A 72089-nucleotide genomic window follows, 5' to 3' on the forward strand; every position below is an offset into this window, starting at 1 on the left:
TGCTCAATTTTAACAGGGACCAAATTGACACATTGTGTAAACTACAGAGACCAAATTGACACATAGTTTGACTTTCTGTCCACCAAACTTAACAATCGTTATTTATTGGACTAAAATGACACAATCCGTTAAATTAAAAGGCAAAATCAAGCAAATTGAAACAACATGAACTAAATTGACACATTGTGTAAACTACATGAACTATTTGTATAATTTACCCAAAAAATAATGTAACCCAAAAAATTCCAAAGTAACAATGAAATTTCTCGCTCTCATTTTTATTTTACAATTTTATATTGACTATATATCTTGTTAGAAAAATCTTTTTAATAGGCTCCTAATACTGTGTTTGGTTAGGGGATTTATGAAGGGATTTGGAAAAGAAAGGGAAATGGTAGGTGAAATATAGGCCCTATTGGACAAATTGGATTTTAGCATTTTTTAGCTGAAATTAGGGATGCAACTTGGGCGGGCTTAACCCGAGCAACCCGAACCCAGCTTGAATTTTTTTAGGGCATGAACAAGATATTTTCAAATTTGGTACGGGCTTGGAAAAAAATTCAGAAGTTCGAATTAAATTTTGGTGAGCTTGGACAAAGACGTCAAACAATCCGAACAACCCAAAACCTGAATTATACATTTATAGAAATATAAAAATATTAAATATACATATAAATTATTAGTCATTACATGATATTAAAGTAATTTAGATTATTAAATCATATTAAATATATATTATATATACAAATAATATAAAATCTTACTTTTTTTATTTTCACTTAAAGTTGTAAAGACTATTATAGTAGCATCTCTCTTACATTATATAAATTATTTATTTTGATGGTATTAATGATTTTCTATAAATAAAAAAAATGTAAATAGAGTCAAATTTTAATAATTTAATAATATAGTTGGAAAAAAAAAAAAAACTTCATTTACAATTCGGGTAACTCGGATAATTCGGGTTTAACTCGAGTCGGGCTTTGATAGGTAACCTCAGGTTACAATTCTGACTTGGGCAGGTCTCAGCAGAACTTGGATTGGGCTGGATAACTTATAACCCGACCGAACCCCGCCCGAGTAGCAACCCTAGCTGAAATCCACAAAAAGAAAAAATAGACTAAAATAGCTAATCAGACAAAATGTCACATTAAATTCATAATCATTTTATTTTTTTCCTCACAAATATCACATCCAACTACACAAAAAACTATCTTTCTAAATACAAAAATTTTAGCCTACTAAAATAGTAACTTCCCAAACACTCAACTAGATTCACACCCCTTTTCTCTTTTCTTTTCTAAATCTTTTCTCAAATCTCCAACCAAACATAGCGTAAGAATACAAATTTTAGGAAAAGACAGATTTATAAAATAAAAGTTATGAAATTTTAAAATTTTGAATAAAAAAGCATTATGCGTTTTGCACGTTTTAATAACATAAGGCTATTATAGTCAAGAAGGTGATGTGTTTGCCCTAATATGTTAACAAAAATTTCGAAAAATTCTATTTTCACACACCTAATTAGCTCAGGGTATACACTTAATGAAATATTAATTTAATGACAATTATATCCTAAATAAAAATGATCATAATAGACATCTAACAACACCGATAACATTATATGAAAAAATTCTCTATACACATTTTTTAAGAATAAAAAAAAATCTCAATGTACACCTTTTGAGTTAAAAAAAAAAATTAAACTTAGTTTTTCCATTGTTGTCACTTTGCTTATTACATACTCTACACTCCTTTATTGCTTACAAAGTAATACTCTCAAAACATCTCTTATATTGCTTTAATTGCCCCTTTCCATGTTTCTCTCACGTAAGATCAAATTTGGATTAGAAAAACATGCTTATTACAATATGAAAGCTTTTTTTTTTTTTGAAAAAATAGTATCAAATTGATTCACTTGTCCTATAAAATTAAACAGAGTCTCTCACTATCAAATTGGTCTATCAAATTTTAATGCCTCTTCAAATGCTTTCATTTTAATGTCTCTCAACTACAACCCTCGAATGCTTTCACTTTTCAATGCCTCCTCAAATGTTCCAAATAGTGCCGATTCTCCATAGTACCAATGCTAATGGGAAAAAAAATGAAGATCAATATTGACATTGAGATTAAATTGGGTTATAACCAATTACAAGTAAAAATTTAAAATTTCTGTATATTGTTTCGTACCTCTATGTAAACCAATTTGATAGACCATGTTGTATTAGACCTCTCAAGAACCTTCTTGGCCAAGCAATACAGTTCCACACAGTGAATATGTAGTTTTTCACTATGTAAACATAAAAATCCTAAAACCAAAAGACCAAACAAAAGCGTCAGAACAAAAACAAAAAAAGTGTGGAAAGGAGGGTTAAATGGTGGCGTCAAGATCCTCTAGAGTGAAAAGCCTACAGTCATCTCCTAGAATGATCAATCTAACGGCTGACAATAAACCTCACCAAAACGACGTTGTTTTGGTGAGTAATTTGAAGAAGAAAAAACAAACAAAAAAATTATTCCATGGCTCTCCTCTCCTTTTTTCACTCTACCTTTTCTCTTCTATTTTCTTGCTCAAGAAAACCATTCAAAATCAAGAAATCTCACAAACCCATCTCTGAAAATCAATCCATGGCTCAAGAAATCGAAAAACCCAAAAAGGTTCAATACCCACACGACTCAACCTGTTATAAAATCACCGACAAGATCGTCCAAGGAATGAGTGCGATTGTCTACAAAGCCATATGTATTTCGATGAACTTGACTGTCGTAGTGATCAAATCAATCGATCTCGAACCAATCTCGAAAGTGTTCGTCGAGGAGCCAAGACAATGTCGCTTTTCTCTCATCCCAACATTCTCAGAGCTCATTGTTCATTCATGGTGGATCATCGTCTTTGGGTAGTCATGACTTTTTCGTTCTCTTTAGTCGATCATGACTTTTTCGTTCCCAGATGGTTTATCTGAGAGCCTTGCATTGCTGTGATTCTCAGAGAAACTTTGAATGCTCTATCTTATCTTTTGTCCCAGATGAATTATTATTATTATTATTTTTTTTTTTCAAATCAATCCATGGTTTTTCGATTTCTTGAGCCATAGATTGATTTTCAGAGATGTATTTGTGAGATTTCTTGATTTTGAATGGTTTTTTTGAGCAAGAAAATGGAAGAGAAAATGAGAGAAGGGCCATGGATTGATTTTTTTTTTTTTTTTTCAAAGTATTCGCCAAAATGACGTCGTTTTGGTGAGGTTTAATGTCAACCGTTGGATTTATTACTCTAGGAGATGACTGTAGGCTTTTCACTCTAGAGTATCCTTTCACTGAATGGTGTGTGTACAACGATTATGAGTGAAGGGTATAATTATAATTTTTAATATGTGAATTGAGAAAATTAATTAATAATCAAATTAATAAGCGTGCGTACTGAAAAAAAATATGTATTAAAATAATTAAGTGTGTGAAAATAGAATTTTTCAAAAATTTCCTAGGACTTAATCTAGTAAAACTGTAGATTATGGTGAAAATTTCATTTTTAGGCTAATATTTTGATTCGATGATCGATTACATTCTTAAATTTTAAATAATTTTAATTTTTTTCTTAAAATTTTTGAAATCGTATCAATTTCACCTCACGGTAGATTTAAACAGAAAAAAATTAAAAAAATTATATTTTAACTCCAATTTTAAAAAAGAAAGATGCAAACTTATCCTTAAATACCCGAACTCACCGGCTCTCTTTTGTGCACCTCTCCTTTCTAGCCTTTGCTAGTGGCTAGCCTTCCTCCTCCCTTCGGCCTCCGTCGATCGGTAAAATCTCCTCAACAATGCGGCGATGGTGCACCAAACTTCGATTACTGGCCCTCCATTACTCCATTACTCTACCCAGAAACCAACCCAGCTCTCTGTCATCATCATTATGATCATCATCATCATCTTCTCATCGTTTCCTTCACTCTTCTCCTCAGCTTCTTCACAACCCCCTTTATTATCCTTGGTTTTTTTTTCAAATTTTAAGTCCCTTTTCAGTGCCTTTTTAGCGTCACATCATCCTTTTTGCTCAATCAGTTCTCTCGCCTCTGCTTCCCCACATCTCTGTAAGTTCAAGGGTTTGTTTTGTTTTCTGTTTGTTCTCTCTCTCCCCCCCCCCCCCCCCCGGGGCGCTTTGCCTGTTTGGTTTCTGGGAAAATGATGCAATAGGTGTTTTCTGATTGTTGTGGGTATGTTATAGCTTTACTTCTTTATGCTGTGTCTGTTTGATTGTTGAGAGAATGTAGCAAAGAAAATGCAATCCAATTTTGACAATTGAAGCATTTCGTTTAGTTCTATGTTAATTGGTTTTCTTGGTAGCCAAACAGTGCGTGGAGTTATGTTTTCATGTCATGAGTGCATACTGATTCTGGAAACATTTTAATTTTTAATTTTTTTTTTTCTTGGTTACCCCCTTTGGTTGCTGAGAACATATGGGATACTGGGATAACAATATCCAATCCAATTTTTTGTGATTTAATTGTTTTTTTTAATTTTTTTGTTCATCGATTTCTTGGCAGCCATTTAGTGTCCGAAGTAGGGGTTTAAATTTTTATATGATGGGTGCTTACTGATTCCGGGCATGTTGCTTTCTTTTCCCGTTTGGTTACTGAAGAAATGTAATCCAAAATGAAACGTTGTTCGTAGGTTTATCACTTTCAGAAGTGATTGAGACCCTTCAATCACCAACTCCCATCAATCCCCCACACATGTTGAGATTGGTGATTGGAAGAGAAGAAAAAAATAAAAATAAAAATAAAATCTAACCAATCACAAGTTAAAGGAAGTCATGGGGGTCACCTTTGAGGGGGTCCGAATTCATAATATATGTGTCCATGCACATATTATAAAGCAATAAGTGATTGAGACCCTCTCAATCACCAATTCTCACCAATCTCGCACACGCATTAAGATTGGTGATTGGAGGAGAAGAAAAAATAAAAATAAAAATAAAATCTGGCCAATCACAAGCCAGAGAGGGTCATGGGAGTCACCTTTGGAGGGGGTCTAAACCATTTTTCTTATTGCTTTATAATATTTGCATGGATACATATATTAATGGATACCCATGCATATATTGTTAGTCTAAAGGAATTTATTTTTGCAGTGGCAGTGGGAGGATGAGGGCTAGCTGCTGGCGGTGGTAGCCGGCGAAGAGGTGAAAGAAAAGAGGGTGGATTTGTGTATAAAATTGTGGATTTGTATCTTTTTTTTGAAATTTAAATTTTAGGTTAAAATGTAATTTTTTTTGACTTTTTCCATTTAAATTTGACGGTACAGGTAAATTGATATGATTTTAAAAAATTTGAAAGTAAAATTAAAATTATTTAAAGTTTGGAGATATTATAATTGATCATCGAGACAAAAATAAAATTTTCTTGTAGATTATGGTACCTTTTTTAGTGCTGTAACCAAGAGGAAAAAAAAAAAAAAAAAAAAAAAAAAAAAAAAAAAAAAAAAAAAAAGTAGTCTCGAAGCTAATCCATTGTCTGACAATCCTTGCTCTCATAGCATTTCCGGTCTAACATGCCAAACCCATTGCTTCAACTTTAGCTAATAAGAAAACAAATCTAAAGCTTTGGATGTCTTTGCACATTTGGATTGTCTAAAAATCAATGTGTATCGTGCAATACTGCAATACATTTTAATACATTAAATATGATTTTTTGAAAACTTTCTTTTTGATATTGTTAGAATTTAGGCGCCCATGTGACATGACCCTCATAATTTTTTGAACTTGAACCTTTTGAACCTTATCCAAATGGGTTTTGAATTTGAATTCAAACCTATTTGGATAGCCACTCAGGATATATATCTATCATATCATGATATTGATAGATGATATAGATGTCAGATATTATCTCATATAACAAATATGGATAAATGAGATAAATAGATTATATATCTGATATATGGGATAGGGGTGATTAAGTGGGAAAATAACGTATGTTTGAGTTTTTCTCATATACTGACTCTCTCCCAAAAATAACGATCAAAGCCATTTGCACTGTGATTTATGTGGGTGATATTCACTATTATAATATCACCCCATTGTTGGGTTGATTGACCAGATTCAGGAAGCTTGTGATTTACTCACGAGATCCTTCAATTCAGACTCTGTTTGAAAGGTATGACCATAATTTTTGTTCCGCTGCGTTATACTTTGTTTACATTGGTATCAGAGCGATGATGGATATTTTCGTGTTTCCTTTAATCATGTGTATATTTTTATATGTATATGTATACATTATATACATGAATGTTTGTAAAGGAGAAAAAAATTTACTTTTATTAGATTAAGAGCATAAATATTTTTTTTATGTTCATTAATGTCTTTTTTAATACCATAAATGGTTTTATTTTTGAAAAAAGAAGTCCGGCAGTACAAAAAACGGACCAGAAAACACCATGGAAGGCGGCGCGTGGTTTGCACGCGCCACCTGACGCCGTGAGCTACTCCCACGCGCTGCCACGCACTGCCACGCGCCAGCTGCCCAGCCGACGCGCCTGCACGCACCCTCACGCGCGTCAGCGGCGCTATCCACGCGCGCGCCCTCCGCGCCACGCACGTGCGCCATGCCCCGAGCCGCGGGTTAAGCCGCGCACCGAGCCGCGCACCGAGTCGGGCTCGCTGAGCCGAGCCGTTTTCCTCCGCCGGCTCGGCCGGCTTGGCTACTGATGTATTAGGCGATGTTTGTTTTGTTTTTAATTCTGAATCGCGTTAAATTGCCATAATTAATTCGTTATAGCTTTGTTTTAAGCATGGTTGGTATCGTTAGACTCAGAATTAAATTTTTTATCTTTTGTAAAATTTTGAAAATTTTGTAAAAATAAAAAATATTTTTCCTGAAATAATAATTCATTATTTCTGGTTTAAAATGCATCTGGTGTTGCATCATTAAGTTTCTGGGGCTGAATTTTTTATTGTAGACTACTATTACAGTTTACTGTTTACTGGTATAATTGTAGCATTTTAACAGATTCTGGAATATTTATTTCTAATTTTATGTGTGTTTATTAGTTATTTAAAATTCCAGAAAAATTTAGAAAAATTCCAGAAAATTTCAGGATGATGTACTTTCTGTTATGGCATAATTTGAATATTTAATACAACATATTATTTTTTTTAGAGTTTCTAATATGTTGTAATTAGAAAAGCATGATTAGTTATTTATTTATTTATTTGAATTCTATTATTAAATGAATATAGCATGAGTTATTTGTAAATTTACATTAAGATGCTATTGTATGAAATTTATCATGCTTTGACATGCCATAGTCAGTGGGAGGTTGTTCGGTTAAGAGAAATCTTTGTAGATTTACTCCCGAAAATCAATATTTTGCGCATAAATTAAATTAAATTTTGGATAATTGTCACATGTGGCGCAAGAGATGATTACGAGCATAGCGGATTTTCGATCTTGCGGCTTATGTAATATTGTCACTATTTAATTTAGATTTTTGTGGCAAAATTATATTATGCTAATCAAATTAATCCCAATGCGAATTTCTCTCTAAATTGACTTAGTTTATGGAAGTCAATTGGTTGACCTAGACTTAGTAAAGATGTTCAAATGTGAACAATGTAATCCCATTCTTTAGATGAGCAAAAGTCTTGGAGACTTTAGGTCAAGTCTTAATTGAGCCAAAGTAAGGAAACATGACTCAAAGCCGCGGTGGTTTTGTTGCCTTGTTTGGCATAATAAAAACTAATGTGTGCGCTATAGTTAGCGGCACGCTACGTAGTTTTGGTTGGCGAGTTTTGGAGTTATGAAATTAGTAAGCCCTCAATAGATCTGTATATGATCTTGACTATTGAGCTGCGCGGATTGACTTTGTAATTTGACTTGTAAATAATGTTACATCATTGGATGAAGTAACATTCAAGAGTCACATCATCCAAGAAATGCGAGCTTAAATAAATTAGTCATTAAGTGTAAGACGAGTAGCCAGTTTGAGCAGTGTTTTGCTCTCTACCCAATTATTGGGAGTGGATGGAGCAAAATTTCATGCACTATAATAGTGTGCGTTGAAATATCACGTGAAGTTAAAAGATTAACGCTTAGAAGCTGCAAAATATATTAACACTAAGTGAAAAGATTAGCGCTTAGAAGCTGAAAAATCTATTAGCATTGCCAACTTGTCTAAGTCTGGACACTTACTGTTTCCACACCTGAGTGTGAGACATGAGGAGGGACTTCTTTGTATGATTCCTTAGCTAGGCTAACGTTTTTTTTAATAACGTTTAGCACTAAGCGCAAACGTTGCGGCATAGTGATGAAAAGGTCAAGGCCGACAAGGTTGTTATGACTCTAAGAATTTGACGCATCGCTTGTGAGAGCATTGTGTTGAATTAGACTCTTTAGCCTAATTCGCGCTTAAGTTACTTTGGAGCTGTCATAGTTGATAGCTTATTCTCTCTTTCTTGTGGATAGTAGAATTAATTGCAAGTAACTATGAAGCGAGAAATAGATATGGCAAGAGGAGTATTGTCATCTTTCAACTAGATGCAGTAAAGTGTATGGAGAATAAAATTGACTTGAAGGTGCAGGGGATTAGCACTTACTAGTTAAATTTGCGACTTAGGTGCACTTGATATCTCCATGACATCCTTTTATGATCTAGTGAATATGAATTAGTCGTGAGTCATTACCTAGTTGGGCCTAAACCTTTAAAACTTGTCTTCGAGAACTCACACATTAAGATGATTGGAATTAGTTTATGACATTGGTCATGAACCAGTGGCTTATTATACTTAATCACATTAATGAGATGATGACACGATGGTTTGAGTAGGCCTTCTCGGGCCCACTAGCTTATGACATCCTTCTCTCATGTGAATGTGTAACTTTGTTCGCAATGGGTGCGCACAAGTAAGTAGAAAAGTCATAGAAGGTCATTTGTTTTGGCGCATTTAGTCCACTATGATATTTGTGACTAGATATGTGTAAGGGTATGATAGCTAAGTCTCCATCTCGACACATTTATAGATTACGATACACATCTGAGTCAAGATTATTTGATCTCCCATAAGTCAAAAGTTTTGAGATGATTTTTGACATTGCACATATGAGGTTGAGATCAATTAGATAACAGTTTTCGTGCTTTTAGTTTTGACCAAGGTGGCGAGTATCTATTTGAGTTCTTTTTAGAAAACTCTGTAAAGAGAGATGGATGCTTAGAAAATTGATTATTCCTAGTACTCAACAACACAATGGTGTAGTAGAGATAAGGAATTAAATATTGTTAATGTTAGGTGGATAATGGCGCAAGATGTTTTCCAATTGGAAATTGCACTAGTTTGTTGCCTATATCCCTAACTAAGGAATATCCTAGAACGATTTTAGATGTAAAATTGCAAACCCATTGACTTATCTATCAGTAAAAGCCAGAGCCTTAGCTATTGAGTGAATCCTTAGATTGTCTTTGGGAGAAACAGATGACCTATATTCCTTGATCTTTTCTTTGTTGTGGGAGCCTAAAATACACTATGTGGGCGTATTCGGCATGATAAGTGTTATCTTTGGTAAATGGTCAACTGAGTTGTTTAGACATTGACCTTGCTCATTAGACTGTGGATAAAATGCATTACTAGTAGTATATTAATTTGCTCCATATAAGATTCAATGCGCTAGTTGGGCGCATTAAGAATGAACGTAAATTGGCCACCAAAATATCTTTAGAGATGTTATTGCGCAAGAGGTAGTGATCTTAAATTACTTCATGTGAGGCGCATATGGTGGATTCCGTTGTATATACTTATTGCAAGAGGTGTTGATAAGGCTTATGTTTGGAATCTATAATTGCGCAAGCTGTGGTTTTTTTTTTTAAAATCGATCACTTATTTTGAGATGATGGGATGTTGACACTATTATGGTTTGTGTCATAATGATTAGCAAATGATGATGTCAGTAGGCAAGATTGGCTCACTCACACGAGCAATCGCCTTTGGCGCTTGGCAGCGAGCAAGGATGAGACTAGTGATATTTTTATTTGAAGCCAAGAGAGGCTTAAAAAATCCACTATGTATGTCGCCTTGGTTACAACCAAGATGAGGTCGTGTTAAGGATCAAATATGGATGTTAGTACCCACTTTCCATATTGTGCCTGTTATGATTAGCCAGATGCGAGATCTCATTTGGCGCCTAGAAGGCGAACAAATAGAGAATTCGGGTTAGGCACTAGAAAGTGGCTAGAGTAATATCTGTACGGTGTATCAAGTATGACGTCACTCTTTATGAAAGACTTAGTCCACCGTAGCATGTATTCATACTATATGTGCTTGGCGACTGAGTAATGAGGTGAGAGAATGGATCCCTGCTTCCTCACCGTATGAGTCTTACGTGTCATTATTGATATGACTTTCATTTATCCTTTTGTGGCTTTTGACTATGTTACAAGGTAAGGGGTTGATGTTCTACTACTTTGGTATGTTGCCTGCGGTCATGCATGATTCGGCCTTAAGGGACATCACTGGGAAAACGGTCAATCCTAAACTAAATGACATGAGTGCAAAGGGAAGATCATCTAGTATTACACCACTGTTGTATATTCACTGCCGGCAACTCACATCGCTCTGTATGAGAGGCAAATTGAGTGTGAATATATTGCAAGAATTGAGAGGGTCAAACATGCGCTTTTTGAGGGATTAGAGATGTTTTTTGGACCGGTGTAATTAGATGGGTCGGGGGTATATGAGACACTATTTCTGTTCTTTTTGGGTTGATGTCTCTATACTGGCTCATTTTGAGTTTCTAGTATAGAGCTCCCACATGCAAGTGTTCTCAACAGTCGCACGGTGCAGTGGCTAGTATGAGATTGTTTATTTTTTGGAGAGATTGAGATAGAGACGTGGCAGTGTCATGCCAACTCATGTCCGAGTGGGAGATGTTAGAATTTGGGCGCCCATGTGGCATGACTCTCAGAACCTTTTGAACCTGAACCTTTTGAACCTTATCCAAATGGGTTTTGAATTTGAATTCAAACCTATTTGGATAGCCACTCAGGATATATATCTATCATATCATGATATGGATAGATGATATAGATATCATATATTATCTCATATAACAAATATGGATAAATGAGATAAATAGATTATATATCTGATATATGGGATATGGGTAATTAAGTAGAAAAATAACGTATGTTTAAGTTTTTTCCATATACTGACTCTCTCTCAAAAATAACGATCAAAGCCATTTGCACTGTGGTTTGTGTGGGTGATATTCACTATTGTAATATCACCCCATTACTGGGTTGATTGACCAGATTCAGGAAGCACGTGATTTACCCACGAGATCCTTCAATTCAAACTCTGTTTGAAAGGTATGACCATAATTTTTATTCCGCTGCGTTATACTTTGTTTACAGATATGTTGCTTGAAAATTTAATTTCAATATTTGTGTAGTAAAGTTTTGAAATTGTCTCTATTGAAATTGAAAATTATCATTTTTTTGCTATAGTTTTAATTTGTTTTCAATTTGCCCCTCACTAGACAAATATTATTGTCCGACCTTAAAAATTGGTTTTTAGGTTAAACAATAAAAGGTATGGGACAAGGAGATATCCTTTCTTAAGGTAAGGTTAGCTAAATAACACTTGCAAGGAAACATTTTTTTTTTTTTTTGGACAAGGAAATTAGCAAGAACCGTACACCAAACTAAGGAAAAAATCTTATTCAAGACAAAGGAAAAATTTCCAAATGAAACACTAAGGAGAAACTATGTATATATCTTACGTAACAAAGCAAAAGTCGATCATAAAAATTCGACAATAGAATAAGCCTGAGATAAATACATAGGCTACATTCATCTGTGTAAATAAGTTACAAGCACACCATAAACAAAAAACAAAACACAAATCCTCAAACCCATAACGTCCAGGCAGTGGTAGCAGCAGATATGGCTTTGGAAGACGATAGATCTTGGAGATGAGATACATTTTTATGATTGTTTTTTCTGCAATATGTTTTTTTTATATTTAATAGCGGAGATCTATTTAAAGAGCCAGAATCGGATGAAGAGTGTGAGAAGTAAACCACCATCAGTTAATTACTATCAACAATGGAAGAAGAGAAAATTTTAGTACTTCTCAGGAGTCTAAATGAAAATACTTGGTGTGTTTGGTTTGTGTTTGTAGAGTAGTTTTTGAGATAAAAAGTATAAAAACTTATTTGGTTTGTTTTTTTTCAGAAATAGTTTTGAAAAATTGTTTTGGAGAGAAAGTTTTAAAAAAAGTGATTGATTTGATATGTGTGAGCGAGAAAGTAATTTTAAAAAGTAAGTAACCAAACTAAATTTTAAATTTTTTTTAAAAAAAAATTATTTGATTTGATTACTTTTAAAAATTTGTTTCCAGAAAAATTTTTTGTGAAAAACAAACAAAAACATTATATTTGGGTTCCATTTTCTGACATGACTGTCAAATTTCAGGAGTCTAAGTTGTTTTTCAGCATGACTGTCAAATTTCCGGGTTCTACATGCCTAAGGAGTAATGCAATTTGACCACATTTGGATAATCATTCAGTGCTTTTTCTAAATAAAAAATTAAATTCGCCCGATAACATTCTTAATGCATTGTTAAATGTCTTAGGTGTTATTTGGGAAGTTGATTTGTGGTTAAAATAATAACAAAAGATAAAATATGATATTTTAGTCAGAACAAACAAATTATCACATCTAATCCATAATTATTATATTTTTCTCTCACAAAAAAAATTAAAAAAGTCAAAAAATATTCTTTCCAAATCAAACTTTTTAACCTAAATTAAAATAATTAAAAAAAATAAAAAAATTAAAAAATCAACTTCTCAAAACGGAGGCAAATATTATCCGACTATAATACCAAAATGTTAGGATGGACACAGCTATGATGACCAACCCATCTCAATTCACTTTATTTTTATTTTTTTTAAGAGTTTGAGAGTCATATTTGAACTCTTACCGCCGGAATAAATTTTGAGCAAATTATATCAATAGTTCACAATTTTTTTTAATATTATTTTAATTTTAATAATTTCAATTGATTCAATTTTGATTCTTAATTTTAAATTTTTTATTAATTTGATCCAATTAATAAAGTTGTTGGTTTTTTTTTATGAGAATTAATTACTGAATTGGATGAGGTCAATGGCGGAGTCAAAAAATTAAATCAGATGTGACACTTCATAATTATAACATTGAAATTTTTTACAAAAATATTTCACATAAATTTTTATAATTGACTTCAAGAAAGATAAAAAAAATAATATTATTTGTAACTAATGTATCATAGACAAAAAAAAAAAGTCATGGATATATAACTTAAAATAAATTAGTGGGTGGCACACGCGATGCACGTACAATTTAGATAACTAAAATAAAAATAAATAATAAAGAATTTAATATCATAATATTTATGTTGCTTAAATGATAAATATGTTCTTAATAAAACCCAAGATCTTGGTTTTAAAACTTGCTTATGCTGTGTATAATAATTTTTTTTTTATTTTAACATATATAAAGTTGCCACGTGGCATGTCATGACCCAAACCCGCCCCTTTGGATTAAGGTCATAACCGACCAGTAATTATGAGATTACTTATGACCTCAGTCAAAAATAAAACAATATTTAATGATAGGGGGCCAACCTGCGGAAGTAATATTTACAAAAATTGTCCAACGAGCTGTGCATACATGGCTTAATCAAAACCTTCTCATATGCATAAAATAACTGACACCATGATATATTTACATTATGTATGTACTACGTACATCCAAGATCATTCAAACATTATCATTATCAAAATCCAAGGTTATACACAAAGTTATCATACATGACCATAAGAGAACAAAAACAAAAGTAAGCATGTTGCGTGAGGTGACCTTGGTTGACTCCTCAAAATTTGGTTTCTCATGGCTCACTAAGGTTGAGGCTGGACATCCCACTGCTCACCTACATACATATAAATAAAGAGTGAGCTAACGCCTAGTGAATAATGCTAAAGTAAAGGAGTTCATGAATGAGATTTGTTTAATCCATAGATTATAACCCAAACTTGCTGGTCGATACCAACACAAAACGACCTTAGGTCCAACATATCATATATCTCATCCATATCCATATACTAAACAACCTCGGGTCCAACTCATACTTGCAAAACGACTCTTGGTTCATTACATGCAAAGCGACCTTGGGTCCAATCCACAGGCAAAATGACCTTGGGTCCAACTAATTCATTTCCATATTTATGCGTATCATGATTATGTTTACATTCATCTCCGCATTCAAAACGACCTTAGGTCCAATCATTCCCTTGTTTGGAACGGCCTCTGTCCGTTCAACAATTATACAAAACGGCCTTGGGCCCATTTCATATGCATACAGAACGACCTATGGTCCGTAGAAGCAAATATACGGAACGGCCTTTAGGCCCATTTCATATTTATTCAAAACGACCTTTAGTCCATTCAGGTGATTTCATACTTATCAACTTCGTTATAGTCTTACACAATCAAACGAGAAGAATACTCATCCATAATTCGAATTCACAATTCCAGAACACTTACACATGAATGGCATTAGCAAAAGTAGCTTATACAAACATATCTTTACTAAAGTATTACTCACTGTATTCCGGTGCTTAATTCGTCCTTGCACTTGACCCTATACAATTCATAACACATTGGGTCATAATACAATTCAATATGTTCTTTAATTTGCTTAATGCTCTTAGGCTTCTTTCGTGTCCTTTAATTCATTTAGAATGTCCAATGCATGCCTAAGAGTGCTTTGAAATGAAAGAGAACGGAAAATGAATCATAAAATGACTTTTCAAAATTTCTAAAACAGGGCTCTCTGCTCGAGCGCAGATTTGGTTGCTCGAGCGGACCCTTTCGGTCTGCAAAAGTACTGGTTGCGTGTAATTCACGCTCGAGCAAGATTCTTGACGCTCGAATGTGGAACTTTGCAAAATAGGGTTTGCTCAAGCGTAGAGTTTGCCGCTTGAGCCACAATGCAAAACTCTGCAAAACTTCTAGGAGCTCGACTTTCACGCTCGAGCGACAAGTCGAATTTTGGGTTTTCCAGAACTATGCTTGAAGCTCAAACTTGATGTTCAAAGGTCCAAAACTTGTATTTTTGGTACAAAAACATGGAAAACATTATACAACAAGAGTACATAGACAAATTGAGTCTAATTTGTCCAAAACCATGATCCAAATCCCAAACCATTTCACATTCTTCTTGGTATGTTTAAAATTCATGCAATCAAGCTTCATATCTTCATGGATTATACATGCATGTGAAACATAGACTCCAATTCCATTTCCAATGATAAAAATGTTGTTCAAAATCATGAAGCTCAACAAAGTTATGCATTTGGTACCATATTCTCCATGAATTTGTCAAAATGATATTTAAAATTCTCATGCATGTATGATCTTACATGAATCCTTATCCTATTATCTTCAAATCATGCAATTGAGCCTCATACTCCTATTGTTCATGTATGCATGTCTCAATTGACTACCAATTCAACTTGTTTAACAGGCTAAAAACTCAAATATGAAGAATCTTAGCAATTCGTTACATGCTTATACATATCGGCCCTATTTTCATCATTTCCAACTCAATTCTTGTTCTAAACTTCATATCATCTTTGAATTCATTTAGTTATGAATGTAAACCCATGAATTTGAGTTCAATTACTCACCTAAAAGCTTCAATCTTCCAAATCTTAGCTAGTTCTTGAGTGAATTCCCTTCAATCCTCCAAGATTGAGCTAATTTCCACAAATTGTGTTCTCCCTCTCTCTATAATCGGCTCACTCTCTCTTTCTAGGGTCTGTTTCAGATTTTGAGCTCATAATATGAGTTTAAGTGCATATAGCTCCTATATATATATATATACATATCCTTAATCAAACTTCATTAGCACTGGTTAATTGTGTTTCATTCACTCATATTGAATCTAATTATTTTGATCCGAATCAGTTTTTAATTAAGTTTCACCATAAGCTCTAAAAATTACGCTAATCACAATAATACAGTCAATTTCAGTTTCTATCGCCTCTACGGCCTTGTAGACACCCCATTTTTGACCGACCTTAAGACTCAGACGTCACCAGTTGAGTGCTCGGTGATGTTGCATTTTGTGCTCGTTCTGAGGTTTCAGAGTCTCAGCTGTGAGCCTTGCCTCCAGACTTCGGGACTCTTTTGTGCCTTGCCTCGGTTTGCGAACCAGGTCCTGTTTTCTCTGTTTTCTCTTCCCGAAGGGAGGGAGAGGTCTCGTAGACCATCTCTCAGTGGCCGTAGTCTATGTTTCATGGTCGTAGGCCATTTTTCCCGTTTGGAGCCCGGTTTCCGATTTTCGGAGTCGTCGGCCGTGTGCCTCGGTTCGGGACCGCTTAACTACCTCCATTTACTCCGATTTTTGGCACACACCTTATTTTCTCCCTTTAGAGGAACACTGTGGCCCGGGAGACCACCTTCGTGGTCATACGCCACTTCCGGTGCCTAACAGCCTGTTTTCGGGGCCTCGAACCGCGCGTTTTGGCCCCCGAACCTTCGTCTTGCATCTGTTTTGGTCCATTTTTGGTAGGGACCCTATTTTCATTGTTAGGGAGGTGATAGGATGGTGGCCGGACACCTATTCCCCTGAAAAGCCAATTTTCTCATTTTTTCTCTCCAAAAGCCGGTTTTTCTGACAGAAAGCTAGTTTTTCCTACTTTTGAGTCACATTTTCTGGCCCTTCATACCACCATTGTGATCTACTCATCTGGGAGGCCACCTTTCTGGGTAGGCTGACCAGCAATTTTGCTTGAACCTTTTGACCCCTGGTCGGCCGACCAGGGGGGGTGGCCGGCCGGCCACTTGAACTGGCCGGCCTGCTTATTGCTTTTCCTCTCTTTGAGTGTAATCCAGCTGTGCCAGCTGGAGACCATTTGGTGGATCCTCCATACATGTGTATGGAGGATCTTTGAAGCTTCTAAGAGAATCTTTGGCCTCTCTTCCCTATAAGAGAGGCCCTCCTCTTCATATCAGCTGGTTAGACACTTTTGCTTAAGGCATACAACCTCCCACCTCCATTGCTACTAGTCCAAGCTCCAAAACCCTAACTTCCTTGGTCCATTTACACTATAACCCTTAGCACCACACCTCCATCATCCATTCCAGCACCTTGGAAGCCATTTGCAGAGGTTGGAAGCTCATCAACTTGGTCCAAAAGCTGCTGGAGGTCGGCTCTTCAAGGGTAAGTCCTCATTTCTCCTATTTTTGCATTATTTTGCCCTATACCTTAGCTCCATTTGCAAGCATTTTCGAGCGTTGGTGTAAACTGAAGATAGTCTTATTTTGAGCTCTTCTTCATATTTGTTTAAGAACACTTTTCTGTTTGAGGCCTCCTACACCCTTGCATGCTTTACCCCTCTTTGTAGGCCTATTTTGCATCATATCTTGGTCCTATTTGTGAGCACTTTCGAGATTTTCTATAAACTGTAAAGTGACTTATTTTGAGTCCCTCTTCAACTTTGTTTAAGGATACTTTGTTGTTTGAGGTCATTTACTTCTCCTTTCCCTCTATCTCTCTTTTAGGACTATTTTTGCATCCTATTTCAGCCTTACTTGTGAGTATTTTCGAGATTTTCTCTAAACTGGAAAAAGTCTTTTTTGACATCCTCTTCAAGTTTTGTTAAGGTCCCATTTCTGTTTGGGGTCATCTTCCCCCTATGCATGCTTCATCTCTTCATGATTAAGGCTATGCATTAGAGCACTTGCATTGGCCATGATTTGGCCTCTTAGCCACTGAAATCTAGTGGATTTTTAGTGGCTTTGATGCATTTTTGAGGGCCAAAATTAGAGGGGGGTGACCCCCTCTCTCCCTGTCTTGTTTGGGGATCTTTTGGACCTTCAAAAGGAGCTCTATTTTGCATGCATTGAAGTCACTTTTTGGACTCAATTTTGTGGGTTTTAAGGTCTGCCTTAGGTCTTTCTGGGGCCCTTTTGATCATATTTTATGTCTATAGTGCATGTGTAGAACAATTCCATTTAAGGCCTTTTGAGGGGGCCTTTCTTGGCATGTTTCTTAGACTGATTTCAGGGCCAATTTTGTGAGTTTTAAGGCTTTCATAACTCATTTCCAGAGTTGGTTTTGCCATGCTAAGTGTCTATCTTATATGTGCTTAACAACCTCTTGAATGGCCTTCCAAAGAAGCCCCTCATTTTTGTATGCATTGGCTGCATTTCAGTGATTATTTGGGCATATTTTGGCATGTTTTATTCACTGTTTTTGGCTGATTTGATGAGTTCTCATTTGCTTCATATACATGCCATGTAACCCATACTTACTAGCCAATGTTGCATGCTATTTTAGTCCATCATGTTAGCATCTTTTGGCCATGCTTTAAACTGGAAATGTACATGTTTTGGGACTGTCTTGGCTCTGTCTTTTGACTTCATGATCAAATAATGCTTGCTTTGTATACTTGTGGTTCAATGCATGTGCCTAGTATTAAGTTTCAGGGCTTGTTCCATGCATCGGGTGCCATATTTCCATGTTTCGGGACCATTTAGCATTATGTTTCAATGCTGAAAATTACATGTTTGAATGCCATGCTTCATCCTTGCCATGTTTTGGGAGAGTGGCATTCAATGCCTTAGGTTCGGTCCTCGGTTTGCGTGCATGTGTGCATGCATTTCGGTCATCTCATTTTCATCTTATGGCCACTGATGTGAGTGTGGATGAGGTCCACTCATGTTGGTGTAAGTCCATCACGCATTGTGTACGCCGTTTCATTTCATAGCATTGCGTATGCTAGGTTGCGTGTTAGAGCTTTGTGTATGCCATGCTACATCGAGCATTGTGTATGCCATTTCATAGCATTGCGTATGCTAGGTTGTATGTTAGTCGCATTGCGTATGCCATCTCATTTGCATTGTGTTTGGGATAGGAGTTAGCCCGAGCACGGGAAACGAGGGACGTTTCGTACTCCGAGTGACGGAACGTGTCTCAATTCCCTGTAGCCGACACTCCGGATTACCCATGATGGAGTTTAGGTCTTGTTATGTTTTCATGTGCAGTCATCTCATATTGAGTCGTGCAATTCGACTCCTCGGCCATCATGTATCGATATGCGTGATTGGTGGCACGAGGATCGAGGACTACACTCCCTGAAGAGTAGTCATGCATACATATGTGAAATACTTTGCCATGCCCCTTTCTTGCTCTCTGTTGCAGCAAATCAAAAATCAGCAGCTTTCTAAAGCCTTGCACAGCATTCCGACATTAATTGCAAACAGAGGCGAATTGGGGCATCGCAATGGATTTCCGTGCCAGGCAACTCAAGCATGCATCTCCCATCATTCGGAACAGAGCTGAGGCAGTCCATAGGCCTGCATGCTAATTTACTCGCTTTCCTAGATTAATTTGTTAATTAATTAGAGTTTTGTAATATTTAATTATTCATTTCGGACTGTGTTATCATTTGGACTGTATTATTCTTTTGGACCCTCCGAGCGAGGGCAATGTTGTAATAAGTGTGTGTGAGTGTGATGTATGTCTTCCAACCCCACGTCTTTCTCTCTTTTATTTACCAACTTATGATGGTTAGATTAGGGCATGTTTCAATTAGCATACAGTATGATAGCATGTTTGCATTCATTCATCTGTCTTGCATGCACCGGGCTCGGCGTACCATACTAACTGTATTTGTATTTCAATTCCAAGTTGAATACTTGTTAGTTGTAGCATTTCACATGCCATCTTAGAATAGCCGAGCCTATTTTAGTTGCATTTTGCATGTGTTGCATTAGACATTTCTGTATAGTTAGGATCATGCATGGATTTCTAATTAGCTTCTGTTTTGGCTTGGAGTACTCGGTAAGTTTTATGCTTTAGCATCCTTGCATGCGTGTGAGTGACTGCCATGATAGCATGCTTACCATGAGGCTATTTGCTTATATGATATACCTGCCTGAATGCCTGTGGGTGAAGGTTGGGTTATTTGGATTGGAACAATTCATTAAATGTGAGTTTTAAGCCTTCTTGAGAGTGGCAAAACCTTGTTTTCTAAGCCCACCTGAGGGTGGGAAATCCACATTTTAGCCTACTTGTGAGTAGCAAACCGTTTTCAAAACAAACATGAGATATGTTGTTCCAATTCAGGCGACCCGGTCTGTATTTGTATGCTGTGCGCATCACATAGTAAATCTAGGCTAATAACCGGAATAAGAACGCATAATGTTTTTCAAAATTAGATATCATGGTTAGTAGAGGCCGATCTTTGATCGGGCGAGCGGGGGTGCTCACGAAGTGACCTTCCCCAATCGTACCCAAGTTCCCGAGCCGAGGCAACTTTGGTGATGACAGACACGTGGCCTTAGGCAACGAGTCAGGATTTCCTAAATTTTTTCAAAATAAAATATTTAGGTGGCGACTCTGTATCTGACAAAGCAGTCCATGTTTGGCACTTCTTTCAAAAAAATCTGTTTTCAAAAACGATTTACCGGATCTGAACTCTTTGATGATTTCATCGGTCTTGTATTGCACTTTGCGTGATTAGATACAGGACCGTGACATTGAGTCTTAAACTGTAGTGAGCTCAATGAACAAAACGGGAGGGATTTCCTTCCGGGACGTTCGGGGACGTCTACAGGCCTTCAATTTAATTTTATAATAGAAAATCAAACAGATTTTCCTACGACGAACAGATAGGAATTCAAAAACGCATATATTCATATAATTCGCATTCAAAATCATATCAAGCTCATAATTATAAGTATAGTTAAGACTAAATAGCATAACACAGAGTAGGGTTGTCACATTCTTCCCCCCTTTAGGAAGTTTGGTTCCTTAAACTTATGTTACCTTCCGTTGGAAACAAATGTGGGTAACGTTCTCACATTTCTTCTTCTTTCTCACATGTCACATCCTTACCATAATGTTCTTTCCATTCCACTTTGACCATTGGAATAGATTTGTTCCTCAGTTGCTTTACTTGTCGGTCAATGATCCGTTATGATCCGTTACTTGTACTCTATATTTTCATTAAGTGTTATTCGGTGATAGTCAATCGCGTGGAACAAATCTCGGAGACAGCCCCTCAACATTGACACATGAAACACATTGTGCATTTGTTCCATTCCCGGTGGTAAGGCAACTCTATAAGCAATTGGACCAAGTCTTTCCAAAATTTGAAATGGCCCAATGTAACAAAGTGATAGTTTACCCTTCTTGCCGAACCTTAATTGGTCTTTCATCGGATTTACACAGATGAACACATGATCACTGACCTCATATTCAAGAGGCATTCTCCTAACATCCGCATAACTCTTTTGTCGGCTCTAAGCTGTGTTAAGCCTTTGTTCAATAACTTTGATTTTATTAGTAGTTGTTTGCATAAGCTCGGGCCCAAGTAAGACCCTATCCCCAACTTCAGTCCAACATATTGCAGATCTACATTTTCGGCCATACAAAGCTTCATATGGCGCCATGTCGATGCTGGAGTGGAAACTATTATTATATGAAAATTCAGCCAATGGCAGGTAAGTCTCCCAACTCCCTTGAAAATCCAAAGCACACATTCGAAGCATATCCTCTAGAGTCTATATAGTCCATTCTGATTGTCCATCAGTTTGTGGATGGAATTCTATACTAAGCCTCAACTCTGTTCCCATTGTCGCTTGAAGACTCTTCTAGAATCTAGATACAAATTTCGGATCTCTATCTAACACAATAGAAACCGGAACTCCATGTATACAAACAATCTCATCAACATAAATGGTAGCTAATCGGTATGCATCATACGTGGATTTTACAGGGAGAAAGTGTGCAGACTTAATTAGTCTATCAACTATAACCCAAATGGAATCCAAACTATAAACTTAATTAAAAAATAGTAGCATATTATAAACATAAGCAAAATATCAAATCCAAAACATCTAACATAAGTAAATCTCTTACAATTCGAAACTTCAAACTATACATAATGATTCCAAAAAAACTTCCAAGCTACAAAATACTATGACAAAATATATCAAAAAATTCAAAATGGAATCCTTTGATACTCCCCAAACTACGTTCCATCCAATGCCAATCTGTCAAACATATGAAAATGTTATACATAAATGCATATTTTATCTCATTTCCTTATTATTGAATATCAAGGCATGAGTCCCACACATGTTTACTGCTGTGGACCACAATACTTTTGTGTATAATGATAAGAAACCGTTACTAGTATAATTATTTTGTCTATGCTCTTAGGACCTATACTACATGGACTTGGGTAAGGGTGTTGGCTAAGGAGGTAGTGGTCTCCCAAGGGTTTCATTACTCAATTAATGATATTGTACATAATCTAAGGCAAATAAGACACTGCACATGACCTGCAAAACTGAAGAAAGCAAATCAAGTTTTGGTGGAGCTTGAGGAGTTGTTGGCTCTTTGGTGTCAAATTGTAATTGTTTGTTGTTGTCCCTTTGTTGTTGGTTTTTCACCAACTTGAGACTTGTGCCTGCAAATGATAGGGTATGCTTTTTGGTGCCAACCTAGTTAGGATCTGTAATGCCCCCAAAATAATTACAAGAATCCAACTCTGACCACTAGTGCAAAGTGATATGAATGAAATAAGAAGCTTTCATTAATTAGACTTAATATACAAAATGTGACACATGCAATGTACATTCATAAATCGTTCATCCTAAATCTACAGCATGTGTTACAAGATGAAATAAAAAATGAAAGCCAAACATATATTCATATGTCCCAATGGCTTACATCTTTCCAAGACAGTGCTTGGTTACAACAAATGGATTCATCATCTCAATACAAATAAAGCCCTAGGCTAAAAAAAAGCAAGTAAATACAATATAAACAAAAGTGAGCCTTCAGCTCTACAATCCTCCCAAGCTAAGTACTTGGCGGAGGCATATCACCAGCACCTGAAAATGTTTTTCCCAAGGAGGCTGAGGCAAAGCCTAGTAGAAATAATCTAGCACAATATATGATTCTTAACAAAGATATAAGTATGACATGCATATACAATACCCATGATACAATTATTCATATTTGCATAAGATCATAATATGCTAAGTTTCATATCTCAATCCATTTTATCTTAATTCATTTCATGATAATTCATTACACCTCAATCCGTGAGTCAAATTCATTATTATCCAGACAACCCAACTGAGGCTAGAACTCAGTGGTTCTCTAACCAATACAATCATTTCACAAACACTTAAAATTTTCCATTTTACAAAAATTTCGTCCGCGAGAATCGGCACGCATGTATATGTGCAAGTTTCGGGACTTTCACCCTAAACACACAGGCCAACTTAATTTAATGGAGTCCATCCCCTTTCTCCTACCACACATGGAGTACATCCCCTTTCTCCTCCCAAACATCATACATATACAATGTATAAAACACAGTCATGTTCAATGACAACCAATAAGAGATTAGTTTCAATTCACCTAATCCTCATGCAATTTCTACAACAATCATAGCTATCCTTCACCGATAGCCCAAAACAAATATTTCTTAACAGACATACAATCTTCAAAACAAATAAATTATCGAAATTTCCATAGATAAGAGATAACAAGTATCCAACTCCACCTTTTATAAACATATCTATCCAATTTCATATTCCCAATACCAATTTCATTATTTAGACAAAATAAAGTTTGAAACATTTTAGGGCAAAACTCCATTCTTTCCCAAATCCAACTCATGTGTCAAAATCAACAAATTTAGCATAACACATGCTCATATGTACACCCATAACCACTTTCAACACCTTTATTTGAAAACCCCTCTTTTGATTTTAAACCAACACCTTAGGTTCGTCTAAAATCTCCCAAATCCCAACATTATCTACACAATCAACGAATAACTAAGTTAAAAATCATAGAAAAGTGTAAAAAGTCCCTATCTCAAAGTAAGATGACAAGCAAAACAATGTCGGAACTCCAAAGATGCCGAAACAAAGGTTTATTCGGATCAAAATATAGCCCTTAAGGTGCTCTACCTTTTTTCCAAAGACACTAGGGTAAAGAAACCAATGGATCTAGATGAAAATTTAGAGAGAAGATGAGTTTTAGAGAGACAGGGTGTCAACTTTAGGATTTTGAGAGAAAAAAGATGAAAAAGTGATGTAAAAAGTCACTTTCACGAACTGATATACACACAGTCCGCTTGAGCGCAAGAAGTGACGCTCGAGAGCGGAATGTACACTCCCAGTAGTTTTGTAGACAACAGACCAACGCTCAAGCGCAAGAAAGGCCACTCAAGCTCGCACCTTCTTGATTGTAGAATACATTCTCCCAGTAGTTTTGCAAACTTGCAAAAGTACTTAGAGTTCACAAAGCCCGCTCAAGCACAAGAAGTGTCGCTCGAGCGAAGGAGCAAAATCCTAGACAACAAGAGCTTGGAAACTAAGCAACCAACCTGTCCCAAATACAGCTATAACAACCTAATAGCCAAATTTAAGGAAATACAAGGAAAGCAAGATATGATTAATAATACGAAACCATGAAACCCAGAGTCCAGAATACAATAAGGGTCAGGTCAAAATCGGAATTGCTATAGGATCTTGAAATTTTACTGTGATGTTCTATGCACTTTCCTCCCTTTTATTGATGTATTCCATAAACTTTGTATTTTTTATGCCATCAATAAAGGCTTTTTCTGATAAAAAAAAAAAGTCCAAAACCATAATTAGTTCCTCTGTCTTTCAAAAAAACAAAGCCGCAAGACCGATATATATATACATATATTTGAAGAGAAAATAAAACTTAAAGAACCTTACAAAATATTGGTATGAACTGTGAAGATCACAAAGGCAAAAATGACAAAAATATAATAACAATAAAAAAAAATAAAAGAAATAAAAATAGAAGGCCTCAAGAAGCTAAACTTTTACAAATCTATTATACAAACACATCATTAAAAAGGGAAAAAAAAACAAATAAAAAATGTATATTACATACACTATATACATGTAAAGAAATAGACACATACATGTATTCCCAATATTGACAAGTTCATAGATTGAGCAAACACAAATGAATTATCAGGAAAAAAAAAAAAAAAAAAATCAAAGTGCTTACTACAACCAAAAGGACTAGTCTACCAAGCAAATACTGTTTTACCCAACATTATAGTTGTGTTTCCGAATTTTTAAAAGGTATTTACTCACAAAAGTAGATTAAACCAACCATTGTTTTTTTACATATATATTTACAGACAAGCTCATATACCCAGTTGGCAAGTTCATGTATTGAATAGACCCAAATAAATTAATAGAGAGAAATCAAAGAGCATACCTAAAAACCAGGAGTAGGAAATATAATTGCAGAACTTTATAACAATCCAAGGCCTTAGAATTTTAGACTAAAAAGGTCAAAAATGAAATCAGGTCAACTTTGGAAGTTTAAATTCAAAGGACAAGTAAGTAAATCTGCATCTTGTTTTACAAAAAATTGTGTAAATCTATAAAATTTCTTTTTTATAGTCTATTAAAAATTTATAAAAAAAATCTCATACATCCAATATATACACAGAAAAGCACCAAACAAAATTTCAAGCCTAGAAAGTAAAGAAAATCAAATTATAATTGTTGAAGGTCACCCCATGTGAAAGGGGTGATCCTCATGTCAACAAAGGAAGACAACCAACCAAGTCAAGCTTGGTGGCCACCAACCATGTCAAAAGTCAAGAACAAAGGCTCTCCCACCTACTCCCTCACCTATAAATGGAGGTTGAGAGGAGAGAGCAAAATGTGAGCAAACCGTGAGACAACAAAGAGAGTGAGAGATGTGAGGCGGAGAGACCGTCTCCCTCGGTGTGAGCGAGGGAGACGGGTGAGTGGCTGAGTGAGGAGAGTGTGAGCTCCTCCTCTATTGTAATCTTTCTGTAATCTCCTCATTGGTATAGTGATAACCGGTTACTCTCCCGTGGACGTAGGCATTGGGCCGAACCACGTAAAATATTGTGTCTCCTTGTGTGTGGGTGTGTTTTTCTGCTTGCAATGATTTCTATAAGGTCTTGGGCGGGATCCCAGATCCCAACAAGTGGTATCAGAGCCGGTGTTGTGCGTTTTGCGGAAAAACAGAGTGTTGTTCCGAAACTGCCCAGAAATCATATTGCTCGAAATCAGATTTTGAGCATACCAGGAGCAAGGGCTCGACGAGAGGAGTCCAGAAATATAAAGCAGACACCCAACGGAGGCAAGACGCGCCCTCACGCGCCTCTGGAAGTTGGCGCGTGAATCCCAGTCACGTCACGCGCCTACACGCGTTGTGCAGGCTCCCGGCGCGTGGTTACAGTCTCAGACACGCGCTACACGCGCGGACGAAGGTAGACGACGCGTGAGTTGACGCGCGACACGCGCCGCACGCGCGCGCATCAAGCCGCTCGAGCAGGAGCCGCGTTGACCGAGCCGGAGCCGCTGACCGAGCCGCTGACTGAGCCGATGACGCCAGCCTGACGTCAGCATAACTGGAGGAGTAATCTGGTGCTTCGCAGGCGCACCAGATTCTGCCGATCTGCACCGTAAAATTGTTTTGGCTTGATCTAAGCCATTTGGAGTCCGTTTTGGTGATCCAATAGTGGTTTCTGACTATTTGGAATATTCCGGACATATCCGTACGGTCAGATTTTGTAAATAAGTTTTTCAAAAATTCGCAGTTTTTATTTTGGCAATCCGAAGTGTTTTTCCGGCTAATTTGAGCAGTCCGGACTTCGCAGCAAAGCCTGTTTTTCAAACAGAGATTACTTTCTGGATGATGGAGGAATCCACATCAGCTTCAGGGCCGATGATTCGGTTGAACGCTTCTAATTATGCGATATGGAAGCCGCGGATGGAGGACGTCCTGTATTGTAGAGATTTGTTTGACCCTATAGCGCTAAAGGGGGTCAAACCAGATGGAGACAAGGATGTGGACTGGATAAAAACCAACCGGAAGACTGTCGGTCAAATCAGACAATGGATTGACCACAGTGTGTTCCACCATGTTGCCCAAGAGACAGACGCCTATGCCCTATGGATGAAATTGGAGGGCATGTACCAGTCCAAGACCGCACGGAACAAAGCCTTGATAATGAGAAGGCTTATAAACTTGAAGCTGAAGAATGGTGTGTCTGTTGCTGAACACACCAGTGAATTCCACAGCCTTGTGAACCAGCTTGCCTCAATCAAAATGGAGTTGGAGGATGAGATGCAAGCATTATTATTACTCAGTTCCTTACCAGATAGCTGGGAGACGTTGGTGGTTTCTCTCAGTAATTCTGCACCCGAAGGGAAGCTGACCATGGGAATGGTCACAGACGCCTTATTCAACGAGGAGGCAAGGAAGAAAGAGATGGAAGTAGAGCAGTCCCATGCCCTTGTCACAGAAAGTAGAGGCAGAGATAGAGAAAGGGGCAGAGGTAGAGGAAGAAGTAAAAGCAGAGGGCGTTCACAGTTCAGACAGGACAACACAAGGAGGTGTTTTTACTGTGATCAAGAGGATCACGTAATAAGAGATTGCCCAGAGAAAAAGGCGGACAGACAAGCCAAAGAGAAGGCTAAGGGACACGGAGGTCCCTCAACTACAGCAGTTGCAGTGCATTCCTCTGACGATGAAGAGGTGTTGCTTACAATCTCGTCAGAGTTGGAGACACCCGGCTGGATTTTGGATTCAGGGTGTACGTTCCACATATGTGCGGATAAGAAGCTTTTCTCCACTTATCGAAGAGTCAGCGGTAGCACTATCCGGATGGCCAACAACACAGTGAATAGAGTTGTCGGCATAGAGACAGTGCGATTCCTTACTAAGGATGGAAGAAAAGTAATTTTATCTGAGGTCCGACATGTGCCAGGAGTACGGAGGAATCTAATCTCCCTGAGTATGCTAGATCTAAAAGGAAATTGTTTCTCATCTAGTGGCGGGGTTCTTCATGTACGCAGAGGTGATAGAGAAATGTTGCAAGGCAAATTGTGCAACAAACTGTATAGACTGGAAGGAGAAGCTTTGACAAAGATGAGTGTTGTCAAATGCCAGTCAAAGGGTACAAAGAGAGAACATACGCAACCAAAGCGTATGATTGAGCAAGGCTTTCATCAGGAATGGCGAAAACGGTGCACGGGAACGCAAGGAGGCAGTTCAAAGGTGCACAGATCTGAGCCAGTGAAGCCAATCTTGAAGAAAGTTCAGAGCAAAGAAACCAAGTCTGTAGAAACTATGCCAGTGAAGAAGAGAGTTTCTTTTGCTCCCGTGTTAAAGACATTTTGCAACCTTTCAAAAGATGCAAGGGAGGGATGCAATTTCAAGTCGCAAAGTGAGCTTTGCAATGCACTCCAATAAGGGGGTGCAAGCACTATGCACGGAGTTGCATAGTGGTAACTTGTACAGACCGGTGGAAGGTGTCTTGGCAGAAGGGCTAACTGTCAAACATCAGAACGGACGTACAAGTGAGACAGAACCGAACATCAGGGATTGCAGCACAGACAACGGGCGTATGAGATCGCTGGGAAGTTGTTCTGAAGTGCAGAAAGCAAAGGCTGGTTGTTCAGAAATAAGCTCCGAGCAAGGAAAATTGAAGATGTTGATGTGTCAAACTCTGAAGTTTTCTAGTTGCTCCCGTGTTTCATCATGCAAGAAGCTGCACGGTAATGCAAGGGTATCCCGAGCAGGGGGTGCAGGGCATCCAATCAGGGGGTGCTTGATACCTTGGCAGCAGGTTTTGTTGTGGATCACCTCACATGGGCTGAGGGGGTGATTGTTGAAGGTCACCCCATGTGAAAGGGGTGATCCTCATGTCAACAAAGGAAGACAACCAACCAAGTCAAGCTTGGTGGCCACCAACCATGTCAAAAGTCAAGAACAAAGGCTCTCCCACCTACTCCCTCACCTATAAATGGAGGTTGAGAGGAGAGAGCAAAATGTGAGCAAACCGTGAGACAACAAAGAGAGTGAGAGATGTGAGGCGGAGAGACCGTCTCCCTCGGTGTGAGCGAGGGAGACGGGTGAGTGGCTGAGTGAGGAGAGTGTGAGCTCCTCCTCTATTGTAATCTTTCTGTAATCTCCTCATTGGTATAGTGATAACCGGTTACTCTCCCGTGGACGTAGGCATTGGGCCGAACCACGTAAAATATTGTGTCTCCTTGTGTGTGGGTGTGTTTTTCTGCTTGCAATGATTTCTATAAGGTCTTGGGCGGGATCCCAGATCCCAACAATAATGAGCCTATCTGTTATCCCCTCACATCCCTGAAAATACAATTTCTAGTAAACAAATCATTAGAGCGTTAGCATACAATTCCTCTCCTCACTACAAATAGTTAGTGTGATTTTGACTCTTCTCAAATCTGTTATCATGTCTTTTTTGCATAACTTAACAGCATGTTTCACAACAATTGCACAAGCTCAAGGTGAACCTAAGATGATGAAGGCTAGTATATAAGCCTGTAAGGAGTTATCTAAACATAACATCAAAGTATTTGAATGCATTTTGAAATCATAAATATGAAAAACAGACTTAACTAACTCAAGCTCATCAACTAGAGTCTTGTCCTGTATCAGAACCTGTTAAGCTAAACAACTAACTCAAGTACGTTATGGGCCTGAGTCATGTGTTCCATTAAAAATCAAAATCATCTGTGGATAAATCATCTGTGACATACAGACCTGATTTCATAGTTTTCAAGAAGTAGTAGAAAATATCGTAACAGAATTCAAAAGGTACTAACTATATCTAATCCGGCACCAATGTGACACAAGCAAAGCATATTCACATTAAAATATGAGAAAGAAAGGTGTTAGGTTTTTATTCTTGGCAATCCTGGTTGACAAAACTCCTTTTAGTTGTACTTGCTTTCGCACTTTTTATTTCAGTAAGGCTATGAGTTTTTAGATGCGAATCCAACCCGAATTATGCCTTGCAGAGAAGTTTGTGATGTTAATACTTTCAAGATTGCCACTTCGCTGATTATGACGGGGATCGAATTGTCCGGTCAGCTCGCAGGGGTCCAAGGGCAGCACCCCTTGGCGAGTCTGGGGCAACGCCTTGGCGGGGTCGAGGGGTAATGCCCCCGAAGAAAAATGCAAAATTGCATTCGAAGTTGCTTTTCCGCCCTTTCTCGCTCGAGCGAAAGAGTCCTCGCTCGAGCGAAGGCTGCATCTGTAAAAAAAAAAAAAAAAACCTGAGCACCTAATCCTCATTTGGCTCGAGCGAAGCCACTTAAAGAAAACACGCGTATTTGGTTCCTCGCTCGAGCGAGAAAGTCTTCGCTCAAGCGAGCATCGCCATTCAGATTTCTATAAATATGCGATTCAGTCAGATTTTAGGATCAGACCTCCAGATCTTCTTCTTGGATTCTAGGGTTTATATCTGGGGCTATTTTGCTAGTTTTCTTTGATGTTTAATTGAGTATTCAACTCATCGTTTAAGAAGTATACATCAAAGGATTGTTTGTTTATTCTACACAAAAAAGAGAATTGTTCTTCGGTGGATTCTGAAGAATTCGAGCCTGAAGTTTTGGTGAATTCTGGAGTGGCTCATCGTCAAGACGATTCTAAGGTGAAGATGGGGCTGGAAGAGGATCATAGGGGTTGGTTCAATTCGGGCGTGGATTCGCTAGGTAATTGAGAGTATACCTGTGTAATTCCTTTATGTCTTTTTAGTGGATTGTTTTGTGACTTTTTCCCGTGATTTTTTTATCACAATTGGAGGTGTCCAATTGTGGTTTTTCCACGTAAAATCGTTGGGTCGATTTGTCTTGATTGTTTGATTGGGATTGTTATATACTGTTTAAAATTGATACATAATCACAAATCAACATCTAGGGAATTAATAGATTTTTCAATTGGTATCAGAGCAGGTTGCTCAATTTTTTTCTTTAAAAATTCTTTTAGAATGACATCTTGCTTGATTTGTGATAATGGATTCAATTCGTGAGGGAAATTCTATGGTTCGACTACCCCTACTTGACGGATGCAATTATTCGTTTTGGAAAGCTCGGATGAGATCGTTTTTAAAATCTATTGATGAAAAAGATTGGTAATCTGTCATGTATGGGTGGACTGAACCGACAATTACCATTGATTGAGTAACTTTTCCTAAATCAATTGATAAGTGGGACACAATTGATTACCAAAATAGTAGCTTGAATAGTAAAGCTATCAATTCTCTCTTTTGCGTTGTCATACCTGAAGCGTTTAGTCGTATTTGCAATTGTGAAGTCGCAAAAGAGGCTTGGGATATCTTACAAACTATTCATGAGGGCACTCCTTCTGTTAAACGCTCAAAACTTCAAAGGCTCACATCTAGTTTTGAAAACCTTTCAATGAAAGATAGTGAGAACTTTGATGAATTTTATGCGAAGTTGAGTGACATTGTAAATTCCAAATTCAATTTAGGTGAAAAAAATACCATAATCCAAGATTGTAGGAAAATTTTTGAGGTCCTTGCCCAATCGATTCTAACCAAAAGTTACGGCTATTGAGGAGGCTCAAGATGTTGACAACCTCAAGCTGGATCATTTGATTGGAAATCTCCAAACTTATGAGGCACATAGGAATTTTAAAAAAAAAAACAAAAAGATGTTTAGTAGTGCTCATAGAGTTGGAGAGGATTCTGATGAGGATTGTGAGATAGATTCCAAGATTACGGATGCTTTTGTAAAACAATTTAAAAAATCTTTTCTGAAAAAGAATCCTAATCTTTTGGAATCTACTCATACTCATAAATCCAAAGGCAAAGATAAACTCAAAATTAATTCTATAGCCAAGAAGGAGAGAGGAAAGATACAAGGGAACTCTGAAAGAGTCCAATGCTACGAATGCCAAGGATTTGGCCACTTTGCTCAAGAATGTCCCACTCGTTTGAGGAAGAAGAATGCCCTCGCTATCACTTGGGATGATGAATTAGAATCTGATAAAGATGTAAGTAACAATGAAGATCAAGGCGAAGAGGGACATAAACAATTCCTTGCTTTCATGGCGGCTTCCGAAACTAAAGACCGAACAGAGTATCCGAATAGGCTGGTTGAGAATGCCACTGATGATGAATCCTCAGGGAGTGATGATGAAGAGCTTGAGCAAGCTTATGAAAAGTTGTATAAGGAATCTCTTAACTTATCCAAATTAAATGACAAACTCACAATGAAACTCAAAGCATGTGAAAGTGAGAATGTCAAACTAAAGGAGAAGATTTCCAAGGCAAGGATTGATGCCATCAAGATAGCTAATGATCGACAAGCTCTTTGTGCAAAACTCTTGACTTGTAAGACAGAGAGGAATGAGCTACATCAAATCTATACAATGTATGAAGAAAAGATTGAATCTCTTGAGATGTCTCAAGTTGCTTTAGAAGAACTAATGATCAAGAAAGAGGAAGAGCTCGAGCGTGCTATGGCAACCATTGGTCTTTGGAACAAAGGATCAAAGACTTTGGACAATATCATTGGGTCTCAACAAATTTGTTCTGACAAGAGTGGCATTGGCTTTGATGGTAAGAAAAGGAAAAAATAGTGTGCATCCACATCTCATGATACAAAAACTCAAGGAAAGGGAGAACAAAAAATTCAACATGAGGATAGACTTCTCAAACTTCCTAGAGCTGGTAAGGCTAGAGAAGAGAAGGCACACTCTGTATTTATTTGTCATCATTGTGGTATGTACGGTCATATTCGCCCTTATTGTTATGAGTTGCATGGGAGAGTGTCTCATAGAGATGGAAGAAATTCCAACATCTCATGGGGTAAGAGACACTTTATTGGTGGTAATGAGGTTAAGGGTCATATTAGACCTCGTTATTTTAATTTGCTTGAGACCAAACGTGAACCGAGGTTTTGTTTGTCTAGACCTAGGAATAGAAAGTTGGACACCAAGTCTAGACGGGTTCTCATTGAAGGGAAAGAGAACCGCAACGTCAAGACACCACCCAAAAACTGCAATTCTCACAAATTTTTTCATACTAAAACAGTTTGGGTGAGAAAACTTGACTTGTGTTAATTTGTTTATTCTTTTTAGTTTTTGGGTTTCTGTGTGTTTTTTTTTTCTTTTTGAGTCATTTATGTGTGCATGTTTGTTTTCTGTCTTGCTTTGTTTAGAAAAAAATGTGTGCTTGTTCATTTTTTGTCTTGCTTTATTGTTGAAAAATAAATAAATAAATTCCAAAAATATTTTCTTAGTGTGGTTTTGCAAGCTTGAATTTTTTTTTTTTTTTTGAGATGTCCTTGGTGCATTACTCATTTTGGAGTGTGTGTTCTTTAAAAAATAAAAGTGCGAAAGCAAGTACAACTGAAAGGAGTTTTGTCAACCGGAATTGCCAAGAATAAAAACCTAACAATCTCTCCCTTTGGCAATGCCGTGACAAAACACACCTAACAAATAAAATTCTAATCACCCCAACCCATTACAGCCAACAAAAACAAACTTATTTCTCAAGGTCATGATTTGCAAAACAGCTATTTGTGCCACAATCTCCAAAACAACTATTAGTGCCACAAGAGTATATGAAAAAGCAATAGACTATATGAAAAAACAATAGACGAAAACAAGAAAACTAAGACACATGCACCCAACAAACACCTAACAAACATTTCTTCCCCTTTTTGTCACGAATTGACAAAGGAAGCTCAAACAACTATAGCATGCAAGAAGGAAATAATCAAAGAGTTCATTCATGCTATAGTTGTTTGAGCTTCCTTTGTCAATTCGTGACAAAAAGGGGGAGAAATGTTTGTTAGGTGTTTGTTGGGTGCATGTGTCTTAGTTTTCGTGTTTTCGCCTATTGTTTTTTCATATAGTCTATTGCTTTTTCATATACTCTTGTGGCACTAATAGTTGTTTTGGACATTATGGCACTAATAGCTGTTTTGCAGATCATGACCTTGAGAAAGAAGTTTGTTTTTGTTGGCTATAATGGGTTGGGGTGATTAGGATTTTATTTGTTAGGTGTGTTTTGTCACGGCATTGCCAAAGGGGGAGATTGTTAGGTTTTTATTCTTGGCAATCCCGGTTGACAAAACTCCTTTCAGTTGTACTTGCTTTCGCACTTTTTATTTCAGTGAGGCTATGGGTTTTTAGATGTGAATCCAACCCGAATTATGCCTTGTAGAGAAGTTTGTGATGTTAATACTTTCAAGATTTTCACTTCGCTGATTATGACAGGGATCGAGCTGCCCGGTCAGCTCACGGGGGTCTAAGGGATAGCACCCCTTGGCAGGTCTGGGGTAGCACCCTGGCAGGGTTGAGGGGCAGCGCCCCCGAAGAAAAATGCAAAATTGCATTCGAAGTTGCTTTTTCGCTCTTGCTCGCTCGAGCGAAGGAGTCCTCGCTCAAGCGAAGGCTGCGTTTGTAAAAAAAAAAAAAAAACCTGAGAAGGATGATTGTACGCTTGAGCGCAGGTAGTTTGGCTCGAGCGAAGCCATTTAAAGAAAACACGTGTATTTGGTTCCTCGCTCGAGCGAGAAAGTCTTCGCTCGAGCGAGCATCGCGATTCAGATTTTTATAAATATGCGATTTAGTCAGATTTTAGGATCAGACCTCCAAATCTTCATCTTGGATTCTAGGGTTTATATCTGGGGCTGTTTTGCTAGTTTTCTTTGATGTTTAATTGAGTATTCAACTCATGGTTTAAGAAGTATACATCAAAGGATTGTTTGTTTATTCTACACAAAAGAGAGAGTTGTTCTTTGGTGGATTCTGAAGAATTCGATCTTGAAGCTTTGGTGAATTCTGGAGTGGCTCATCGTCAAGACAATTCTGAGGTGAAGACGGGGCTGGAAGAGGCACATAGGGGTTGGTTCAATTTGGGCGTGGATTCGTTAGGTAATTGAAAGTATACCTATGTAATTCCTTTATGTCTTTTTAGTGGATTGTTTTATGGCTTTTGCCCATGGTTTTTTATCACAATTGGAGGTGTCCAATTGTGATTTTTTCACGTAAAATCGTTGTGTCGATTTGTCTTGATTGTTTGATTGGGATTGTTATATACTGCTTAAAATTGATACATAATCACAAATCAACATCTAGGGAATTTCTAGATTTTTCAAAAGGAATACTAAATTAACCAGTAAAATGTGAGCCATAAATTAGAAGCAAATCTATATCTTTTATAACTACCCTTAGCAATTCACTATCATGCATTCAGAGGACTTCACATCATTGATACCATAGATTTTGGAACATGTTAGGAAGGATTCTGATGATTAAAGAACTATATTTATTAACTTCAGACCTGCCATTGAGTTTCATCATGGTTGGAATAGATGACCCATACACATCAACATCAAGTAGCCCAACATTAAATTGGCACTTATTGAAAAGTTTCATGGATAAATTAACAACAAAGTACACAAAGGTACATTTGCTATCCTAAGTACAAAATTTCAAAAGGCACTTCACTCAATATAACATTAAAACTACATGATGTTTTTATTGAATTTGAAGGGATAGTATTTGTTCCTTGATACAGAGATGAGAGAAGGTTTAAGATTTTTTTTTATTTATTTATTATTTTTTTTGGTAAGGTAAAATTTATTCAAAAAGCAAAACAAAACAGCCCAAAGAAAGGCAAACAAAACAAGAAAACAAAAAAAGAAAAACAAAGAGCTAAACTCTTTAGTTCAAAATCCTTAATGAAAGGTTTCAAGCTTGACAAACATCCCTATTAGAGGAAGAACTACCTACCCCAAATCCATGAACAATTTCTATCCCTCACATTTGTTACCACAGAATGAAATTCAACACAAGCATCAAAAGCTTTATTGCTATAAATCCTAGCATTCCTTTCAAGCCAAATATGATAAATTGTAGCAGAAAGGGCAAGCTTAAAGCTCTTTTTACTCACATCAAGCATAATCTTCTAATATCCATATTTAATTGGTTGCTCTTTTTATTAGACAATGACAATGTCAATTGAGACGGGGGAAAAAGTGAAATAAGAAGCAATTAATACAAAAAGAGCAAATTATTTTGACATGGAAAAAGTGACAAAAGTAAATTATTTTTAGTTTGATTTTACTGATAGTTAATTGAAATTACCTTACAGAGCTCTATTGAGGCTCCAATCACCTTCACAGTTCATCGTCATCAAAATATCCATAATCACACTAGGAAAAATAAATAAATAAAATAAATTGCACTTGGGAAAAAAGAAGCAAAAAAAAAAAATTATCACCAATATTAATTTTTTTGAAATTTAAAACCTAGAAAATTAAAAATGATAAAATCTTATTTTTTTGATTTATTGCATTTCTTCTTCTACAAATCTTAAAGTGCCATTTTTTTTCAATCATAATCTCCTTTAAGCATTTCCAGTAGCCTATTGCGATAGGAAGCTTTATGGTTCTGACCATCTCCAAAGCCATCAAAAAAAGGAAAAGAGAATAAAAACAACCAAATCTTGAAAGTGCAAGCAAATCATGTGTTTAGAAACTTAGGTTTGGGGATGAAAAACCCTAAGATGTGAATCGCTACTTGTGGTAGAAGAGGGGCCAATCCACCAGATTGTGCCACAGCAACCTAAAAAAAATTTAATCAAAATCACACCAAACCCATCAACATACAGCAGTTAAATCAGCAAAGGGAAAAAATGGAGAAAGGGAGGGGGCAGCGACCTAGCTAGAGAAGAGGAGAAAAACAGGAGAGGGAGACAAGGGACAGCGCCACTACCAGTGCAGTCGGCGCTGCGAGAGAGGGAGAGTGAGATGGAGGAAGAGAGAGAAAAGAGGGCAATGACCTAGCTAGAGAAGAGAAGAAGAATAGAGGAGAGAGAGACAAAGGGGCAGAGCCATTGCTAGTGTAGTCGGTGCTACGAGAGAGTAATAGTGAGTGGTAGAAAGAGAGAAGAAAAATAGAGTGGAGGACATACCTGTGCCATCTGAGGCCACAAAAGAGAGGGAATGAGAATGGAGTTTCAAGTGTTTAACTAATTCTGAGCAAACAAAATTAGGGCACATACAACATTCAAAATGACGTAGTTTTGACGAATAGTTTAAAGGCAACCAAGAAATTGGGTCGCCATAAATATTGCCCAACTTTTCAGAGACTAAATAATGATTGTCACCAAAAATATATATTTGATGACTAATATTTTCAGCGCCATATCTTAATTTCGTCGCAAAAAATCTTTCCTCGTTCCCGCCAAGAAATTTGGTTCAGTGCCAAACTCAATGGCGACCAAATGTTTTAACTTGTCGCCAATAGTTTAGTTTTTGGAGACCAAAAAATATATGGTCACCAATTATGTACATTTGGCGACTAATCTCTATTTTAGTTGTCAAAAAATGTCACCAAAAATGTTTTTTTGTTGTAGTGAATAAAAAACACAATTTATCAAATAATATTTAGACAACATCAAAATTAAAGAACATGATTAACAATCTCTCCCTTTTTTATGATGGCAATACAAGTATGGATTTGACACAAAATTAAAATCAACAAAATATTTGATAATTTTGCAACATAAGATATTTGATAATTAAAGCACATGAATAGCAATTCAAATTCATATGTTTCTCCCCCTTTGACATCATCAAAATAAAATATTGATATATAAAGTTTTTATAGAGCAGAAAATTTTCAGTGCCCAGAACGAAAATCATACAAACACATGTGAAAAAATAATTTGATTTGCCAAAAATATAATAATTTTTCTCATTTCTTCCTATGATTATTTTTGGGATTTTGTATCATCTCCACAAAAATGGTGCAGCGACGCCCAAAATGTTGACAAACAAGATATTTGAGCAGATATGCAGCGATTATTGAATTGGTGGAGTGTATTAAAAGTGACATAAATGATATGTAGAGATACGAAATCTTCAAGTGCTCTTAGAAAAAAATTTTTGTTTACTTTTTGTGTAATCATGTCATTCCTTACCTTAGCCGTCAATGGTTCTGACATGAATGAGGTGCTTGAAATTCAGACAAATGAGAGGTTACCTATAGTGCATTCACACGCGATTTCAGTAAATGAGAGTCCTAGTGTTTTTTGTAATCGTAGTGATATTGATACTATTAATAACACTATGGCTCTTAGTACACAGATGATGACTGCGGTTTCCAATATGGCTCGACGACTACAAGCAAGAATACAAGATAATCAGTAATTGAAACACGAGGTGAGCTATTTAAAATAACAATTGGCTAATACTCGCCAGGAGAAGAGAGATCTAGATAAGAAAAATTCTCAGTTAGAGAATGCAGTGTAATATTATACAACCTTTATAATGCTAAGACTCACAGAAGTTGAAAATAAAGAGAGGCATGTAAAGGAGGCTCATGAAAAGCTATTGAGAGAAGTTAAATGCAAAAAAAATCTATGAAGCCTTCTCAAAACTTACATGTAATCTAGTAATATTTCCTCCTTCTGAAATAAAATTGTAAGCATTTCTCTTTGAAAAAATTGTTTGTCTTTGCTATAAAAAGAATTGTTGGTGCAGATAAGGAATAAAAAAACATTAGTTGATAACTGTTTATACTCTTGAAATTATGCTTAGAATATACAAATTCCCCTTAAGATTGTGCTTCTTTGATTGATTTAATCTCAAAATATTACATAATACGAGTCTCCCCCTAAATTAATGCACTGAAAATTACACAATTTGAAAGAAATAGATTACCAATTTATAATACCAAGGGTCATTAAGATCCGGTCATAAACAACTACACTAAGTGCACTAGCATAAGAAGAGAAAATATAAATAAAAACAATTTTTTCATACCAGGTAGAAGTAATTGTTATTAAATACAAGAGAGTTTGTAGCACATACAACCAAATAAGAAATATAACATAGTGTAAAAATAATTTTAACATGTTGATAGGGAAATGATGCTTGTGGGTGTAAGGATTGATTATGGTGATAAAAATCGGTGACGACGATGAAGATATGTGACAATCAGAAAATAGAGCAAAGATCGGGAATGGGTTTTGTTTAGATTGGGGACGAATTTGTGTAGAACGAAGATGGATTTGTGTAGATCTGGGACAAATTTGTGTAGATCAGAGATGGAATTGGGTAGATCGAAAATGGTGGATGATGGTGTCGAATAATGGTGGTGATGAAGACGGTGTTGGAAGATGAGAGAGAGTGAAAGCGGGCAAGAGAGAGAGCGCGCGCGCGCGCGAGAGAGAGAGATAGAAAAATAGAGAGAGAAATGAAGTGAGAGTGAGACGATGAGTGGGTGAGCAAAGAGAAAGAGAGAAAGAGAGAGAGAAAGAGAGAGAGAGAGAGATAAAATATATATATTTTTAATTTTTAAATAAATAATTAATTAATTTATTATTATTATTATATATATAATCATTATATTGGATTATTCATCATACCAAATTCAGTTCTAATATAACAAAATTGTTCTTCATTAAGAGGCTTGGTAAATATGTCAACTAATTGATGATTTGTAGGCATAAATTCAAGTTCAATGTCACCTTTGAATACATGATCTCTTAGAAAAATGATGCCTTATTTCAATGTGTTTAGTGCGTGAGTGCTGAATAAGATTTTTTGAAAGGTTAATGGCATTTATGTTGTCACATTTTATGGGAATATGATGATAGTAAAGTCCAAAATCTTGAAGTTGTTGCTTCATCCAAAACAATTGTGCACAACACCCAGCGGCATCAATGTATTCTACGTCAGCAGTTGACAAAGCCACTGAGTTTTGTTTTTTACAAAACCAAGAAGTGAGTGAGTGTCTAAGAAATGACAAGTGGCATTAGTGCTTTTTCAGTCAAGTCTACATCTCGCAAAGTCGGCAACCGAGTAACCAAAAAGTTTAAAAGTAGTTCCCTTAGGATGCAATAATCCCAAATTTGGAGTGCCAATAAGATATCTGAAAATACGTTTGACTGCAGTGATGTGTGACTCTTTAGGTGCGGATTGAAAACGTGCACACATACAAACACTAAACATTATCGATTTTTATCTACCGGTTTACCTCGCTCATCTTTATCGATTGAAAACGTGCACACATACAAACACTAAACGTGCACACATACAAACCGATCATTCCTCGATATTTCTTTTCTTCTACCGGTTTACCTCGCTCATCTTTATCGATTTTTATTGATGTGCTCATCTGAGTTGTTGTAGGCTTTGATGATTCCATTTCAAATCTTTTGAGTAGATCCTTGGTATATTTTGTTTGATTTAAATGAATTCCATCATTGGTTTGTTTGATTTGTAGACCAATAAAGTAATTTAACTCCCCCATTATACTCATTTTGAATTCACCCTGCATATCTTTAGGGAACTCTTTGCACAAATTTTCATTAGTAGCACCAAAAATAATATCATCAAAATAAATTTGAACAATTAGCATATCCTTCTTTTTTATTTTTATAAAAAGAGATGTACCTACTTTTCCTCGAGAAAAGCCTTTGTCAAGTAGAACATTACTCAATCTTTCATACCATGCTCTAGGAGCTTGTTTTAAAACATACAAAGCTTTTGAAAGTTTAAAAACATGATCCGGGTATTTATGATTTTCAAAACCGAGAGGTTGTTCAACATAGACTTCCTCTTAAATGTACCTATTAGAAAAATCACTTTTAACATCCATTTGATATAACTTAAAATTTTTAAAACATACAAAAGCAAGTAACATTCTAATAGTTTCAAGTCTGGCAACCAATGCAAAAGTTTCATCAAAATCAATGCCCTCTTCTTGATTATAACCTTAGGCTACCAATCTAACTTTGTTTCTAGTAACAACTTCAGATTCATCTATTTTATTTTGAAAAACCCACTTTGTACCAATAATGAAATGATCCTTACGCCGAGGGATCAAAAACCAAATTTCATTTCTTTCAAATTGATTTAATTCTTCTTGCATTGCAAAAATGATTTTGGTTCAATTTATGAAACAAATGCTATGTTACCATAAACATTTATAATAGAGGAACGAGTTTTTATACATTCCGCTGCATTACCTATGATAAAGTCTTTAGGGTGGCCATAAGTATACTTCTATTCCTTTGGTAGATTTGATTCGTTTTCTGAACGAGCAATATTCTTCTTGAAGATTCTTCATTGTTATTTCTTCATTTTATGTTGTGTAAATGCTTTCCATTCTTGGATGTGTTTCTACAGTACCATCACTTAAAAGATTCTTGGAAACAACGTTGTTAGATTCATCAAAGGCAACGTGTATAGATTCTTCAACAAGTAAAGTTCTTTTATTAAATACTCTATAAGCTATACTAGAATTCGAATAACCAAGAAATATATCTTCATCAGGTTTAGCATTAAATTTTCCTAAGTTATCTTTATTGTTATTAAATACAAAGCATTTACAACCAAAAGCACAAAAGTGACTAATATTAGGTTTTTTACCTTTACAAAGTTTCTAAGGTGTTTTCTTAAAAATAGATCTAATCATGGCATGGTTTACAACATAACAAGCAGTGTAAACGGCTTCAGCCTAAAAATATCTAGGTAAATTATTCTCATAAAGCATAGTATTGGCCATTTCTTCAAAAGTTCTATTTTTTCTTTCAACCACACCGTTTTGTTGAGGAGTCCTAGAGGCTGAGAAATTATGATCTATTCCTAAGTCATCACAAAACATAATAAAATCATCATTTTCAAATTCTCTACCATGATCACTTCTAACACTACAAATATTAAGACTTTTTTCATTTTGAATTCTTTTACATAGTTTTGAGAAATTATGAAAAGCTTCCTTTTTGTGTGCTAAAAATAATACCCATGTATGTTTATTATAATCATCAACACAAACAAGAGCATACGATTTTCCTCCTAAACTTAATGTTCTAGATTGTTCAAATAAATCAATATGTAAGAGTTGAAGCAGTCTAGTAGTTGAAACAATATTTTAGATTTAAAAAAAAATTCTAGTTTGTTTTCCAAGTTGGTATGCATCACAAAGTTTGTCTTTTTCAAAACTAATTTTAGGCAAACCAATGGTTAACTCATTTTTTGAAAGTTTTGAAATTAAATCTAAATGAGTATGTCTTAATCTTCTTTGCCATAACCAACCAGTTTCATTTATTGCAAATAAACATTTAACATCAAAATGAGAAGACAAGTTATGCAAATCAAACACATATACATTCTCATGTCTATATCTTACAAACAGAGTTTTATTATCTTTGGTGTTCTCAATTGTGTAGTGAGTTTTCTCAAAAATAACTCTATTACCTTTATCACATAATTGACTAATGCTAAGCAAGTTATGTTTTAAACTTTCAACAAGTAAAACATTTTCTATAATAGGAGAAGAATTTTTACCAATACTATCTACACCAATGATCGTTTCTTTACTATTGTTGCCGAAGGTTACATATCTGCTATCCTTTGATTGAAGGGTGGCGAACATAGCTTTATTTCTGATCATATGCCTCGAACATGCACTATCGATATACCATCTATCGTTACTAGATTTTTGTCTCGAAACATACCTACAAAAATTTGATTTTTCTATTGGTACCCATAATTTCTTAGGTCCATAAAAGTTAGAATTTGACATTCTTGAAGTGTCTTTAGGAACCCATATCTTTTTTATTTTAATAAAATGATTTCTTTTGACAGGACATGAAGGTGAAATATAACCATTTTTACCACAAAAATGGCACGTAAGATGTGAGTGTCTAGAAGATACATAAATAAAACCATTTTTAAAAGTTTTTCCTATTGAAAAAGGTTTATATCCAATTCTTTCTTTAGCAAATGTACAATTTTGATTTTTAAGAAGTTTATCTAAAGTGTCTCTTCTTTGAGTGAATTTTGAAAGAATAGTTTTTAAATCTTCCATATTTTCGTTTAAAACAACATTCTCATTTTTTAAAGAATCATTTTCAATTTTCAATTCATTTAATTCCTTTTGTAAAATATGGGATTTTTTTATTTTAAATTTTCATTTTTTTTTTATTTTTAAAAGATCTTTTTGTAACACTTCAATTTTATTAGATAAAGATTCATTTTCTTTTGTTGAACTTGAAAGCAATTTTTTTAGAGCAATATTTTTAATGCCAAGTTTTCAAAATTCATTATGCAATTCTTCAAATGTGGATTGTAATTCATCAAAAGAATAAGACTCATTGTTTACCTCATCATTATTTCTAAGAGCCATTAGGCATAGGTTGGCAGCCTCATTGTTGTTGCTATCATTTTCTGAGTCACTTTCGTCACTATCTGCCCATGCAGCAACCATGACTCTTTTTTTGTCTTTTTTGTAATGTTTCTTAGTTTCAAGACAATCGGCCTTGATGTGATCTGGCTTATTAAACTCATAACAAGTGATTTCATTTTTCTTATTGTTTTCTCCTTTTGTAAAATCTTCTCTACTATATTCTGCTTTGTTAAAATCTCTTTTAAAAAATCTTCTTCCCTACTGATTCTTTTTCATAAATTTCTAGAACCTTTTTGTTAAGAAAGCCATTTCTTCATCATCAATTTCTAAGTAATCTTCATCTTCATCTTCATGAGTGAAAGTGGGTTTGAAAGCTATTCCCTTCTTTTTCTTGTTGTCTTCTTCTTCATCTCTTTCTTTCATGATGAGTTCATGTGTGAGAAGAGATCACATTAGCTCGTCTAGACTTAGCTTTGATAAGTCCTTTGCTTCTGTAATAGTAATGACTTTTGTAACGCCCCAAAATAATTACAATAATCCATCCACAATATTAATGAACAACAACAACGATAAAGTAATTATCTTCCATTAAGTCCAATTGAGTTTACAAAAGAGAAACTTATGCAGTATACATTCATAATGATTGGCCATGAATCCATAGCATATGTTGCGAACTAGAGAAAAAGAATAGAAGTTAAACAGATAAGAAATGCCCTAAGGGTTTATAGCTTTCCAAGTCGATGCTTGGTTACAACAAAAGTGGATTTAGATCCAATGCAATTTAAGCCCTTGGCTTGTACAAAAATAAATATGACAAGTACACAAAATGAAGCTCTTGCTCCTAGTTCTCACAAGCTATTGCCTTGGCAGAGGCATATCATCAACACCTGAAATGTTTTTTTCTACGCAGGGTGAGCCAAAACCTAATAGAAATAATTCAGCACAGTATATGAATCTCAACAAAGCTATAAGGTGAATGCATATGCAATGTCCGTGCCAAAACATCTTTTTATAACTCTTTCCAAAACTATGCAAAGCCATAATAATAATATCTTAAATCACTTCCTTTGGAGTAAAAAGATAGGGCAGTGAATCACGCTCTGGAAATTTCAAAACAATACAACCTTTCTCGGAAATTTCGTCTAGAGGAAACCATATACTAGGACCCATGTAAACGTAGGCTATACAAGCACTACTATTGCCATTTCACGGAAATTTTGTCCGCAAGATCAACACCCATGTATATGCACGGTTTTCGGGACTTTCACCCTGAATACATAGGCCAACTTATTTGATGCAACAACAACTCTTTCCCATATTCACCTCTTTTCTTAAACAATATACATATGCAATGTATAAATGTGAAATAATGATCGATGCAAATGAATGAGAAAAATAGTTTCAATTCCTCTAATTCTCATGTAATTTCTACAACAATCATAGCTATCTTCCACCGGTAGCCCAAAACAGATATTTCTAAATAGATATACAATTCTTAATGCAGATAAACTTTTCAAATTTCAATAGGTGAGTGATAATACATATCCAACTCCACCATCATCATCAATATCAATCCAATTTCACGATTTCAACATCCATTTCATTATTTATACAAAATTTAATATTTGAGGCATTTAGGGAAAAATGCCTTTTCTTTCCAAAATTAACCCCAAGTATCAAAATCAACCATTTCTTCCCAACTCAACATTTTACCAACCTCATAGTCATTTTCAAGGATCCATTTGAAAAACTCCTCTTTTGATTTTTACCCAAAACCCTAGGTTTGTTCCACAAACCTCCAAAATCTCAATGTTGTTTAGAAATCACATATAACTAAGTTAAAACTCATAAAAGGTGCGAAGAATTCCAACCTTAAGTTTTAGAAAATGAGAGAGAGTGTGTGGGAAACCCAATGACACCAAAAATCAACTTTGCTTTGATTAGAATGAAGCCCTCACCAAGCTATACCTTTTTAACAAATGCACACGGGTGAAAAACTCGACGGATCTAGGTGTATTTGAGTTTTATGGGTGAGTTTTAGAGATAGAAAGTGAGAGAAAATAGGGTTTTGAAATGTTTAGAGAAAGAGAAGTGAAAAAGTGACTTAGAAAAGTGACTTTACGAACTGATATACGCGCAGCTCGGTCGAGCACAAGATGTATCGCTTGAGCAACCAGACACAATAGGTTTTACTGGTCGAGTGCAAGAAGCTTCGCTCGAGCACAAAATACAAACTCTTAGTAGTTTTACAGGCATACCGTCTCTCGAGCGCAAGAAACTTTGCTCGAGCAAAGAATACAAACTCCCAGAATTTTTACAGACCTACAAAAGTAATAGAGATTCACAAAGATCGCTCGAGTGCAAGAAATGTCGCTCGAGTGAAGGAACAAAATTCCGGGCAACAAAAGTTTAGAAAACAAGCTACTAACTTGTTCCAAACGCAAACAACACGTCCCAAAAGCCAAACTCAAAAAGTGATAAAGGGAAACAAGACATGAACAACTGTATAAGATAATGAAAGTCGGATCCAAAACATACAATGGGTTGGGTCTAAACCAGAAACGCTATAACTTTTGTCTCCCAACTTTTTGGTAATGACCTGAGCACTTTTCTTACAATTTTTAGCATTAGTATGTATTTTACCAATAGAGGTTAAATCATTTATAATAACACTAAAACGAGAAAACATATGAATAATAGTTTCATCAGGTTTCATCTTAAAAAGCTCATAATTATGAACTAGCAAGCTAATTTGAACTGTTTAACATGATTTGGTCCCTCATGAGTCACTATGAGTTCATTCTAAATTTGTTTTGTAGTCTTACGTGTAGAAATTCTATTGAATTCATTGGTATCTAAGGCACAGTACAACATATTTGTGGCTTTAACATTGACTTGAGCCATTCTCGTATCAAATTCAGTCCACTCATCTTTAAGTTTTGGTATTTTTTGGTCATTTACAATTTTCGTAGGAATTTTTGGACCATTACAAATAATTTTCCAATACTCATAATCATTAGATTATATGTGTATAGTCATCATAATTTTCCAATAGCTAAAGTTGCCATAATCTACTCTAATAAGTCACAAAAACTAGAGTCCTAGCTCTTATACTAATTACTATCTCAGGTAGGCAACCCAAGAGGGCGATGAATTTGATTATTAAAAATAATTTCACAATATTAAAAATAATAATCAAAATATTTGAATTTCAACCAAAAAAAAAACACAATAATTATCAATATAAAAGTAAGAGAGATAAGGAGAGAAAATCAAACGTTGAGATTTATAGTAGTTCGGCATGTCAGGCCTACGTTTACTTCCTAAGAAACCTCTTTGAGAATTTCTTTACTATCAAAATGAATCAATATACCACGAAAGCTTCACCAAGCTTGTGGATTTTACACAGGTCTTACTCTTATTTGTTAAGCCTCACTCAACAATAAATGTCTCACCCGTACAAAATTCTCTCACAAAATAATGAATAACTAAGGGGTACTTCAACCATCTTTTACAATAATTCTCTGACAAAGGATATATATGAAAGTGCAAGAAGAAAGACAACACTTAGATCTGAAAGTGAAAGAGTAGAGTGAAAAATACAATCACAATTTTAGAGCGCACAAAATTTTTTCTCTTCAAGTTCTTAATATTATTCCACACAGAACACTTCTATATATACTCAAAAATATACCTGTTGGAGAGACAGACGCTCCTCTAACAAATCACGATGCATCTATTTGTTTTCAACATTTGCATCATGTGGCACCCTTTCCTTTTTCAAAATTTGTGGCTGGAGATTTGAATCAAACAAACCTACTACCATGTGGGTTTTAACTAATATTATTATAATGTAAAAAGAAATGAGGTTGAAATGGTGTGTCTGCAAAGTCCACCTTTTTCTTTTTATAATATTAATTTATATAGAAGATGTAATTCCCATTTTGCTAGCTTTATTTTATATATTTATATAATATATTCAAAAGATGTACAGTATAATCAAATATTTTTGTAACCCGTGCAATATACAAAATATATTTTGTGTCAAATGATTGTAAACCATATATATTAAAAAAATCACAATTTATCAAATGTATATATAAGAAGCTTTTTCCAGCTTATGGCTTGTTTTTTTTATTCCTATGTTGCCCATTTATTTTGTATAATTTATTAATGGTGATCTATATTTTGACTTTTCCATTTTACTTTTTTCTTTGGTAATATTTACCAATATTGGTGTGTTATGTCATCCATAACAGATAAAACAAAAGGGATTTAGCCTAATTACAGATAAACAAAAAACTTGTCCAAAAGATGTAAGAAAATAAAAACTTAAGACTTGTTCACTTGACATAACACTTGAACACAAAAGACTTACGGGAACCTCCACATGAGGCACATTGGTTGGCTTGACAGAAACAGATCCAAATTGGAAGTCTCAAGCTTGGTCAAGCGTCTGGTCACCTACATACATAATTATACAGTGAGCTGAAGTCCAGTGAATAACATCAGAATAAAGGTTTTGATGAATGATGTCCATAACAAATTTAGAAATCAGAATTCAGATCATAAATAGATTCTTATACATAGTTAGATTTGTAAATAGTTATGCATTGTATATCCATTAGCTAACAGATCAGATTGATCATAAAAACCCACGTGCAGAGTAATAGATCAGATTGGTTATATAGACCCACGTTTAGAGTAACATATTAGATTGGTCATATAGACCCATGTGCAGATCAAATAGTTGATTATGCATAATCAGTTCCATGAATGGAACCCACATGAAACCTTGGTACCAAGTAACAAATAATAGATAACAAATACAGGGTTTCACATAGTTCTATATATTTATATATATTTAAATATATAATATAGTTATATGAATTATTAAAGAGATGTGACTTTTGGGTTTAAACCAAAGGGTGTAACCATTGGATTTAAACAAAAAAACATGACCTATGGTCTAAGGGATATAAACCCATGCCTCTATAAAGGCGAAATGGGTTGGCAATTAGATAGAAGAAATCCATACAAAATCCATATAATTTCCATTGAATTTTTCGCAATGATACGTATTGTTATTTTCCTCTTTACTTGGTGGATTAGAAAAATCCAAAGGTATTCGGGATCTGATTTCGTTCGTACATAAAGTAGTCAGACATCAGTCTTTAGACTAGGCTTCATTGTATCCTGAAGGCGGATTCGCAAGTAACCCGATGCACACCATATTCACTAGAATTGGTGGGAGCGAATATCGTCTTAAGGAAAAGTGATGTTGTAATGAGCTTTGAAGCAATACTAATTATTTTCTATTTTATCTCCTTCCATCTCATTTACCGAATTTGCACCAACAATCTTAAGACGATATTTTCTAAGAGATGGAAGAAAATATATATATATATATATATATATATATATTTATATGAAAATATGATTAACAACAAAGTATTGATCTAATTTCAATATTAGTGAGGTGTTAATTAAAGGAATCCGTTCAAATATGAAAATGCTCTTTAAGTCACTAAGGAATCGAATACAGAATCGACTTGCCTCATGATGGATCTGATGTTGTGATCAAAGGTTTGGGTTGTTCACCCATTCAACTTTCTAAAAGGTCACTTAATAAACCGTTTAAGGTATTTGTATTTGTAGACGTCCCCGAACGTCTCGGGAGGAGATCCCCCCCCCTCCGTTTTGTTGATTGGGCTCACTACAGTTCAGGACTCAATGTCACGGTCCTGTATCTAATCTCGCAGAGTGCAATGCAAGACCGATGAAATCATCAAAGAGTCCAAATCCGGCAAATTGTTTTTGAAAATAGATTTTTTGAAAGAAGTGCCAAACATGGACTGCTTTGCTAGATACAGAGTCGCCACCTAAATATTTTATTTTGGGAAATTTAGGAAACCCTGACTCGTTGCCTAAGGCCACGTGCCCGTCATCACTAAAGTTGCCTCGGCTCAGGAACTTGGGTACGATTGGGGAAGGTCACTTCGTGAGCACCCCCGCTCGCCCGATCAAAGATCGGCCTCTACTAACCATGATATCGGGTTTTGAAAACACTATGCGTTCTTATTCCGGTTATTAGCCTAGATTTACTATATGATGCGCACAGCATACAAGTATAGACTGAATCGCCTGAATTGGAACAAAACATCTCATGTTTGTTTAGAAAATGGTTTGCTACTCGCAAGTAGGCTAAAATATGGATTTGCCACCCTCAGGTGGGCTTAGAAAACAAGATGATTTGCCACTATCTAGTGGGCTTAAAACTCACAATTGATGAATTGTTCCAATCCAAATAACCCAACCTTCACCCACAGGCATTCAGACCGTTATATCACATGAGCAATTAGCCTCATGGTAAGCATGCTATCATGGCAGTCACTCACACACATGCAAGAATGCTGAAGCATAAAACTTACCGAGTACTCCGAGCCAAAATAGAAACTAGTTAGAAATTAATGCATGATCCTAACTATACAGAAATGCCTAATGCAACACATGCAAAAATGCAACTAAGATAGGCTCGGCTATTCTAAACATGGCATATGATGATGCTACAACTAGCACATATTCAATTTGGAATTTGAAATACAAATGAAGTTAGTATGATGCGCCGAGCCCGGTGTATGCAATACAGATGAATGATGCAAACATACTATCATACTGTATGCTAATTGAAACATGCCCTAATCTAACCATCATAAGTTGGTAAATAAAAGGGAGAAAGACGTGGGGTTGAAAAACATACATCACACACACGCACACTTATTACAATTGTGCCCTCACTCGGAAGGTTCGAAAGAATAATACAGTCCGAAATGAATAGTAAAATATTACAAAATCCTAATTAATTAACAAATTAACTAGGAAAGCGATAAATCAGCATGCAAGCCTATGGACTGCCTCAGCTCTGTTCCGTATGATGGGAGATGCATGCTTGAGTTGCCTAGCGTGAAAATCGATTGCGATGCCCCAATTCGCCTCTGTTTGCAATTAATGCCGGAATGTTGCCCAACGCTCCAGAAGGTTGCTGATTTCTGATTTACCTTGAAGCTCAAGAAGACAGCAGCAAAAGGGGTCTAAATTTTGAGCTAAAACTAGATTTTGGAGCTCAAAATGATCCTCAAAGAACCTCAGACCAATGGTAGTTGAGTTTGATCAAGGGTGCCTAGGCAAAGAAGAGGTATATCTCTTGCCATGCACACAAAGGCAAGAGAATGAGAGAGAGACAGAGATTTGGCTCTGGAATTTCTAGAGAGAGAGGGATTTTTTTTAGAGTGAGAAGCTCCCAAAGCTTGCTTAGCCAAGATCTCCTTGAAAATGAGAGATATAACTCATATATGGCAAAAAGGAGAGTTGGCTCGAAAATATCTCATTTAAGGACAGTTGGAGGTTGTGGAAGACAGCTGGAGGGAAAATATCTATCAATTTTGAGCTTTCTGGGCATAAGTGGTTGGCCGGTCACCTTTCCTGGTCGGCTTGCTACTTTTCCTAGTCGGCCGACCACTTTTTCAGGAGAGGGTGGTCAGCCAGCCACCTTTTCTGGTCGGCCTGCTACTTTAGGAAAATTTTACTTTCCAGGTCCAACTTCAAATGGCCATAACTCCACCTTATGAACTCCTTTTTAGGTCATTATTGTGTCCAAATTGAAGCCCCGGACGTTATCTTTCCAATGGATCCAACCTTGCATCAAAATTCCTCCTGTGCAAAAATTTATACCTGTTTTGGTGAAGCCGCGCAGATTCGGTTCAACCGGATTCATGCCGAACTTTCTTTAGACCACCTAAGTGGTCGGCCATCTGATTTTCTGGTCGTCCATGTGGCCACATTCAAGCCCCAGAAGTTAGCTTTCCAATGGCGCCAACCTCGCATCAAAATTCCTCCTGTGTAAAGAGTTATGCCTGTTTCGGTGAAGCCGCGCAGATTTGGTCCTTCCCGGATTCATGCCGAACTTCTCCCAAACTAGTTTTGCTTTCTCTTCTCCTCTTTTCTTCAACTCCAAACCCCTAGACAAGGTGTTTTGAAAGATTTTTCAAAGATTTCATCTCTCTTTTGTTTATTTCCACTTTGTCCTTGCTCGGTTTACCGAAAAGCGCAACATTTAACAAAATGCGAGCCTTGGAACATCGTAAAAACTTTATTTCAAAAACGTTTTGAAAGAGAGGGTTTTAAGGTCTAAAATCTTTTGATCAAGATTGTTTTGGTCCAAAAAGGGGTACGAAGTTGAGATTTGACTCTCTTCTTGCCGAAGAAATCGATCCTTTGCACTGCACAACTTCCAAAACCATCAATCGCGTCCAAGTCTTAAAGGCGGTCAAAAATGGGGCGTCTACAGTTGCCTCTCTTTGACAGAACTCGGAAGTCAAGAAGTGACGGGAGTGAGTGTCAAAGCCTAGAGACGACCCATTTTTTATAAGGCCGAAGACTTGGACAAACAAACAAATTAACAAAGACGTGCCCGCAGGCAGGGGCAAAATGCAAAACGATATGCACAAAGCCGAATATAACTCATGATCATGCAAAGAAAGCTGTGACGAAGCATAACATGCAACAGTTTTAAGCAAGCATACACAAATCTAACTACATTACATGCAGAAAGGGTGTAAGAGAATTACTGCGATTCTCACTGCGAATACAGTGTGCATGTGTGATAGATACACAAAGCGAACGTGTGATAGATACACAAAGTGAGTAAGCACGTCTGATAGATACACAAAGGGTAAACACAAGGTGTGATAGATGCACTTAGTGAACAAGTGTGATGGATACACAAAAGGATGAACACAAAGTGTGATAGATGCACTAAGTGAACAGAGTATGATAGATATACTGAAAATGAACACAAAGTGTGATAGATGCATTATGTGAACAGAGTATGATTGATATACTAAATGTGAACACAAAGTGTGATAGATGCACTTAGTGAACAGAGTATGATAGATATACTGAAAATGAACACAAAGTGTGATAGATGCACTATGTGAACAGAGTATGATTGATATACTAAATGTGAACACGAAGTGTGATAGATGCACTATGTGAACAGAGTATGATTGATATACTGAAAATGAACACAAAGTGTGATAGATGCACTTAGTGAACAAGTGTGATGGATACATAAAAGGTGAACACAAAGTGTGATAGATGCACTTAGTGAACGAGTGTGATGGATACACTAAATATGAACACGAAGTGTGATAGATGCACTTAGTGAACGAGTATGATAGATACACTAAAGGTGAACACAAAGTGTGGTAGATGCATTTAGTGAACAAGTGTGATGAATACACTAAAAGTGGGTGTGTGTGATAGATGCAGAAAATGAGAATGTGCGTGATAGATACAGAAAATGAGAATGTGTGTGATAGATACAGAAAATGAGAATGTGTATGATAGATACACAAAATGAGAAAAAGTGTGATTGATACACTAAGTGAAGAGAGTGTGATTGATACACTAAATGAATGAAGTGTGATTGAAGAAAGTGTGATAGACACACTACGGGTGAATGAGGTGTGATTGATACACTAAATAAATGAAGTGTGATTGATACACTAACTGAATGAAGTGTGATTGATACACTAAATAAATGATCTCAAACAGAACTTCTTTGAATGAACCGTACATACAATATCGTGCATGAATGAGAAAAAAACTTGATAGGTACAATGCAATACAACGCATGATGTTTAAGGAACGCAATAAACAAGCGTAGCGGCGCTTTAGAAAGCACCTCATGGGGTGAGTGGCGATGAACCGCTCTACTCTGATGGGGATCTCCCTTTGTGCTCTTTGAACACTTACCTTCAACTTACAGTACAAAGGCTCTGAAATATTGACAAGGGGTTCTTCACATAGAACACTTTGGATGCTGCCTTTCTTTCTGATCAAATTCACAACTTTCCCTATTCTCCAATAGGGTGACAGACTAGGTTGGTTCGATATCCAGAATTGAGGTGCATACAAGCTATCTCAACCTATGGGGCTTCCATACAGATTTCAAGCCGACGACACGCCTCTGGGTATTTAAACCAGACTTTAGTCTCGGAAATCCCGAACCTTTGCGTTCTAGGCGTGAGCCATTCGAACTCTAGTTTCCACCGTCACAGTTTGTCTCCTAGGAACTCATTGCGAACACAGCCAAGATGCCTCTGGTAGGGAATGGTACTCAGGGAGAGCATTTTTGATCGCCATTCTGGCTTGAAGCAGACTTGATCTCGAGCTTGAGGCAGAGGCACACTCATACTTCGGAGCATTGGCAAGACCTGAAGAGGTACATCTGGAATACAATCTCGAAATTTGCAGAAGTTGAAACAAACTCAGATGCTCCAAAATTTTCCCTCTTTTCTTTTGCTTTGCAGTCCGGAACCAATATAGCTTCAGATAGGTCCTGGTTTTACTGTTCCCGCATGACCTGGGTTGAACCCTGCAGTTTTTGAAAGAACAAAATCCTGTTTTGCACAAATGTGGAGAATGACAGGGCACTCTGAGCACAAAACGATTTTTATTTTTGAAATTGAGAGATGAGTTTTTGACTGGGGCATTGAGCCTACGACTGAACACAGCGCACTACGACTCAACAACGGAAAACAAAAGGTAAACAACCTAAACACAAACACAGACACTCAAAAACGACTCAAGACAAGAATCGAGGTAAAACAAAAAGACACGACACTCAGACATGCACAGGGAGCCTGTTTTTCTGGGTATTGTCTCCCACCCTTTCTCATTTGTGATTCTCACATCACTCGGCCTTTAAGCTCGATTTTTCTCTCAAAACCCTTTCCTTGCTTTTCCTCTCAGCGCACATCTCTCTATTCTTTAATCTCTTATTTTTTCATCCCTCCCCTGGGTGGTTGAAGGATAAACAAGAAATTGCGGGCTCTTGTCCCTAGCTTGCTGCTAGATTCTTTTTGTTCCGTTCATAGCCAGTGAGTTCCTCCTACAGAGGGGTTGTGCTGTAACTAAGCGTGTAGCGAATCTGCAGCTGACATCGGCTGTCGATGCTCTACTAGAGAATTTGGGCGTGATCAGATCTGTCCAAATGAGGGAGTGGAATATCTTGATCTATTCCAGTTCGTGCCATCAATGTAGCCAAGAAGGTCATAGCCAATGAAGAGGGTTTGGAACTGTAGTTTCCAGGAGAGGTAAGTGGTAGAGGTGAGTTTGAGAGGGGCTTGAGCAGCAACGTTGATGCTGATGAGAGTTTGGTGTGCTTCATTGGTGTTGAGGATGGTTGCAGCGGCAGAATCGGTAGTCATGAGTGCTGAAGAACAGGGGAAAAAAAAAAGAGGATGGAACAATGGATCAGTTTAGGCTCTGATACCATATTAGCTTGAGGAAATTAACTTGACTTGCATATACAATTTGCAGCAGATATATACACATACAGCACTTGGCTTGATACCTTGTTGCTTGGAGGATGAGAGAGCTTTCAGCTCTTTTGTTGACAGTTTCAGTTGTGCCCTTTTCTGGCAGGGAGAGGCCCTTCTTGGCAAGTATGGTGCCCTTTCTGGCAAATACTCTGACAACGGGGGAAAGACAGGAAGCCTGACTCAACGGTGCCCCTAGTTCATTATTTTGACCATTTTTTGTTTTTGACGTTCCGCTAAAACAATTTTGACCAACATGAGAGTTAGATTAACATGCTTGTTCGATTTTCTGATTTAAAGTCATGCAAGTTAGGTTATGAGCACTGAAAGTTTTCCATTTTTGGGTCCAAGAAAAAGGTCCAGTTTTGGAAAAATGGAATTGTTTTCGAGAGAAACTCAGTCAACCTTAGTAAAAATTCTTAAAAACTGTTTTTGTAAACGGCCACTGCTCAATGAGCATGGAACCTACCCTCGAGATGCACAACCTCAGATCCGAAGGAAAATTGCCCCTTGCTTGAAGGACACTGCATGGCAACGAAAAGTTACCCCTTGTTTGAATAGCACCGCGACACATTGTATGGCAACGAAAAGTTACCCCTTGTTTGAATAGCACCACGACACATTGTATGGCAACGGAAAGTTGCCCCTTGTCTGAATAGCGCCGCAGTACATGGCAACCAGTCCTCACAGTGACAATTACAACCAAATTCTCGGATACAGAGAAGACCAAGATGACCAGAACCATCACATGGATACAATCAAATTTGAAGTGTTTTACGGATGGACTTCAGAATGAAGTTGCCTACGTATCCCAAACATGGGAATCAAGCCTTGCGTAGTTCCGGGGTTAAGGTACACTCGGGTATTAACCTCTCCTTTTGCGCTCTAACTTTTGCCAAGGCCGCCCTTCTGGGTTTTCAACCTTGTGAGTTTTGTTTTTCTTTTCTTTTTAATTCTTCTCTTTTTTTCATTTTTTTGTTTTTTCGTTTTCAAATCTTTTCATCTTTTCTCTTCTCTTTTCTTTTGCATTTTTTCTTTTTTTGTATTTTTCTCTTGCTCTAACTTTTGCCTGGGTCGTCCTTCTGGGTTTTCGGCCTAGCAAGCCTCTCAAGGGTAAAGGTGCAGCTTTGTCCATGTCAAATGGTTTTGAGATCTTGAAGTCATCTGAATCCAGGAGAATGGCTATTGTTCGCTGACGATGTAGAAGTCCATCCAATGGAGGGTGAATTTCCCCTAGTGTTGTGGATAGGAACTCGATTGTCCTTCAGCAATGTCTCTTTCTTTCCTCCCTTCTTGGGTTTGGCATTCTTGCCGATCTTCGTCTTTGACTTCTTCGAGCACATCTAACATTTTTGCCCTTAGTTTGAGGGGTGCTCCTGATCTAGCTTCACAAGCTTCTTGATCTGACTCTTCTTGCCCCTAGTCCGCAGGCTGCTTCAAATCTGGCCATACATCATGATTGGCCTTGGAACATTCTGAATCCAAGTTCAAGGTTTTTAAATTAAGAGGGATCGAGTCTCGAGCCTGAGAGCGATCCTAAGCTGCACAATCTCAAGAGTGATTCCACACAAGTCTTCGTTGGACCGCGCAAAACATTTTTTAAAATCTTTTAAGAAAGCGACTAGTCGCTCGCGCTGAAGACAATGTTGAACCAATTTGGATCAAGCCAAGATCCTTCTCAGTACTCACATTAACAAGCATGATTTCATTCATTAAAGGCTTATCATGCTTCTCTTTCTCTCAATTGATCAAACTTCGCAAAACCCGAGGAATTCCTTCCTCTTCGTTTTCACCGCAGTGTACGAAAAAGTTTTGAAAAACTTAGGTTAATGCAACAATTTCAAGGCACAGAAGAGCAGGTAAAAAGTAATTCCGCTTTATTCAAACTTTCTGGCACAACTGGCGCAAGGCAGAAGCAATCACAAGAGTGTGAAAATCACTGTTGTTTCATTCAAATCTATTGGTGTTATTGGCTCCTCGGCAGAAACAGACTCAAAAGAAAACAAAAAGACAAACACAAAACAAGCAAGTGATGTCCGAGGTAACACCCCTGAAATCACCCGACTCTAACAAAACAGGACTGACTCGATACAACAAGACAGACCCAACTAGCTCAGTACAAAAAGACTGACTATATACAAAACAACAGACTGACCCAATACCCAAGTCAGAAAGTACAAAAACTAGCATTCACAAATGCTCGAAACAGTGCGTGCCATACGCCACATCAGAAGTAACCTGAGCGTCGCCCGCAGGTGGTTCATCCCTTGATCACATCACATTATCCCCCACAAGTTCACTGATCAAGTGCCGATAGACTTTGCAGGACCTGGTGCGGCAATGACCCCGTTGTCAAACAGATCTTGTACATCATGGCGCAGACGAAAGTAACTGTCGGTGTCATGACCGGTTTGTTGATGGTAGGCACAGTATTTAGTCTGATCATGCTTTGCAGGGATAGGATCGGGTAAGGGCCGTTGTTTCAATAGTTTCAGATATCCTTTTCGGATTAAGACCTCTAGAGCTTTTGACAAAGGCGTATGAAGTAGGGTGAAAACCCTCTTGACTCGAGGTGGGTATTTGGTTTCTTGTGAGCTACTTCCGGACGCACCGGTGAATGGGGTAGCTGTTTTTGATACGGTGGTGGTGACCATGCCCACTTCAAAGGATCTTGCAGCTGCATCACCACTGGTGGTCGCATTCGAACTACGGGGAAACGCCCTCCTGGGCTGCTCCTTCTCTTGGTCAAGAAGGCCTTGCTTCATAGCGTCCTCGATCTGTACTCTCATCTCATGTAAATCAAAAAAGGTAGGGAAGGGGAGAACGATCATCTTCTGCATGAGCTTGGGTTGGAGGTTGCGCACAATCATTCGGATTTGATCCTTGTCAGTGGGCCTAAGGGTCATCATTGAGGCCTTGGCCCTCCAGGGGGCTACGAAATCAGAAAAACTCTCTTTAGGCTCTTGCCTTGTTGTCTCAAGATCACGAGTTATAATCTCGATTTGCGTGTTATAAGAGTATTGCGCAACGAAGGCCTCGGCCATCTCATCCCAGTTCCGTTTGACATCGTTTTCTAATTTTGCATACCAGATAGCGGCCACACCCGACAGGGTCTGGCCGAATAATGAAAGCTTCTGCGGTCTGGTGAGGCCCATCGGTCGTAGTATATCTAAGAACAACCAGAGATGCACCATGAGATCCCCAGATCCGTCAAAGCGGTCGATATGTGTAGACGCGCCCTCGGGCCTCTCTACAGTTCGGACTCAATTTGTGTCACGGTCCTGTATCTAATCTCGCGGAGTGCAATGCAAGACCGATGAGTCATCAAAAAGTCCAAATTCGGCAAATCATTTTTGAAAACAGATTTTTTGAAAGAAGTGCCAAACATGGACTGCTTTGCCAGATACAGAGTCGCCACCTAAAATTTTATTTTGGGAGAATTTAGGAAACCCTGACTAGTTGCCTAAGGCCACGTGTCCGTCATCACCAAAGTTGTCTCGGCTCGGGAACTTGGGTACGATTGGGGAAGGTCACTTTGTGAGCACCCCCGCTCGCCCGATCAAAGATCGGCCTCTACTAACTGTGATATCGAGTTTTGAAAACATTATGCGTTCTTATTCCGGTTATTAGCTTAGATTTACTACGTGATGCACACAGCATACAAGTATAGACTGGGTCGCCTGAATTGGAACAAAACATTTCATGTTTGTTTATTTGAAAATGGTTTGATGGTGCTACCCGCAAGTAGGCTAAGACGTGGATTTGCCATCCTCGGGTGGGCTTAGAAAAACACATGATTTTGCCATTATCTAGTGGGCTTAAAACTCACAATTAATGAATTATTCCAATTCAAATAACCCAACCTTCACCCACAGGCACTCAGGCAGTTATATCATATAAGCACTTAGCCTCATGGTAAGCATGCTCTCATGGCAATCACTCACAAACATGCAAGGATGCTAAAGCAAAAACACTTACCGAATACTCCAAGCCAAAACAGAAGCTAATTAGAAATCCATGCATAGTCCTAACTATACAGAAATGCCTAATGCAACACATGCAAAATGCAACTAAGATAGGCTCGGCTATTCTAAAGATGGCATATGAAATGCTACAATTAACAAGTATTCAACTCGGAATTGAAATACAAATGCAGTTAGTATGATGCGCTGAACCCGGTGAATGCCAGATAGATGAATGAATGCAAACATGCTATCATACTGTATGCTAATTGAAACATGCCCTAATCTAACCGTCATAAGCTGGTAAATAAAAGGGAGAAAGACGTGGGGTTGGAAAACATACATCACACACACGCACACTTATTACAATTGTGCCCTCACTCGGAGGGTCCGAAAGAATAATACAGTCCGAAATGAATAGTAAAATATTACGAAATCCTAATTAATTAACAAATTAACTAGGAAAGCGATAAATCAGCATGCAAGCCTATGGACTGCCTCAGCTCTGTTCCGAATGATGGGAGACGCATGCTTGAGTTGCCTGGCGCGGAAATCGATTGCGATGCCCCGATTCGCCTCTATTTGCAATTAATGCCGGAATGCTGCGTAACGCTCCAGAAGGTTACTGATTTCTTATTTACTGCAACATAGAGCAACAAAGGGGCATGGAAAAGTATTTCACATATGTATGCATGACTACTCTTCAGGGAGTGTAGTCTTCGATCCTCGTGCCACCAACCACGCATATCGATGCATGATGGCCGAGGAGTCGAATTGCACGGCTCAATATGAAAGGAATGCACATGAAAACACAACAAGACCTAAATTTCATCATGGGTAATATGGAGTATCAGCGACAAAAAATTGAGACACGTTCCGTCACTCGGAGTACGAAACGTCTCTCGTTTCCCGCGCTCGGGCTAACTCCTATCCCAAACACAATGCAAATAGGATGGCATACACGATGCAACTAACATACAACCTAGCATACGCAATGCTATGAAATGGCATACACAATGCTCGATGTAACATGGCATACACAAAGCTCTAACAGGCAACCTAGCATACGCAATGCTATGAATTGAAAAGGCATACACAATCCATAATGGACTTACACCAAAATGAGTGGACCTCAGCCACACTCACATCCGTGGCCATGAGATGAAAATGAGATGACCGAAATGCGTGCACACATGCACGCAAACCGAGGACCGAATCTAAGGCATAAAATACCACTCTACCAAAGCATGGCAAGGATGAAGCATGGCATTCAAACATGTAATTTTCAGCACTGAAACATAATGCTAAATGGTCCCGAATCATGCAAGCATGGCACCCGATGCATGGAGTAAGCCCCGAAACTCAAAACTAAGCACATGTATTGACTTGTAGCTATACAAAGCATGCATTATTTGACCATGAAGCACAAAGACAAAGCTGAGGCAGTCCCAAAACATGAACATTTCTAGTTCAAAGCATGACCAAAAGATGCTAGCATGATGGATTAAAATAGCATGCAACTTTAACTAGCAAACATGGTTTACATGGCATGCATATGAAGCATATGAAATCTCACCAAACCAGAAAAAATCAGTGAATAAAACATGCCAAAATATGTCCAAATAATCACTGAAATGCAGCCAACATGTGCAAAAATGAGGGGCTTGTTTGGATGGCCATTCAAGGGGTTGTTAAGCACATACAAGATAGACACTTATCATGACCAAACCAACTCTGGAAATGAGTTATGACAGCCCTAAAACTCACAAAATTGGCCCTGAAATCAGTGTAGGAAACATGCCAAGAAAGGTCCCCTCAAAAGGTCTTGAATGGAATTGTTCTACACATGAACTATAGACATAAAATATGATCAAAAGGGCCCCGGACAGACCTAAGGCAGACCTTAAAACTCACATAATGAGGCCTGAAAAGTGACTTCGATGCATGAAAAATGGGGTCCCTTTGGGAGGCCCAAAAGATCCCCAAACAAAACAAGGAGAGAGGGGGTCACCCCCCTCTAATTTTGGCCCTCAAAAATGCATCAAAGCCACTAAAAATTCACTGGGTTTCAGTGGCTAAGAGGCCAAACCATGGCCAATGCAAGTGCTCTAATGCATAGCCTTAATCATGAAGGAATGAAGCATACATAGGGGAAGATGGTCCTAAATAGATAATAGACCTTAATAAAACATAAAGATGATATCAAAACAAGATTTTTTTCAGTTTAGGTCGAGGTCTAAAATGGCTCACAAATAAGGCTAATGTATCATGCAAAAACAGCCCTAAAAGAGAGATTGAACAAACAGGGCAGCAAAAGGCCTAAAAAAGAAAAGAGCCCTTCAACAAATTTGAAGAGAGGCTAAAAAAAAAAAACTTTACAGTTTATGGAAAATCTCGAATATGCTCACAAGGCTAAAATATGATGCAAAAATAGCCCTAAAAGAGAGATAAAGGGAAAGGGGCAGTAGATGGCCTCAAACGGTGAAGAGCCCTTCAACAAAGTGGAAGAGGGGCTCAAAATATGACACTTTTTAGTTTATGAAAAAGCCCAAAAATACTCAGAAACAGGGCTAATATATCATGCAAAATGAGCCCCAAAAGAGGGATAAAGCACAAAGGGGGAGTAGAAGACTTCAAATAGAGAAAAGTCCTTAACCAAACATGAATATGAGCTCAAAATAAGACTGTTTTTAGTTCAGGCCAAAGCCCAAAATTGTAAGAAAAAGGAGGTAAGATATAGAACAAAATAGTGCAAAAATGGGAAGAATAGGAGCTTACCCTTGTAGCCCAACTTTCCTGCAGCCTTTGGTCCAAGGAAATGAGCTTTCAACCTCTGCAAATGACTTCCAAGGGGCTGGAATGGATGATGGTGGTGTGGTGCTATGGGTTGTAGTGTAAATGGCTAAGAAAATTAGGGTTTGGAGCTTTGGAGAAGAAGGCTATGGAGGGTGGATTGCATGTGCTTTGGAAAAAATTTTCTAACCCTTGCAAAATGAGGTGGGGGTTTGGTTATATAGAGGAAGAGAAGTAAGGCTTCTTGGAGAAGCCAAGAGAGGGGGTCAAAGCTTCTCAAAGAAGCTTTAACCAAAAAGGTCAAGCTTCTTGAAGAAGCTAGACCAAAATGGTCAAGCTTCCTCAAGAAGCTTGACAAAAGAGTCAAGCTTCTCCAAGAAGTTAAGCAAGGAGGGCAAATCCAATTAAAAAGGATCAAAAAGAGGCTCAAAATCTCGGACAGTGGGTCAAGTGCTTCACATGCACTTGAGAAGAGCAAAAAGCAGAAAGCTGGCCGACCAGCTAAGGTGGCCGGCCGGCCACTCCCTATGGTCGGCCGACCAGGGGTCAAAAGGGTCAAGCAAAATTTCTGTCCAGCCACCCCAGAAAGGTGGCCTCCCATGTGTGTACAACACAGCTGTATGGTCAAAACCCAGAAAATGTAACCCAAGAGAGAGAAAAACCAACTTTTTAGAGGGGTTCAAAAGGGTCAGGAACAATTGATGGCCGGCCTATCCATATTGGTGGCCTCCCAGGTGTGTACAACACAATGGTATGGTGGAAAGTCAGAAAAACTGGCCCGGGAATGGAAAAAGTCAGCTTTCTAGTGAAGAAAACGGGCGATGAAGAGCGATGAAGGAATAAAGCTGGTTTTCAGAACAATTACTGGCCTCCCACCCTTCTACAACCTTCCTAACAATGAAAATAAGGTCTCTGCCAAAAATGAACCCAAACCAATGCAAAACGAAGGTTCGGGAGCCAAAACGCGCGGCCTAGGGCCCCAAAAACTGACTATTAAGCACCAGAGGCGGTGTTCGACCACAAAGTTGGTCTCTCGGACCACAGTGTCCCTAAAAAGGGAGGAAATAAGGTGTGTGCCAAAAATCGAAGCAAACGGAGGTGGTTAAGCAGTCCCGAACTGAGGCACACGGCCGACGGCTCCGAAAAATCGAAAATCGGGCTCCAAACGGGAAAAATGGCCTACGACCACAAAACGTAGCCTACGGCCACCGAGAGATGGTCTACGAGACCTCTCCCTCCCTTCAGGAAGAGAAAATAGAGAAAATGAGACCCGATTTGTAAACCGAGGCAAAGCACAAAAGAGCCCCGAAGTCCGGAGGCAAGGCTCGCAGCCGAGACTCTAAAACTTCAGAACTAGCACAAAATGCAAAATCACCAAGCGCTCAATCAGTGACGACTGAGTCTTATGGCTGGTCAAAAATGGGGTGTCTACAGTTGCCCCTCTTTGACAGAACTCGAAAGTCATAAGTGACGGGAGTGAATGTCAAAGCCCAGAGACGTCCCATTTTTGACAAGGCCGAAGACTTAGACAAACAAAGAAATGTGCCCGCAGGTATGCCCGCAGGCGGGGGGCAAGATGCAAAATGATATGCACAAAGCCGGACATAACTCATGATTATGCAACACAGCAAGCATATACAAATCTAACTACATTTCATGCAGTAAGGATCATATAAATAAAGCTGTAACGAAGCAAATATTCACAATAAATGCGACAGTTTTAAGCGGGAAAGAAAATCAAACTACATTTCATGCAGTTGTGATGCAATCTTAGCGAGCATGTGTGATAGATACACAAAATTGAAGAGAGTGTGATGGATACACTATATGAATAAAGTGTGATTGATACACTAAGTGAAGCAAAGTGTGATAGATACACAAAGTGAAATGAGTGTGATGGATACACTAAGCAAACACGTGATAGATACACTAAGCGAACGTGTGTGATGGATACACAAAGTGAACGCGTGATAGATACACAAAATAAGCATAATGTGAAGCGAGTGTGATGGATACACTATATGAAGCAAAGTGTGATAGACACTAAAAGTGAATACAAAGTGTGATAGATGCACTATGTGAAGCAAAGCATGATGGATATACAAAAAGTGAACGCAAAGTGTGATAGATGCACTAAGTGAACAGAGTGTGATTGATACACTGAAGGTGAACACAAAGTGTGATAGATGCACTATGTGAACAAAGTGTGATTGATATACTAAAAGTGTACACAAAGTGTGATAGATGCACTATGTGAACAGAGTGTGATTGATACACTAAAAGTGAACACAAAGTGTGATAGATGCACTATGTGAGCAGAGTGTGATGGATACACTAAAAGCGAACACAAAGTGTGATAGATGCACTAAGTGAACAGAGTGTGATTGATACACTAAAAGCGAACACAAAGTGTGATAGATGCACTAAGTGAACAGAGTGTGATTGATACACTAAAAGTGAACACAAAGTGTGATAGATGCACTATGTGAACAGAGTATGATAGATACACTAAAAGCGAACACAAAGTGTGATAGATGCACTAAGTGAACAGAGTGTGATTGATACACTAAAAGTGAACACAAAGTGTGATAGATGCACTAAGTGAACAAAGTGTGATAGATGAAGTGTGATGGATACACTAAAGGTAATGAAGTGTGATGGATACACTAAAGTAAACGAAGTGAATATGTGCATGATAGATACACAAAATGAGGATGTGTGTGATAGATACACTAAGTGAATGAAGTGTGATTGATACACTAATAAATGATCTCAAACGGAACTTCTTTGAATGAACTGTACATACAATATCGTGCATGAATGAGAAAGAAACTTGATAGGTACAATGCATTACAATGCATGATGCTTAAGGAAAGCAATAAATGGACAAAACAGCGCTTTAGAAAGCACCTCATGAGGTGAGTGGCAGTGAATCGCTCTGCTCCAATGGGGATCTTCCCCTGTGCTCTTCAAACACTTACCTTCAACTTACAGTACAAAGGCTCTGAAATACTGACAAAGGTTCTTCATGTAGAACACTTTGGACGCTGCCTTTCTTCCTGATCATATTCACAACTTTCCCTATTCTCCAACGGGGTGACAGACTAGGTTGGTTCAGTATCTAGAATTGAGGTGCATACACGCTATCTCAACCTATGGGGCTTCCATACAGATTTCAAGTCGGGGACACGCCCCTGGGTATTTAAACCAGACTTTAGTCCCAGAAATCCCGAACCTTTACGCTCTAGGCATCAGCCATTCGAACTCTAGTTTCCACCGTCGCAGTTGGTCTCCTAGGAACTCATTGCAAACACAGCCAAGATGTCCCTGGCATGAAACGGTACTCGAGGAGAGCACTTCTGATTGCCATTTTGGCTTGAAGCAGACTTGATCTTGAGCTTGAGGTAGAGGCACACTCATACTTCGGAGCATTGGCAAGACTTGAAGAGGTACACACGGAATGTAGTCTCGGAACTTACCTAAGTTGAAACAAACTCAGATACCCGACATTTCCTCTTTTCTTTGCTTTGTAGTCTGGAACCCATGTAGCTTCAGATAGGCCCTGGTTTTACTGTTCTGACATGACCTGGGTTGAACCCTGCGGTTTTATGAAAGAACGGATCTTGTTTTGCACAGATGTGGAGAACGGCACGGCACTCGGAGCACAAAACGATTTTATTTTGAAATTGATAAATGAGTTCTCGACCGAGTATTGAGCCTACGACTGAACATAGCGCTCTACGACTCAACAAAGGAAAACAAAGGCAAGACAACCTAAATACAAACACAGACACTCGAAAACAACTCAAGACAAGAATCGAGGTAAAACAAAAAGACACGACACTCAGACGTGCACAGGAAGCCTGCTTTTCTGGGTATTGTTTCCCACCCTTTCTCATTTGTGATTCTCTTATCACTCGGCCTTCAAGCTCGGTTTTTCTCTCAAAACCCTTTCCTTGCTTTTCCTCTCAGCGCACATCTCTCTATTCTTTAATCTCTCATTTTTCATCCCTCCCCAGGTTGGTTGATGGATAAACAAAAAGTTATGGGCTCTTGTCCCTAGCAATCAGCTATATTTTCTTTCTTCTGCTCACAACAGTGAGTTTCTCCCACAGAGGGGTTGTGCTACAACAGGATGTGTAGCAAATCTGCAGCTAACATCGGTTGATGATGCTCTGTCGGGGAGTTTGGACGTGGTTAGACCTGTCCAGATAAGGGAGTGGGATATCTTGATCCATTCCAGTTCGTACTTCGCACTTGGCTTGATACCTCGTTGCTTGGAGGATGTGAAAGCTTTCTGCCCTTTTGTGGTCAGCTTCAGTGGTCTCCCTTTCTGGCAGGTAGAATGCCCTTTCTGGCAGATAAAATGCCCTTTCCAGCAAGTGTGTTGACAATGGGGAAAAGACAGAACACCTGACTCAACTGTGCCCCTAGTTCATCGTTTTGACCATTTTTTTTTTGTTTTGGTTTTCTATTAAAACAATTTTAACCAAAATGAGAGTTAGATTAACACGCTTGTTCGATTTTCTAATTTGAAATCATGCAAGTTAGGTTATGAGCACTGAAAATTTTCCTTTTTTGGGTCCAAGAAAATGGTCCAGTTTTGGAAAAAAAATGGAATAATTTTCGAGAGAATTAGTCAACCTCAGTAAAAATTCTCAAAAACTGTTTTTTGCAAACGGCCACTGCTCAACGAGCATAGAACCCACTCTCGAGATGCACAACCTCAGATTTGAAGGAAAATTGCCCCTTGCTTGAGGGGAGCTGCATGGCAACAGAAAGTTGCCCCTTGTTTGAATGGCACCGCGGCCCATTGAATGGCAACGGAAAGTTGCCCCTTGTTTGAATAACGCCACAGCGCATTGTATGGCAACGGAAAGTTGCCCCTTGTCTAAATGGCACTGCAGCGCATTGCAATCAATCCTCAGGGTGATGATCACAACCGAATTCTCGGATACAGAGAAGACAAAGATGACTAGAACCATCACATGGACACAGTCGGATTTGAAGTGTTTTACGGCTGGACTTCAGAGTGAAGTTGCCTACGTATCCCAAAGATGGGAATCAAGCCTTACGTAGTTCGGGGTTAAGGTACACTCGTGTATTTAACCTCTCCTTTTGCGCTCTAACTTTTGCCAAGGCCGCCCTTCCGGGTTTTCAACCTTGCGAGCTATGTTCTTCTTTTTTCATCTTGTCTTTTTATTTTCTTCATTTTTCTTCTTTTCTTTTCTTCATTCTTTGCATTTTTCTTTTTTTCTTCTTTTTTGTTCTTTTTCTTGCTCTAACTTTTGCCTAGGTCGCCCTTCTGGGTTTTCGGCCCAGCGAGACTCTCAAGGGTAAAGGTGTAGCTTTGTCCATGTCAAATGATTTTGAGATCCTGAAGTCATCTGAATCTAGGAGAATGACTGTTGTTCGCTGACGATGCAGGAGTCCACCCAATGGGGGGGCTGAATTTGCTCCTAGTGTTGTGGGTAGGAACTCAGTTATCCTTCAGCAATACTTTCTTCTTTCCTCCCTTCTAGGATTTGGCATTCTTGCCGATCTTCATTGATTTGCGGAATGATCCATCTTCGGCTCTTCGAGCACATTTGAAATTCTTTTGCCCTAGTTCGAGGGGTGCTCCTGATCTAGCTTTGCAAGCTTCTTGATCTGACTTTGTCGCCGCTACTTCACAGGCTGCTTTTGATCCGGCCACACAAGCCTTACATTATAGTTGACCATTGAACATTCTGAATCCAAGTTCAAGTTTTGAAATCAAGAGGGGTGGAGTCTCGAGGCTGAGAGTGATCCTAGGCTGTACAATCTGAAGAGAGATTCCACACAGGTCTTTGCAGAACCGCGCAAAATATTTTTTTTAAATCTTTTAAAAAAGCGACCAGTCGCTCGCGCTGAAGATAGTGTAGAACCAATCTGGATCAAGCCAGGATCCTTCTCAGTACTCACACTAACAAGCATGATTTCATTTATTAAGGGCTTAGCATCCCTCTTTTTCTCTCAATTGATCAAATTTTTGCAAAACCCGAGGAATTCCTTCCCCTTTGTTTTCACCGCAGTATTAGAAAAAGTTTTGAAAAGCTTAGGTCAATACAATGATTTCAAGGCACAGAAGAGCAGGCAAAAAGTACTGTCATTTCATTCAAACTTTCTGGCACAACTGGCACAAGGCAGAAGCAAACACAAGAGTGTGAAAATCACTGCTGTTTCATTCAAATCTTTTGGTGTTACTGGCTCCACGACAGAAACAGACTCAAAAGAAAACAAAAAGACCAACACAAAACAAGCAAGTGATGTTCGAGGTAACACCCTCGAAATCACCTGACTCTTAACAAAACAGGACTGACTCGATACAACAAGACAAACCCAACTGACTCAGCACAAAAAGACTGACTATATACAAAACAACAGGACTGACCCAATACCCAAGTCAGAAAGTACAAAAACTAGCATTCACAAATGCTCGAAACAGTGCGTGTCATACACCACATCGGGAGTAAACTGAGCGCTGCCCGCAGGTGGTTCATCCCTAGATTACATCACATTATCCCCCACAAGTTCACTAATCAAGTGCTGATAGACTTTGCTGAACTGGTGCGGCGATGACCTTGTTATCAAATAGATCTTGTACATCATGGAGAAGACGAAAGCAACTGTCAGTATCATGACCGGTTTATTGATGGTACGCACAGTACCTAGTCTGGTCATGCTTTGGAGGGAGAGGATCAGGTAAAGGCCGTTGTTCCAATGGTTTCAGATGTCCTTTTCGGATTATGACCTCTAGAGCCTTTGACAAAAGCATATAAAGTGGGGTAAAAACCCTCTTGACTCGAGGTGGATATTTGGTTTTTTGTGAGCTACTTCCGGACGCACCGGTGAATGGGGCAGCTATTTTTGATGCAGTGGTGGTAACCATGCCCACTTCAGAAGATCTTGCAGTTGTATCACCACTGGTGGTCACATTTGAACTGCGGGAAAACGCCTTCCTGGGCTGCTCTTTCTCCTGGTCAGGAAGGCCCTGCTTCATAGCATCCTCAATTTGTACTCCCATCTAATACAAATCTGAAAAGGTAGGGAAGGGGAGTACGATCATTTTCTGCATAAGCTTAGGCTGGAGGTTGCGCACAATCATCCGGATTTGATACTTGTCAGTGGGCCTAAGGGTCATCGTTGAGGCCTTGGCCCTCCAGCGGGCTACGAAATCAGAAAAACTCTCCTTAGGCTCTTGCCTTGTTGTCTCGAAATCACGAGTTGTAATCTCGATTTGTGTGTTATAGGAGTACTGCGCAACGAAGGCCTCGGCCATCTCATCCCAGTTTCGTTTGACATCGTCTTCTAATTTTGCATACCAGATAGCGGCCACACCCGATAGGGTCCGGCCAAATAATGAAAGCTTCTGCAGTCTGGTGAGGTCCATCGGCCGTAGTATATCTGAGAACAATCGAAGATGTACCATGGGATCCCCAGATCCGTCAAAGCGGTCGATATGTGGCATTTTAAAGCGGTCTGGCAGCGTCACGACCGCATCGGTATATCCATCCTCAATGTCCGGGATGGACTTGACGCCCTGAGATTTCTTGAAAATTTTTTCAAGCTTGCTTAACTTTAGTGCTGTAGGGCCCACCTCAGACTCAAAGGGAGAATCCGGCTGGTTGGTGGGTGTTTTGGATAATTGGGTAAGATTGAGGGTGGAGCCGGCCCCATCGGAATGTCCGTACCTTCCTAGACATTTGGTGTCTCCCCAGGTGCTGGAGCTCCTGGTGGGGGAGGAGCCTGATGCGAAGCAGATGCTCCGTTTTGCTGTTTAAGCCTGGTGATTAGCTCAGCCTGCTGGGCCATGATTGCAGCCTGCTGCTTGGCAAATTCCGTCTGGCGGGCAGCATCTTGCTGCATGAGTTTCATACTTTCTTGGAGTTGACGCATCATTTCCTCCATCCCTGCCATGTTCTGCTGTTCCGGCTGACTGACTGGTGGGGTGACTAAAAACTGATAATAACTGAGGCCTCAGCCTGACTATTCACTGGTGGGTTGGATAAGGGCCACTGATCTGGTAACTGCTGAACCGGTGATCTGTGCCTAACTGGCCCCTTTTACCCTGCCTCTGGCGGAGGAACACTGATTTGCCCTTGAACTGAATCTCTGACCTGACAAAGTCTATCAGCACAAGTCCGAAGAACCTCGGGGGATATCGGAGCCTTCTGAAGCTATGGTTCCAAGACTACCTAGCAAAAGAGAAAACATGCAGCATCTCGGCCTGATTTCACCTGAACAGATATGAGCATAGTTGAATGAGTGTGCTCTCTACTGAATTCTGCCCAAAATTCTGCCGGCGAACTGATACCCTCAGGTAAAACTGATTCCCAGATACTGATGCCCACACGCCTGATACCCAGACTTGCAAACTGTTACATGCATTCCTGTAGGGACACACCCTAAAAGCACATAGCAAGCAAGTGAGAGCCAAAACACCCCTATGGAGGGGTAGGGTTTCCCTGTCCTATTTTGTCAGGAGCTAGGGTTTAACTACGCACGCAGCGGTTTCAAACAACCTATGATTGGGTAAGCAACCTGTCCTAGTTTGGAATGGTCACAAAGGGTTCTGATATGCACTAGGTCGATTGGTAAAAAAGGGTGCCCCAATAAAACCGGGGTTTGTGCTCCCATACTAGCAGAGCCCGTAACCGGTCAGCCTTATGGCATGCTTTGACAAAGCAAGCCTCCGGCAAACCGTTCAAGAATAGCAGATGGCAAACACGGTGTCCTAGGCGCACCAATGCACATACAATGCAAAGAAACACATAAGTGTAATCAAAACAAGATATCATGAGTTCGAGTCAAGTTCTCTAACCGCCCAGGAGAGTCGCCAGAAACTGTAGACGCGCCCTCGGGCCTCTCTACAGTTCGGACTCAATTTGTGTCGCGGCCCTGTATCTAATCTCGTGGAGTGCAATGCAAGACCGATGAGTCATCAAAGAGTCCAAATCCGGCAAATCGTTTTTGAAAACAGATTTTTTGAAAGAAGTGCCAAACACGGACTGCTTTGCCAGATACAGAGTCGCCACCTTAATATTTTATTTTGGGAGAATTTAGGAAACCCTAACTCGTTGCCGAAGGCCACGTGTTCGTCATCACCAAAGTTGTCTCGGCTCGGGAACTTGGGTACGATTGGGGAAGGTCACTTCGTGAGCACCCCCGCTCACCCGATCAAAGATCGGCCTCTACTAACCGTGATATCGAGTTTTGAAAACATTATGCGTTCTTATTCCGGTTATTAGCTTAGATTTACTACGTGATGCGCACAGCATACAAGTATAGACTGGGTCGCCTGAATTGGAACAAAACATTTCATGTTTGTTTATTTGAAAATGGTTTGATGGTGCTACTCGCAAGTAGGCTAAGACGTGGATTTGCCACCCTCGAGTGGGCTTAGAAAAAAACATGATTTTGCCACTATCTAGTGGGCTTAAAACTCACAATTAATGAATTATTCCAATTCAAATAACCCAACCTTCACCCACAGGCACTCAGGCAGTTATATCATATAAGCACTTAGCCTCATAGTAAGCATGCTGTCATGGCAGTCACTCACACACATGCAAGGATGCTAAAGCAAAAACACTTACCGAGTACTCCAAGCCAAAACAGAAGCTAATTAGAAATCCATGCATAGTCCTAACTATACAGAAATGCCTAATGCAACACATGCAAAATGCAACTAAGATAGGCTCGGCTATTCTAAAGATGGCATATGAAATGCTACAATTAACAAGTATTCAACTCAGAATTGAAATACAAATGCAGTTAGTATGATGCGCCGAGCCCGGTGCATGCAAGACAGATGAATGAATGCAAACATGCTATCATACTGTATGCTAATTGAAACATGCCCTAATCTAACCGTCATAAGCTGGTAAATAAAAGGGAGAAAGACGTGGGGTTGGAAAACATACATCACACACACGCACACTTATTACAATTGTGCCCTCACTCGGAGGGTCCGAAAGAATAATACAGTCTGAAATGAATAGTAAAATATTACAAAATCCTAATTAATTAACAAATTAACTAGGAAAGCGATAAATCAACATGCAAGCCTATGGACTGCCTCAGCTCTGTTCCGAATGATGGGAGATGCATGCTTGAGTTGCCTAGCGCGGAAATTGATTGTGATGCCCCGATTAGCCTCTGTTTGCAATTAATGCCGGAATGTGGCGCAACGCTCCAGAAGGCTGCTGATTTCTGATTTACTGCAATAGAGAGCAACAAAAGGGCATGGCAAAGTATTTCACATATGTATGCGTGACTACTCTTCAGGGAGTGTAGTCCTCGATCCTCGTGCCACCAATCACGCATATCGATGCATGATGGCCGAGGAGTCGAATTGCACGGCTCAATATGAAATGAATGCACATAAAAACACAACAAGACCTAAACTCCATCATGGGTAATCCGAAGTGTCGGCGACAGAGAATTGAGACACGTTTCGTCACTCGAAGTACGAAACATCCCTCGTTTCCCGTGCTCGGGATAACTCCTATCCCAAACACAATGCAAATAGGATGGCATACACGATGCAACTAACATATAACCTAGCATACGCAATGCTATGAAATGGCATACACAATGCTCGATGTAACATGGCATACACAAAGCTCTAACAGGCAACCTAGCATACGCAATGCTATGAATTGAAAAGGCATACACAATGCATAATAGACTTACACCAAAATGAGTGGACCTCAGCCACACTCACATCCGTGGCCATGAGATGAAAATGAGATGACCGAAATGCGTGCACACATGCACGCAAATCGAAGACCGAATCTAAGGCATAAAATACCACTCTACCAAAGCATGGCAAGG

General features: G+C 38.2%; 1 long non-coding RNA gene across 2 annotated transcripts; it reads left to right on the forward strand.

The window, feature by feature from the left end:
* Positions 1-3699: 3699 nt before the first annotated feature.
* LOC114317802 (uncharacterized) lies at positions 3700-38291 on the forward strand. Of its 2 annotated transcripts, XR_014341274.1 has the most exons (4): positions 3710-4214; positions 5132-5197; positions 6096-6152; positions 38044-38291. It is a non-coding gene; the product is annotated as an uncharacterized LOC114317802 (long non-coding RNA). The 2 variants fall into 2 exon arrangements; XR_014341273.1 differs by lacking the exons at positions 6096-6152; positions 38044-38291 and having other exon boundaries at positions 3700-4214; positions 5132-5365.
* Positions 38292-72089: the final 33798 nt, after the last annotated feature.

Source organism: Camellia sinensis, chromosome 1 (assembly GCF_055761805.1).
Source record: "Camellia sinensis isolate YWXY chromosome 1, ASM5576180v1, whole genome shotgun sequence".
NCBI lineage: Eukaryota > Viridiplantae > Streptophyta > Magnoliopsida > Ericales > Theaceae > Camellia > Camellia sinensis.